Raw genomic sequence first — 72,089 nt, 5'->3', positions numbered from 1 at the left:
AGGCATACAATAAGCTGACCCAACCCAGGGGGTGGGGGTGTTCACCATGAGCCTTATACTTCTGGTCTATGCACTGTAAGCCCAGATAAGTGGAATTCAGTTGCCTTAAAAAAGTTAATGTGTAATGAAAACTTGAGTTAGTGGCACTTAAAACGTCAAGTTATCATGCCTATAGGCACGTTGATTTAACTTTTTTATGTCATACTAAATACTTTGTTCAGTAATTCTACTTAGTATCTTGAGGTCAAGTAAATAAAATATTGATTTCTACACAGTTTTCTTTTTCATTCAGTTTATCTTAAATATTCATTAGAATGTTCATGAAAAAACAGACGATTAACCCACCTAACTAAACCCACACACCAACACAATGTCACACAATAAACACATACACGTGCCTTTAACCAGCAAACAACAACACAGCAACAACAACAGCAACAAGTGTACCTTCAAGGGGGAGGCGGAGCGTGTGGCATAGATTTGCACACCACACCTCTAAAGGCTTTCTGATTATGGTGGCTGCCACTTGCACAACATTTTAATAACATTAGAAAAGGTAGATTTACAGGGAAAACTGTGATTGAGTACTACAATGAAAGTAAATGTAAATCATTACTTTCCACCTCTGGTAATGGAATACAAGTATTCAATGCACGATATGTTTTGAAAAGGAAGTATTCTGAATACAGTTACTTTTTAAATCTTTAGTAGAATACTTTTAGAATACTTACCCACTAAATAAAACAAAAAACATTTAATCTAATTATTAATCCTTATTAATTTAATAATTGTTTAAATAACTCTTCTAAATCAGCACATGGTGTACAGCAAACATGCTCTTAAAGGTCTCGGTAGGCCATGTGCAAAACGAAGCTTGTGAAGTTTGCCTGAAGCCGAAACCACCTTTGCAAGCTTGCAAATTTGCCTATTCTCTTCAGGTTTGTTTGATGGTAAGCGAAGCACTTGTCCAACATCTGTGGTTGTTCATTTTCTCTTCAATTCTATCATATTGTTCATCAAAGCCAGACAAATGCCATCTCCACAAGAACTACACCAGGCCTTTAGAAAGACTCAAACAATAAACAATTTTTTTCGGAAACATATTAACAGAAGAATGTCATGCAGAAAACTGCTGACCAGTAACAGTGAGGAACAGTTTTTTCCATCAAGATGTATTCTAAATACATTCAAAATGTGTACTGAACACATTACATTTAAATCTACTGTTATTGAACACATTACTGAATACATTTAGGACAGTCTATTCAGTACTTAGACATGACTAGTTTTTCAAAGTATTATGGCATCCACCACAGGCTCCACGCTGCTGTGAAGAGCTTAGGGGATGTGGCTATGAAAAGGGCTCTCAGGGGGTGCCATGAACCTGGTTTAAAAAAGGGCTGTGTTTCCTTGTTGTTGGTCTTGTTGGTTATTTGTAGCGCAGTTGTGTTGCTTGTTGAATTTGTGACAGAGCTGGGTGGGCTTAGTGTGTTGGAGGTGTCCACCCTACTCATATGTTGCGTCCTTCTGCATTACCCCCTCCCTGGTTTCGTAATGGGGGAGCGTTGGGCTGGGCATTTCTGGTCTTTGTAAAGACACAATGTTGAAGCGCCTGTTCAATTAAGAGCATTTGCCTGTTTGCGCAATGTTTTCCACAGCTTTGTCTACGCCAGCGCTATACTACACCAAGCTCCTGGATATAACGAAAATAAATTTGCACAATTCTGTATTGCTTTTAAGTGTAATAGGTTATTACCATGTTATAGGGTGCTACACTTTTCAGACATCTTCGGGGACACAATCAGGTAGCTCCTGCTGCATGCTGTCCCCAGCGTGTCTGTGGGAATGAGAGGAGAGAGAAGGCACCGTGTCAGTGACAAATAGGTTAAATTATCCCCACAGTGGATTGGAGAGGTGCTGTGGGTTGCACTGAGACTTGCTCTGCTTGTGCAATAGGTGATCGATAATGTGAAGTAGTGGATTGGGCCAGATGAGGTTGTGTAGAGTGTGTAGGGTTCCACCAGTCCCATTCCCACTCACACACTGCAAATAACAGCGAAAGGTTCAAGTCATCTACTCAAACATCAAACCAGACAGAGAGGCAAATAAAAATCAGAGAAATATAACATACGTGACATAAACACTTTAATATTCACATTACTAATGAAGTTTGGACAGCACAGGATGCTTAATGTTAGATTAGCATGAATCTTCAAAGGCCAAACACATACTTGTATTACTTAACTTGTTTCATCCTGCACCACCTTCATCTATCCCCCATTGTTCCTCCCTCTGTTCCCCTATAGCGTATAAATGAGATACATAGAAGAAGATTAAACAATACCAGTATTTTCATAAAAACTAAATATCTCATTAGGTTGAATGAGATTTTGCACACTTACCATAAGCCTTTGCATGAGGCATAGCCACAATTCCAGAGTCTCTCAGAGCCAGCTGCAGCCAGTAGTGGGTCGCTACATAGCCCCCCTTTAAAGGTCAGCTGGTCCCCAGTGATCTACCAGCTCGAGCCAAGTCCCTGGGTGTGTGGACAGTTCCAGCAAGCACCAAACCACCAGCCCACTGCAGGGCGTACGGTAGAGCTCCCCACAGCACGCTGTGTTAAGTCCCACGTGACGGCAACAGCAGAGCTCTACCTGCCTGTTCCGCTCTCACTGCTGCCCATCAAGCCAGCGACACTGTCCCGAATGCCACTCATGCATGCTGAGCTCCACCTCTGCTGCTGGGTGACTGACATGAGCTGGACATTGATCGCCTTCCAGCTGTCTGATGTGCCTATCCCAGGGCGTGTGAGCTCATGATGGTGAGCACAATGAGCCGTCTGTCATCCATGACCCACGGCCTGCAGCTGCCAGGCTATCCCGCATGGACTCCAGCCTCCGGCCCTGCCATGCCGCGCCGGCCTTGCATTCCTTACGGAGCCTTTCAGCGAAGTACCTGTCATCGCTGGGCTTTTTCACACTTGCTGTTCACCTGGAAGTTCTTCATAGCATCATACCACCCCAGACCACTGGGTGGGCACCACTTCTGACACCAGTGTGGCCACAGCATAGAAGAAGAGGACGTGAGAAACATAGCGCTTCAAACGAGTGCTTTTTTATTGAACATAGCAGCAGTGGAGACCACCCCGGGGGTCACCATGAGCCACATACTTGCACTATAAACCTGGATAAGTAGAATTTACTTAAAAAATTGAGAAAATTATTGTAAAGAACTCAAGGCTTACTGTACACACATAGCCACAGTCTTCCAGCACTTCAGCAGGTAAAAACAGACCACCAAGGATCATTTATAAGGTTCTACTCAGGATAAAGCCTGCCTCTGCTCTTGCAACAAGAAAGAAGACATATTAAAGTAATAAGATGCAATAGCCCGTGTGATTTTACAGTGTTAAAGGCTAATGCTAGACACACACACAATGCAGAGTTTTAAGATGCTTTAACACTGAACGCTGAATAAATGAAATTTCACTGCTCTTTCAAATACACCATTTCAATGCAAATGCGGCCTTTGCCAGGTGGAGCTCAGTAATGAGCACTTCATGAGTTCACTTTAACAGAACTCAGTTTGGCTCATTTAAAAAGAACTATATGTAAAATCAGCCATACATACATCATTTAAAAATGGCCAGGGCCCACCGGCGTGCCCAAAGTTTTATTACGCACTTCTATAACCGAAGAATAGTTCAGCCAGTTTGCACTGAAGTCACTGTAGTTACTGAATAATAAGCCGTAGTATGTTACAAGCCTGGGATTTTAAGGGATTAAGCTAACAACACAACTGTTTACAAGAATTAAATCTCTCTCACTACTGCCATGGTGGTACCTGTGGTGCTCTGCACTTGCCGTTTCGCATGGCCACGCCTCCTGCATGTCCACAGCTGAATGAGCTGCAGGACGCTACAATACTGCAAGTACATAGTACGAGCCAGGTACGTACAGCAGTACTTACTCAGAATTTAATCATAAATATATAGTATTTACAAGTAATACATGCTTAGTGCATACAGTAACTAATGTGAGAAATACGAGGCATATTTCACCTTTTCATGCTAAGAAGTCACATAGTAACGCCTAAGTGAAAGGGAAGATTAGGTTACAGGTACAGGTGACAAAGGTGTAAAACTTGCAGGGTACCAACCATTGAGTATTCACCTAATGTTCCTACCAGCGAGTAAGTATCTTTTCTACACTATGGTAATTAATTCCATTGGTATGTAACTCATTACATAATTGGTAAATTTACTGGTAAACTGTAAGTAATATGATGGAAATAGCACTGTAAAATAGAGTGTATGTAGTATTTAGACAGCATTTACAGTCAAGTTACCACAATATTACCACAGTATTACAGCGAATGCACCAGTAATACCAAGTAATAGGGTATGAATTACTGTACTAGAATAAAGGTACATACTCTATCGTACTATGTACCTCTCTGTCACATATGCATCTACCTACTAAAATGCTGAATCACTAAAAGCTTAAATATACCTGGTATTTTTCACATTCAGTACTCTGTACTTACATATAGAACTTGCGAATTATGTGCCAAATATTACAGGTAAGTACTACACATTTAACGTTGAATTCTGAGTAAGTACTGTTACATACCTGATACATTTCATATAGTTACTGAGTATGTGTAAAGTGTAAAGTTATAAGTAAATAAGTACCACATAGTTACCTATTAAATACTAGTTGCATACTGTGTTGTATAATAAAGTGCTACTTTATTCTTTTATGGCAGCACTCCACTCTTTAAGACCGCAGTGAATATGCTGTGCAACTGTAGCCTAACATCCACTCAAATGTAGTACTGAAAGAACTACAGTACATTATTTTTAGTGTCATACAAAACACACCAATGCTCCAAATGTCTAGCACTGTTATCTTTTTGAGCGATGTTGTGACAATGTGTTCATATTCCATCTGCAGCACAGACCGGAGGGAACTCTTGAGAGGTGGATAATCTCAGATATTTATCTTTTATCAAAAAACTAATATTTGCAGATGCAAATGTTCTGCTGGATCCTTCTCATTAGTAGGCAGAGCTTCAGGTCTTAATATTTAATTTGAAATAACTGGAAAGAATTCTGAAGTATGTGCATATGGTGCATAACCTGTTTAAAGCTGTTAATTATATGTTTGACATTTAATTTCTCGATTACTGTGATAAGTTTAAAATAGGTTGTTTGGAGACTAAACCATGAACCGTGAAAATATGGCACTCTTGTGAAGTGGTTGTCTGGGCTTTTGATTGATTAATATTCATGGATTAATTGTGAGCTATCTCATCACTGGAAAACTGGAAAAGGGAAAAAGGATTTAAAGCATTTGCCTCAAACTGGAATGGAGCTACGCGGCAGGAATAAACAATGTACTATAGGAATATCCATTTATATATCTTCAGAATACTTTGACTTTATTAGCTAAACAAATGACTGTTCAGTGATTATCTCCACTTTACACAATGTTATGTATTTCAGCAGATGCCACCCAGAGCTCCAGCTCAAGTCCGCGGAGTTCTCTACCCTTCTACAGTCATACTCTCTCTTCTCATACAACAATCAGATTTTTAAGGCATGGTCCGAACTTGCAAAATGCACATAAATTGGTGCGTCTATCATCCTGTTTCTTCCTCTTAGAGAAAGCACTATCATTTTCCAATTGCCAATAAATCACTTCAAGAAAGTAAATTTTAATCAACTATTTTTAAATTTTATTTTTAAGTTTAACTCATGAATTGTGACAGGCCTCATGCCTAGACAACATTACTAAGTGCTGCAATGCACTTGGAGGAGAACACTACTCACTCAACAGCTAATGGACCAAGTACAGCCTGTCCTTAGTGTTACATCATTAAGAAATGCTAGAACTCTCTACACTCTTCTTCCTTCTTTCCTCTGCACTTTCCTCATTTACTCACCCTGACATGGTTTGCACTCTGACGCATGTATGACTGCATTGGGCAGAGACATGGGAGAATGGACACAGCACTAAGCATGAGTCTAGAGATGCTTATTCAAAGAGACACCATGGTCAATGGGGCATTCTTGTTCAAGCAAGCATATCTATATCACCAAGGGCATGAACAGTGCCTGTCGAGGCAGTGCGTCCAGTCCAGTAAAGCTAAAGAAAAAGAGTCACCCACATTGACCTTATCACTGAAAAAGTTAAAACAACACTGTTAAAAGGGAATTCAACTGATGTTTTAATAAATTCTCCTAAATTAAATGGTTAAGAAGTGAACAAAGTCATTCAGAGCAGTTTGATGTGAAATGCTCCATTTTAGAGAAACTTGCCAAGTCAGAACTGTTGACAATGGTGGTGATAGGAACCAGACGTCTGAAGTGTTTAATGCACCTAAAAGCTACCTCAGAGAAAACAATTATATGAAATATTGTTCACGAGTATGTTGTCTGACACATTTTACAATAGTTATGAGAGAAGATTTGGGCCTAAAACATGAAACACATTCTTGGTGGAGAGGTACATGCAGTGTTGTAAGACAAAATAGTTCCCAACGCAAACTTATTTTTTAACTATTTTACCATCATCAACATTATATATGAAGTGGTTTTGGTAACCATTTTACATCAAACCACTCTGAACTACAACTCCAATTCCAAAAAAGTTGGGATGCTGTGTAAAATGTAAATAAATGTACATAAAAACAGAATGAAATGAAAGTGAGACATTTTACCATTTCATGAAAAACATTAACTCATGTAGAACTTGATGGCAGCAATGCATCTCAAAAAAGTTGGGACAGGGCCACGTCTACCATTGTGTAGCATCCCCTCTTCTTTTAACAACAGTCTGTAAACATCTGGGAAGTGAGGAGACCTATTGCTGGAGTTTTGGGAGAGGAATGTTGTCCCATTCTTGTCTGATGTAGGATTCTAGTGGCTCAACAGTCCTGGGTCTTCTTTGATGTATTTTTCATTTCATGATGTGCCGAATGTTTTCTATTGCTGAAAGGTCTGGACAGCAGGCAGGCCAGTTCATTACCCGAACTCTTCTTCTCCGAAGCCATGCTGTTGTGATGGATGCAGTATGTGGTTTAGCACTGTCTTGCTGAAATATGCAAGGCCTTCACTGACAGAGACATTGTCTGGATGGGAGCACATGTTGTTCTAAAACCTCTATATACTGTTCAGCATTGATAGTGCCTTTCCAGATGTGTAAGCTGCCCACGCCATAGGCACTAATGCAACTCTATACCGTCAGACATGCAGGCTTTTGAATTGTATGCTGATAACAAGCTGGATGGTCCCTCTCCTCTTGTGTCCACAGGACAGGATTCCAAAAGAATGTCAAATTCGCATCCATCTGACCACAGAACAGATTTCCATTTTGCCTCAGTCCATTTTAAATGAGCTTTGGCCCAGAGAAGATGGCGGTGTTTCTGGATTGTGTTGACATATGGCTTCTTCTTTGCATGAAACAGCTTTAACTTACATTAGTGGATTGCACGGTGAACTGTGTTCACAGACAATGATTTCTGGAAGTGTTCCTGAGCCCATGCAGTGATTTCCAGCACAGGATCATGCCTTTTTAATGCAGTGCCTCCGGAGGACCCGAAGATCACAAGCATCCAATATTGACCATCAGCCTTGTCACTTGCGTACAGGGATTTCTCCAGATTCTTTGAGACTTTTGATCATATGTACTGTAGATGGTTGGATATCCAAAGTCTTCACAATTTTACATTAAGGAACATTTTTCTGAAATTGTTTCACAATTTTTAGATGCAGTTTTTTCATAGATTGGTGAACCTCTGTCCATCTTTGCTTCTGAGAGACTCTGCCTCTCTAAAATACTCTTTTTATACCCAGTAATGTGAGTTAGTTACAAATTGCTCTTTCAGCTGTTTTTATTAGCACCACTTACTTTTTCAGCCGTTTGTTGCCCCTGTCCCAACTTTTTTGAGATGCGTTTCTGCCATCAAGCTCTAAATGAGTTCATGTTTTTCATTAAATGGTAAAATGTCTCACTTTCAACATCTGGCATGTGTTCTATGTTCTACTGTGAATAAAATATAGGTCTATGAGACTTGAAAATCATTGCATACTGTTTTTATTTATACTTATTTACGGTTTACACAGTGTCCCAACTTTTTTGGAATTGGGTTTGTACTTTGTTTGCATCTCAAAGATTAAATTAAGTTGACATTTTGAAAAATCTGTGGAATTCCCCTTTTAAATGTTACACAAAGCAGCAAAGAGATATTTGTGAAACAACCAATTTCAAAACCCTGTACAAAATGAGAAAAATCTAATAACACAGGAATGCTAGTACATCCTTTGTCCTGCCCTTAAAGGAATACTTCCCTTTAACATTTTGTTTGGCACAAATTAAGCCTAGTCTTGCACTAAATAACATGGCCAGTGGGGACTCTACACTACCAATCCCTTTCAGTCCAGAGCAGATGTAATCTAAGCTTGGAAAAGCAGCTCTCAGTGCTTTTTTCATTAGTTCAAATGGGTGTTCACTTGAGAATCGACCCTATGTAGATGAATTCCTTTTTATAGATCCCCTGCTAATGATCTGCACACAATCACGAGAACTTCAGCTATTCCACAAATTATGACTCTGTATATCTACTCAAGAGAGGACTTGGATCAATAAGCCTTATAAGCCTATCAATACAGAAACAGAGTCTGTATCAAGGTCAAACACAGGACTCATGACATAAACATGCGTGTGTTTTTATTTGTATTCTACTGTTCCACAAATAAGACCAAAATATTAAACTCTCTGGTAAGACTTCATGACCATAACAACAGAGATGTTTACAAACCCAAGATCTATTACATACATACATACATACATCATCTAAACCGCTTATCCTTCTGGGTCACGGTGGGGTGCTGGAGCCTATCCCAGCTGTCATTGGGCGGAATGCAGGATACACCCTGGACAGGTCGCCAGTCCATCGCAGGGCAGACAGACAGACATACACATTCACACACACACTCCCTAGGGGCAATTCAGCATGTCGAATTGGCCTGACTGCATGTCTTTGGACTGTGGGAGGAAACCGGAGTACCCGGAGGAAACCCACGCAGACACGGGGAGAACAGGCTTACTCCACACAGAAAGGACCCCGGTTGCCCGGCCGGGAGTCGAACCCAGGCCCTTCTTGCTGTGAGGTGACAGCGCTACCCACTGCGCCACCGTGCTGCCCCTATCTAACAATACAACTCTAGCGAACATCTGGCACAGCGTGAATAATTGAAAACAATACTTTTTATTATAAATTATATAATATATAAATTGTATACATGCACAGTACAGTACAGTGCAGGTTAGATACCACTCTCCATTTATTTAACTTCCAGTCAAAATGGCTATTAAGTTTAAAAAAAGCACAAAATATATATTTAACAGACAATTACACAGACGCCTCAACTGATAGTTTTGGTGGTGCATCAGGTTTATTAGGAGTCCCAACAACCAAGCAAGGTGATTATCTTATCTGTAACCTCCTTAGAAACATCTTCTGAAAATGAATAACCTTTAGGCCATCCTAACTGGAAAGTGGTCTCTGACTTTTGCACAGCACTGTATAATATATTGTAATACAAGTTACATAATACATTACAGAATTATTACACAGCCTGCTTTGTCATATTTACATAATATACAGTGTTTAGGATTTTTGAATGCATTTCTATGGTGCAATGTAAATTGATTGAAATGTAAATCATAACATATTGATTAAAAAGAACCTTCCTTACACTCTCACACTTCTTTCACATTCATTAGAAACGCCCTTGTAACACAGCGAATGAGCAGAACAGCAGCACCCAAGGGCATGATAGGTGTCTAGCTCGTTTGTTCTCATAATGTAATCCTTTAAGTAGTGGTGCTGGACATTACTGGAAGAGGCTTACACTCTCATTATTTGTCTCACTATCAGAAGCTGTGGTAATGACAGGCTGATAAGATGGCAACCTTCCCAGAAGGGCTGTCATAAGGCGTGATTGGAAAAAGACCAGAATGGATTGCCCTGCTCTCAGCACCTGGGCTCTGTCTGCCTTTCTGGCGCTCATATGATGGGGCAGTATTTGATGAATGTCCCTCCTGGGCGAGCGAGCAAGTGGACTCTGGAGAAAGAGCAAGTAGAAGCTAAATTATTGGTGACTGTTTTCAAACAGGTAGCGAGTAAAAGCTTTCACACAGGCCTGTGAACCCTCTGTTGAAGCTTAATATCCCATATACGTGTATCCTGTACAGTGAACCAATTATATCATTTGTACATTCATAGTAGATTGATTCTGTATGTATTGCAATACAAGTGCCTAATGATTGCAGTTATTTTTTTCAGTGTATTTTCTGTCACTGAAATGTATTATGAACATGTCTGTGTTCAAAACTTGATACTTCATGTTGTAGTGACCAAAAGCCAAAAATAATCGAAGATCATTTAATCTCAGGTTTTCCATTATTATATTTTCTTTTACTTTCACTTTATCACTGCTTTTATCACAGCGGTATCATTTACAACAGTGTTTAATTTGATTACAAGTAGACTGAACTGCCACCATACTGTGGTACAAAACAAATTAGCTGGCTTATTGGACTGGAGAGTCATTATATTAGCATGTTTGTTATAGCTGCTATTGGTAAGTGTTGACAGACACAGTTGTTTGAATATGTATTCATTATTTCTCAAGATTAGCATGTGCATTACATTCACAACATGATTAACAATGTAATTGCTCTGGGATCTTTGTAGATGTCACACTTCATTGACACACTGGCAACAATTTAATAGGAAGTGACTGACCTAGCCAAGGGAGCAGCATCTATTTATAACCATTTTCATAAATAGCTATTTGTTCATAGAGATTATTTTTATTTGACAGCAGTGTTTGAACCTAGTCCCAAATCTAGTCATGTTGCATTTTGTGAGGATGACAGGATTTAGTATCATGTTCACATTAAAAGGGCATTTGTCATGTTATGCAGTATTTTGTGGTGCAGCACTGCATCCCTCAGCCTCACTGGTTTGGCACAATTTATGATTTTATAGCATTTTTATGTTTTTGTTGATCAGGGTTCTCTCATTACATTGATGCAGTATCATACAATCACTGGGAATCCCTGTGGTGTCAACCAATACTGACTGCTAGACCAACCACTGAGCTATAGGCCAATAAACACAACCAAGCTAGCATTAGTTAAAATCTTACCTCAGTCACCATCAAACAAAATCACAAAGAAAACAGTGATTCTATTTTTATTCAACACAAAATGGATAACAGAAACAAGTTTTTTTATGTTTCTGTCAGAGAAGCCAAACTGAGGTAAGATCTCTATCCAATTGCCTTGCTTACTTTATCTATTAGCTTTTTGTCCACCAGCAAAAGCAAAAAAAAAATCAAAGTATTCCTTCAAGATACATCAGCAAAAGGAGGGTTTCCCTGTCTTTAAACCGGGAAGTCTTGCTCTAAACACTACTGCAGTTAGCGACTTCGCATATTTACAATAGATGTAGCAGTGGTTTAATTTTTCATTTAAGCCAGAATGTCCCTTTAAACTGAATGGTTAGCACTTGCCATGTCCTGAAAAAAGGCCTTCATTCGCTGCAGTAAATTCAGCTTCAGTGAGTCTCATTATGCCTTGTTATTTGATATGCTGAAATAAAATGACTAAAGTGTTTCATGAAACAAGATTGGCAAAGCAATTCCAAGCCTACATTAGGCCTAAAACTACCGTCTTCTCCTACTCCTACGTGCCCACTTGTTTTAACTCTGTCTATTCCTGGATGGGCTTCCTCCGCCTCCAGGACCCTCTCTGTAGCGCCTCCTCATCCATCACTCCAGCAGCAGGAGAGGCAGGGAGTGTTCAAATTCAAATTGGCTCTTGAGGCCTGTAAACGTATCAGTATGGGCTCATAACTCCTCATGGCTTCATAGGTGAATTAAGCTGCACAGAGTCAATGGCAGGATGCTATAACTCTATCTAAGTGATGACAGCAGGTGTTATGAGACAGGTGATTTCAGAATTCTACCTCAGTGATGCTGCTGCAATGCTCGCACGCTTCACTGAATTTTTACAACCCTAGTAACATTAGATGATGAGGTGAGTAGCGCGACCAGATGTCCCCATTTTCCAGGGACAGTCTCCGTTTTTGGTGCCCTGTCCCTGACTGGAGCTGTCCCCTGGAATGTCCTCATTTTTAACTTTGAATTAAAAACACCCCGGAAAGTCCTAAGAAAGACCTGGCAGCAGAGCAGATGGCCAGATGTCTCATTGTGCATTGTGCTTGTTTGGCCAACAGAGGTGGCTGGCTGCTGCTATCTGCTTAGCACTTCTACTACTTTTAGAGAATACTGCTGTGTAAAACTCAAACAGAAGCTAGCAAGTGTCAAGTGAGTCCACAGCATCACCACAAACGTTTTGTCAAGACACGAGGTAACTCAAGGTCTAAAAGCAGGGGTGGGGTTGGGACTTGAAACGTACTACCAGGTGATAGGTAGGCTATCTGATTTGTATAGGCATACAATCTACTTGAAGGTAGACTACAAATGGTGCATAATTTTTTAAAACTGTGTCACTTTTTCAGCTGTCCTCACTTGACATACAGCATATCGTCGCTGTCCAAAAAAAAAACACATGTATATCCATATTTTGTTGACTTTTTGTTTTCTACATCATTTCAACATAGTAGTTGCCCTTTACGTTGTGCTAAAATTTCATGATGCATGAACCAATAGAAATGCTCTAAAATCACTTGGAACAAAATCTTTTTACATTGACTTACACTGAAAGGTAGGAGTGTTTTTGCCTTCTCCTGTAAAGTTACTATTTTGGAGATGCTTGTTTTTCATTGGACAGCGACAATATGTTGATGGCAGTTTCTGTCTGTCCAGAACTGGAGCTGCCCAGGGGTGTTTTAGGGTCTGGCTATTGGGCCATGGCCATGGGTCTTTTTTTTGTAGCCACAGGTCTCTTTTTTATTTAATATAAATTATGGGCTCATACAAGCACTGAATCTTTGAGGTAAACATCTCCCTGCCTCAGCCCTGCCTAAGCCACTAGATTTTGTGACTTTTGAGACCCTTTTTAATGGGTGACTCTATTTCTAAAAAGCGATGACTGACAAATCTTGCAAGGAGGAAAGCAAGAAATATACATCTTTTATAGGACTATTGTAATTTATTTGTATGCATATTGACCATCTTCTTTATCAAGTGTTGAGTAGTTTGCCATAGCCTCACTCACCATGGTGGGCTACTGTAGGATTTTCTGTCACAGCTAACAAAGCTACTTAGTTAGTACCCAGTTTTATCAGTCAGCCTTCACCATAGTTTATTAGAGCACGTCAGTTACCATGGTCAACATGCAGGAAACTGAAACTGTCCCTCCTTTTTTATTTCATAGATAACAATATTGGATATTTTTATGATATACTGACTGCTGAACTGGAAATGTCCCCCAGTTTTCATGTCAGAAATCTGGTCACTTTAGAGGTGAGATACCAAGCCCTTCACACTGAACTCATAGCAAACACCAAAATGTGGCAATGCAATGTCAGTGGACATAAACAGGGGGTTGCAACTGTGTTAGCTAACATACTATGAGGCCAAAAGAGTCCCTTAGAGCACGTACTTTAAAAAATAGCATATACAGAGCAAAAATAGTGCAGTTTGTCCCCACGGTAGAAGTCCAAAGACGCTGAGTCATGGAACACAAAAGGACTTTTTTCCAAAAGCTGTTGTCTTTTAGTGGAAGTGTTCATTTTGGTCCAGTAGAATGAAGGGGATTCTGGCCCTCTCAAGGATTCCCATTAGAGAGCTGGAAAAAAGCTACAGTGGCTATTTCCCTTTCTCTGCACTTTAACATATGTTGCATCCTCGGTGTCTAGGACACCACTCACCAGAGCAAAATAAACCTTGTGAGATCAAGTAATGGCTTTTTGGGCCTTTATTTAGATAGCACTGCATCTTAGGAGGTCTTCTCAAAGAATTGCACTCTGCGTTTAATGTAGTGAAAAAGCCTTAAAGTACCAAAGTATCATGCACTGAATTTGGCTGCTGGGCCAAAGAGAGACATTACTCCATAACTTGGCACAGTTAAAACACACTGTTTGTTTTGCTGAACTTTCTTAAAATAATTTGGAAATAAAACCTGCAATTTATATTGTGTATACCCTTTAGAGAAGCCACCAGTCTAAAACCAAGTATTGGTATTGGGCTGATATCAACAGATAGACCAGATATAGTAGTTAGAGCATGATAGCCTACTTTTAGACACTCATCTTAAGTAAAACGCTTTGATAAAAATTAGCCCATTTTAAAGCCTAATAGTTTTTAAAGTACCCCTAAAGTCATATTTTAAAACACACAAAATCAGTTGAATAGCAAATTGTTAAATATTTTTATTTATTATTGTTATGCCCAAGAAACTACTAAAAATGGCATAGGAGAGTCCCTAAACCTTAACACTTATTAAGAATGCGTAGATCTATGAATATGCATGATTATGCAAATTGTAAACACCCCTTGCCTCCCTGTTTCTAAACCCCACCTCCACCCCACTACCCCGCGTTTAGTTTATATGTATGTGTCTGAAACTAAAATAGCTGTCTCTATGCCTTGCTGCCTGTGCTGTCTCATAAGTCAATGCCTTAGAAGGCAGCTTTGTGATGAAGGTATCTGCAACTGAATCACATTTGAGACGTGCTTCCAAGGCAGAGATACATTGCATCATTACAAGATACAACAACTCACTGCTTGCTGTTAGCGTTAGACATTATCATCTTTTACTCAGAAAAAAAAAACCCAAAACGATCAGTCTCCTCCAGTATGTCAGTGCTACTGTTCTCTGTTACTTTTTCCTAACTGCATCAGCACTGACATCCTTAGGTTTGTTCTCACCCTGAGTCCTCGCCCAGATCTGGCCCACACACTATAAAGTTAGTAGAACCAATGAATGTGGCCCAAATCTGGACCAACTACATTGTTGGCCCCCAACAGTCACGCCAAAATTGGCCCACAAATATAGACCCAAGGCAAAACTGGATGCAGCTGTATGACATCTGGCCATATTCTGGCCCCCATGCCTAACATCTACATGGTAGTCAACCAACACTCACGTATGAAAGACCCAGAACTGTCTGCTATCTGGCCATGGTTGTGTGTAAAGCTGTTTAGGCATTCTCGCTAAGCTAAAGCTTCCAGTGCTAATGAGGATATTGAAGCAAAAGTGGCCTACACTAACAGCTTCACACACAAATTTGAGTCCTTATCCACTAAATTTGCACCAATGAAGCTTCAGTGAGCTGGAATGAACCTGTGCTATGAGGTAAAGCTGTAGCATGCTAAGCTACTGTAGTAGCATGCTACCTGTGACTAGAATAGCTCTGCACCATATGTGACCATTTATTAGATAGATGTGGAATATAAAATTGACATTGTCTTAATTTTAAATACCAACATCAGTTATATATTTTAGCTAACAACTTATTGCACAGTCCAAACATTTCAAAGAAGCTATGTTAGTGCAGGCATGTTCTGTATCTGTATGCAATTAAGTTTCCTGCAGTGATGAGGAGTCAACTCCAAAAGGACTTCAACGAATCTGGGAGTCAGGGTCAACTCTTGGTTAACGATTCTGAAAGTTGAAATGCTTGAATGCTTGGAGTTGAGTCTTTGACTCTGTCAATCAACACCACATTATTTGAAACATAACTTTGTGATCAGCTCAAATAAAAAGGCATTTCAGTTCTAACAGTATGACAGCTCTAAAAAGCAGGTAAACTACATTGAGGCTGCTTTCATTTTTGCTACATCCACGTATCCGTGGCTCTGTGGTGTATTGGCTACAATTAAGTGGAGTCAACAAATCAAATCCATCCACTCCAGCGGCAGGAGTTGCGAGCCAAAGCCGACTCCAGAAAACCTGGAGTTGTGCATCACTAGTTAACAGTCCCACTACATATCTTCACTGTCCAAAAAAAAACATCTAAAATCACGCATCTCCATTTTTGTTGATTTTATTGTCCTACATCATCTGAAAACATTGGTTTTCCTTTACATTGTGTGAAAATTTCATGATGAACAGCCAATAGAAATACTCCAAAATCACTTGTAATCAAGGTGCAAAACACAGGGGTTCCTGAGGGGCCCAGGATTCCATAATTAAGCTTTTGGCCCCTAAATGTGTCAAAATCAAAATTCTGGGGGGGCCCTGAAAATAAACTTATTACGTTATGCTGTCATTGTCTAGTCTGCCTTACCTGCAATCTACAAGCTTCTGTCTTTGGTATTCTTGACTAACTAGAGATGCAGCACTGGTCTGCCTCAGGGTGGCGCTGTTGAAAATTGGTTTAACTAATTGGTTCTTCATAGCCTAGCAACCATCACTATGCACAGGATACCTCTGAAAAACTTTACAATATGCAGTAACATATTTGTAAATCTGAAAACTTGCTCAATTTTCCAAGAGATTAGTGGAAAGATGGACTTGTTACTCATTTCTCGAAGACAAAACAGGAGAGGTATAATATCTCAGTTAATGTGTTAAAGAGTGCATTGCCACACTAGAAAAGAGCATTTCCAGAGGAAGAATTGTTCAACCAAACCTTTTGTTACCATTGAAGCAAGCATCAGCACTGCTATGGTGAGTGAACAGCCAGTGGACGCTGGGTTAGCGAGCCAACATGGGACCCCAAATACCAGAGGGCATTTCACACACTGCTTGCAATACAATGTCTTTCCATTAACATGCATTCAAATTTTAGAAGGTTTTTTCCTGAAAAGTTTCTATTTTGGAGATACCAGTTCTTTGGAAAGTGGCGATATCTTAGTATACTGGACTGTGACAGGTCCAGGGTTACTCATGTCATACAAGCTGACCCCACAAACCGCTTTTTCGGAAAGTGTTGAGAAGGTCTGTGTTTTCAATGGAAAAATCTGAACTCTGCTCTATGGTAACACATTTGACAAATATCAGACTATATAATCAAAATAAGCATAATAAGCCAAGAAGAGTTAAAAAAATTTAAAAACACATTTTCGAGCACAGGTGGTCTTTAAATTTCAAAATACCTGCACAGTATTGGCCAAGATGACATTGCCATTTCATGACAAATGGACTAATAGAAATCGTCCAAAATAATTAGAATGAAAACGCATTCCAGTAAAGTTAAGAAAGGTTTTTTTTTCATTCATATAACGTTACCGTTTCATATATGCAGGGTTTTGTTAGGACAGGATATTACACAGACCCCAGTATACTGAAGTTCCTGTCATGCAAAACTGCCATCATGTAAACAAAAATTCCATTCATAAGTAAGACATTCAGAGTGTCTCACACTGGTTTGTGCTGCAGAAGCTGCACATCAATGTTTCATGACTACGGATGGTGAGAGTGATCGGTTGGGACTATGAATAAGGCATGGCTTATCCATTCCTAAAGCGTTTCTCTGACATTATGGAGATTGGCCTTTCAGGATGAAGGAGAGATGTGTCCTGGGGGAACCGTGAGACGACAGCTAAACCGCATGCCTCCTCGAGCACTTGTCTCCACGTACATAATTTAAACAAATCTCTGATGCTTTTTAAAAGCACGTTCAAACATGTATGAAATAAAACTGAGAGGGACAGAGGGAATTAGCACACGAATCCAGTGTAGCATAATGTGCAGTAAAAACGCTGACTAAGCAGAAACGCTGAGCGAGTGTACAAATTACAGTTACAACAAAAAATCCTAGTCTAATCAAACTAAGATTGCACATGATTGTTTAAAGGGCTCATATCCGACATTTTTTGCATTTTTTTTCCCTGAGGTCCACATATGATGTTTGTGTGGGTTTATGTAACAAAGAGTAATAATTAAGTTTTCTGTTTTCCATTTTCCAACCTCTTTTTATGCTTTAGAATAAAACAGGCTGTTTCTTTGCCTTTAAGACTGATATGTAAATGACCTTTGTTCTGATCGGCTACCCTATGTGACTCATTCAAAACAGCAGTCTGGGCTACAACACTCCTTACTTCAGTGTGAATTTTGAGGGGGCTAAACTGCCTTAAGCTGAAGAGGAGGATATATGTAAATTCATACATTTTACAACTTTGACAATGTTTACATTCTACCAGGGCTTCAATTGATTGATGTCATGCATAACATTGATAATAAAATCACTGGCAACAAACTGATTATCGGGGGAAGAGGGAAAACATAGATGATGGAGACTACAGTACAGGGTTATGTACGACTAAAAGTAAAAAAATACAGAGCACTTCACTTTAGCATCATCTAAAAAGATGGTTTCCTGTAAAATGTGTAAAACTGAGCTCACCTTGATAGCAAAGTCATTGTCATGCATGAGAATCTAGAAAAAAAAGTACTGCAGGAAAAAAAAGCTCAGCATGGTGAGCAAACCACAGTAAAACTCAGTTCAGTTCAGTTCAGTTCAGAGTACTTTATTAATCCCAAAAAGGGCAATTCATTTGCAGCTTTCCCTGTCCAAACTAGTAAAAAGTTAAAAACAGCGTGTTGTTGGCTAAAAACACTGTTGGCTAAAGGGATGAGCTGCACACAGACCTGCTCGTCCACATGAATACGGATATTTTTTGAAAGCAAACTTTCTTTCTCTGCATTTTGACCTCCGTCTAGCATAAAAATGGTGTTTTAGGTTACTGAAAATGAAGCTTTTGAAAAATGCTGTCCACGGTGGAGAATTTAAAAGCTCAATTTTCTGTGTTTTCTTGTGAACAGATGTTCTTGAAAATGTTACCATCACACGCATGATTACTGCTGTTTCATGCAGTGGCTTTATAGCTGTGCATGTCTGACATGGCTGTTAGCTGGACTGCTTCTGTGTGCTTGCTAGTATCAGGTCTGGTCACTTGATGTTACCGTCTGAAAACAAATGATTAATAAAAGCAATAAGGAACTGATTAATCAATTATGTTGCAGCCCTACATACTACACTCTTAAAGCATATGCATTAAAAAACAACACATTCTGTCTCTAGCTAGACACAACAGTGTGCTTAGTTGGAGACGACACATTTTGGGTTATTTTTAACACAAAATTTGGTAAATCAGAAAACAATATGACACAGAAAGTATTAAAATGGGTAACACAAGTTAGTGTGTTCTTATTTGACACAACAAACTTTTCATTTCAAAAAGTGAGTAGTTTGCTTTTGCATGATATGGACCCTTTAAGAATAGGGGGTGTTAGCGGGAAAAGCAAAGCACATTACGGTACTGAAGGATGTATTTTGGAAAAGAAACAGTGGGAGGATTGTAGTAGGAGAGCTTGAGATCACTTACAGTGTACAGGTCTTACATAACTTACAGAGTAATGAGGTTCAGTATATCTTGTGTTCTCTGAAAACCACTTTAGCAAGCATCTAACCAGTCACTGGAGGGAAAAACCATCAAGAGTGGGCAAGTTGTAAAGAGCCGATGCACTGCATGAGCACTTTATCAGGGACAATATTTCTCCTTCCATGTTTGCTGATGCATACAGCATTGAAAGGTCAGACACGGCAGCAGTTAATTTGTGGGCTATCAACACACTGCTGTAGATGATTCATACTTTCATTTGCTAACTTGTGGTGACTGCAGCACATTATTTTACTATGTATATCTACCCCCCTACACTAACAGAGAAGACTGACAGGGTAAACTGTGCACATTATTTTTTTCAATGACATGGTGTTACAACACGTATAAATAGCTACACTGCTGTTACATAATTTCCAAATGCAGATAAGGCCTTGGCAGGCAGGTCCCTATCCACTGCCTCAGGCATGAATAACTCCTATCCTGAAGGATCAATACATCCAGTAACACCACTGCCAGTCTTTAGGCCCACCTGGAGGCATTAGCATGACATCTCTTTAAATCGCCCCCTTCAGTGTGCCCAATTAAACCCATACGTCACACCTTCCCATGTGTCTAAGTAATCAAACCCATTAAATATTCACCAACCTATATTCCAGCTGACCTTTGCTGGTTGACATGCCATAAAAATGTACATCCGTGGATACACCAGCAGCTGGCTGAGGCTAATTTTACCCACCCAATCTATGCCTAAAACCTTGGCCTTTCTCTCCACAGCAGCAGGTTATCTTTAGTGCACATGGAATATTTACAGGCCAGAGCTGCAAGGCTCAGACACCAATCGCTAAGGTGACCGACCGTGTCTGAGGGACAGAAGGAAGAGACTTCATGTTACTCGTCCCCTTCAAGCGTCCCTGTGCTTTTTTTGGTGCTTGCATCTGAGCCCCATTCTTAATATCTCACCTGTATCACAGTATTACATTACGGCTGCATCTGAACAGCCCATGATCAATAAAGTGACAGCGGGCTCTTTCTATCTGTGTCTATTTCCAGGCATAAATATTTGAAGCATATCATGTGGCTGATAATAATATTTGGGAGATGGGTGACAGCAAAGCAAACGGTCTAAAAGTAGCAGACATTGAATCTCTGATCCCTTAAAGTGATAGTTACACAGTTTTCTTCTTCACAGCAAATGTTGTTGGAGAGGCAAGATGTGTGGTGTCTGAAGTTTGCTTCCTTTGTCTTGCACTGGAGCTAGCTGAAGCTTATACCCTGACAGTTTGCACAGAGCAAACTGCATGCCTAAATCATCACACACTTGCCCTAAACAGCACTGATTTGTAAAGTAATCTTAGATAGACTTGCTAATCTTGTTTCTGACACTGTAAAACATACTGTTACTTATAAATTGGACCAAAATACAGACACAATTCAGGCTTCAAGATACACTCTATGGCCAAAAGTATGTGGACACCTGAACATTACACCTTGTTGGACATCTTGTTAAAAATTTGTAGGTATTAATTTGGTGTTGGACCCCCTTTGCAGCTATAACAGCCTCCACTGTTCTGGGAAGGCTTTGTACAAGATGTTAGAGGGTATCTGATGGAATTTGTACCTATTCAGTCAAAAGACCATTTGTGATGTCAGGCACCGATGTTGCGTTTGTACGTTCCAATTCAACCAAAAGGTGTTCAGTGAGGTTGTGTTCAGGGTTCTGTGCAGGCCACTGGAGCTCCTCCACACCAAACTCATCAAACCATGTCTTTATGGATCTCTCTTTGTGCACAGGGACACAGTCATGCTGGAACAGGAAAGAACCCTCCCCAAACAGCTGCCACGAAGTTGGAAGCAAATAACTTTCTAAAATGTCTTTGCATGCTCTAGCATTAATATTGTCCTTCACTGGAAATAAAGACCTTAGCCCAAACCCTAAAAAACAGCCCCAGACCATTATCCCTCCTCCACCAGACTTTACTGTTGGCACCATGTATTCAAGTAGGTAGTGTTCTCCTAGCATCTGCAAAACCCAGATTCGTCCGTCAGACTGTCAGATGTCACATGTGTAAAGTGTAATTCATTGCTCCAGAGAACTCATTTCCACTGCTCCAGTGGCAGAATGTTTTACACTACTGCAGCCGATGCCTAGCATTGCACATAGTGATCTTAGGCCTGTACGCAGCTGCTCAGCAACAGAAACCCATTTCATGAAGCTCCTGATACACAGTTTTTGAGTTGATGTTCCTTCCAGAGGCAGTTTGAAAGTCTGCAGTGAGTAATGCAAAGGAAGATGTGATAGATACGCTCTGTGTGCTTCAGTACTCTGTAGCACCAATCGGTGAGTTTGCAATGGTCTACCACTTCATGACTGAGCTGTTGCCCCTAGATGCTTCCATTTCACAATAATAGCACTTACAGTGGACCGGGGCAGATCTAGCAGGGCAGAAATTTCACAAACTGACTTGTGGCAATGATGGCATCTTGTGACAGTACCACAGTTAAAGTCTCACAGTTAAAGCATGACCCAGTCTACCACCAATGTTTGTCTATGGAGACTGCATGGCTTGATTTTATACACGTTAGCAATGAATGTTGATGAAACACCTGAATTAGGAGGGGTGTCCACATGTTTCGACTGTATAGTGTAGCTGCTAACTTCTGGGTCAGTAAGGGGAGCTTAACATAAAAATGATTGGCCCCTTGAGCAGCATCCATTTTCTCAAGAGCTTTCCGGACTTGTGGCCTCTGATGTCATGGACTTTGAACTTACATCTGTAAGGCTGCATGGCTGCAAGAGTATAAAAAATACTGATCAGAGAGCACTTTAGCTCAGCTCAATTCCATGGTTGATAAAAAACACCAAAATCTATGTATTTGCATATGAATTGTGGGTTTTACTTACTTTGGAAGACTTTGTTTGCTTGTCTAAATTCAATTTTTATTTATTAAAGTTTGAGCTTCTCCTGTTTCGTGTGTCATCATGTGTATTTTGCTATGAATTTTGGGTAATGCCATGAGCAAAGTCTGCTGAAGCCTGCATTCCAGGCCTCTCTGGTTATTCTCAGAAAGTCTGCATCACCCCCTTAATGACTAGATGAATGGCAGAATTGGAGAGCCTTCAGCTGGGCTTCCTTGTTAACACGCTCGATAGGTCCATGTGTATGCAAGTCCAGAGAAGATCAGAGATTTAGATTTGGCAAATCTGTTAAGGATAACGTTTTTTTTCTGTGTTAAAAATAGTCTTCCTGAGTAAATACATTATAGAAGTGTTTTAAAGAGAAATATTGAAATCAGCTATATTTTGATATATGATTTGAAAGTCATGGACAAGTAACACTAACTGGCTAACACAAAGTAAGCTGTGCCCTAACGTGGGTGAGGTTGGCACATTGATCGTTTTGGCTGGTTGCTGCATGCCCCAAGAAAAGGGCACACAAACTAAATTGCATACTAATGAATGGTAATTGCAGAACTATAATGTAGTACTGAACTATATCACTGTTTATATTAGATTTATATTAAATTCATAACAAGCTGTTCTCACCTCTGAGCTGTAGGCCATTTAGTGATCAGCAGGTCTCTCCCAAGATGAAAATAAATAATGCATTTTTAAACATTAAAATGTAATATTTTATAAAGGTGTATCTCTACTTTCCCTCAGATACATAAGTTTGTACTTTGTCCACCACTGTTCAATACAAGCCAATAAAAAATATAATTGATTCAAAAACATACTTACATTGGTTGCTGATAAATGCTTTGAATTAACTTAAAAATTCTGATTATTTTCATTTGTTGCTTCATTCTTTGCAATTTTGGCCTTTTAACACACTGGGGCTGGTTGACAGTGCACAATGTGAATTTAGTCATGAATGCACTAATTCCAGGAAATATTTTCTGGGTTAAGGGGGGAAAAATGTATACATCTGATTTTTCGCCAAATTAATTCTATACCTATTTAGGCATCTTTCTCAGAAAGTCTAAGTATGCAGCCTCATGGCTAAATGGAACGGTCTTTCTGGTTCTTAGGACAGAACTTGGCCTCTATCCAAAAAGATGACCCTGAGATCTCTAAATTTAGAAGCTTAACAGCCAGCCGCCTCATTTAGCACTGGTACAGACTAGAAAATGCATTATTGCTACCTTAAATCAATGAGCGGTGTGGTGTTTTAATCCACAACGATTGTAGCTGGCTGCTCAAGCGGAAAACAGCATGAGGCTGCAGATGCTGATGGTCTGGCAACATCAGTCTTATTTTCAGCCACTCATCACAAAGAGATCATTAAAAAACACTCTGGATCCAAAAATATAAACATTTGACCCGTTCAAAAGTGAACAGTACAGCTGCAGATACTGTTAAAAAGCAATTATCAGCCTCAAGTCTTGTACTATGTGTGCCCTGAGAGACTGTCAGTAATAATATCATCAGAATGGGGAGATATCTATCAGTGCCAGCCTGACATGCATTACGTACTGCATGTGTCCATTTCTACCTATTCACATGTCCCTCAAACTGGATCAAGGTGCTGGTTTGAAGGGAAGAATCTTTTTTTATGTATTTTTAAAAACCAATAGTAAGATCTGGCAAATCCTTTTGTGAGACAGACTGTCGGAGGGATGTGACAGTGGGCACAGATGAGGAGAGAAAGGGTAAGGTAATGAGTAGGGTACTGACATCACTGTCAAAAAAATGTTTTTTGTTGTCTTATCGATCTGATCAAAAAAAAAGAAACAGTGCACATCTGTTCAAGATGTGCAAACTGGTTGCTGGAAGAAACAAAATCAAAATGAAAATGTACAATCGCTCCCTTCTGTGATGTTTTTTTCTCTCTCTACTCCTGCCATCAGCCTAATTGATGCAATGTCACCCTGGCATCTCATTACACCCCTATCTCTCTCTCTCTCTCTCTCTCCTGTCTTTCAAATGAATGGCTAAACAGGCGAGGCAGCCAGACAGACATTCTGCAGCTCCAGCCACGCATTTAAACCCAGTCTGTTCACTTTCTCATTATGGGTTTGTGTTTCACCCAGGCCGCTCCCAGCACGTTCTGCTGAGGGAGAGAACGGGCGAGACAGATTCTTCTAGGATTGAAATAGATGGAATACACTTTTACACCAGCAGAATAATTTAGTGCCTGGAATGGATCATGGCACATGCCTCGGGTAGAGAGAGCAGGACGGTCTCTCAGGTCCAGCCCTTATTATCATGCAGAGGCCCTCCTCACCAAGGCAATCTGTCTAACACCCCGCTCACACGGCTGACAGCCAGGCTGCAACAACACAATCCAGGGACGATGCAGTTCACCTCAGCTACTGATCTCGCTTTACATTTCAATGCAGCTGAGCAATCATGGAAGTGTTATTATTTCTCCTGTATTTTGAGTATTAAGCTTCATGCGAGGCTGAGACTAAATGCAACAAAATCTAAGAAAAACTTCTAAGCATCAAAATGTAAAACAGAAGTAATACAAAGATATGATATAATAGATAAACAAAGTCTTTGTGTTGATCATCATTTCTTCTTCCTTATTAGCAAATCCAATAGACCAAATGACTTTTTATTGCATCAGATCGCAGGGCAATCCGAGGAAAAGAGGAGACTGTTTTTTGGATGACCATCAAAAGAAGCAGCTTGCTCTGATATATGAGGCAGAAGTTCTGGGCTTCAGTGCCATAAGTTGCTGTTTTGGCCCCAAAACAACCATCGCAGGCTAAAGAACGGAGCACGAGAGGAACGATAAGAGCCTGAGAGGAGAACAAAAGGAGGAAAACAATGAGGAGAGCTGATTGGTTTAGTGGGAGAGCGAGGGAAGGATAGTGGAGAGTCTGGCAGTGGAAAAGGGGACGACGCGGAAACTCAGCATGTGTCCTTCACTCCAGGAAAAATTCCCCCTCGGTCGCTAGAAATCAATTTGGCACAAAGTGCTGAGGACTCGAGCAGCGGCATGTTGGAGGCTCTGAAATACGACGGCTTGTGATATTGGATTTGCGTTGGCCTGTGCATCAGCACTTTTTTTTCTTTTCGGGCAGCCTGCTTAAGCCGAAGCTGGGAGGAAAGCCCACAGCAAGCCTGCACTCAGCACAGGGAAAGAGATTGTTATGGGTTTTTCCTCTGGATTTAAAGTTATGTTACTTCTAATTGACAAGACAAAAATAAAAAAAAACTTTATATGACTGGCTAATGGAATCTTGAAGTCCAAACTCTTTGCCTGAATGTAAATAATAATTCCCACTGACATTTGGCACTTTGTGGCCAATGTGTCAGTGAAGAGACATAACTAGCACCTTATGGAGCCCAATGGAAAAACGAGTAATGGGCCCCTTGTATGAAAATGACCTTGAATGAATTAAAAAAAAAAAGGTATTTACTTGTTTACTTGTTATTAATATGATATAAATATATAATATAATTCAAGCTGGTGCTCTAATGTAAGCTAATGGTTGAAATATATTGTACTAATGTAGCTACTCATGAGTATAATGGGTGTAAAACTGTAAGTAGAAAGATAAGTGGTTCAATAAAGATGTTAGTGGACCTGGTTGCTCCTGCACTACAGGCCCCAGTGTGATTGCCTGCCTGCACTGATAGTTTCATCAGTATGCCATAGATTTAGAGACTAATGAGCCATAAATGTGACCTTTCACATTAATATTCTGATGATGTAATGAAGTACAAGTTTCTCTTCAGTGATGATATACTAAAAGATATGAATGATTAGGGCACCTCATACATTTTCTCAATGTTTTTAAGCTGGAGCATGTGCTGTTTCCCAAGATTAGGTTTTGCAAAAGCACTGCAATGTTAAAATCATTTCAGCAGAAAATTACACAGAAGCCTCAACAGCTAAATATAATCTATTTTTCAATATTTAGTGCCCACACTTTGCCTTTATTCCAGCTTTCATTCTTTTCAGGAGACTTGCTTTCAGTTTTTCCAAGAAATTTTTAACACCTCCAAAAGTTCAGTCTTAGACGTTGGTTGCATTTTCTGCTTCTCACAATCCAGGTAATCTTAAACATATTCAATGATGTTGAGGTCTGGACTCTGGAGTGGCCAGTCCATTGTTCTGAGAACACCAGCAGCTGCTTAGCTTGTTAAGTATGTTTTCACCTTCTCAGCAGTGTGCTCAGGGTCATTATCTTGAAGGAGAATGAATTTCTTCCCAATCAAACCTTTCCCAGAAGGTTTTATAATGTATTAAAATTTGTTTGTACTTATCAGTATTCATGATGTCTTCAATTAAAAACAAATCACTAACTCCAGATGTTGTTATACATCCTCAAACATGCAATGATCCTCCACCTGATGGTTGCACACATCTTTGATTGAGCCATTCAATGCTTTGGTGCCATATGTACTGCCTTCTCTTACCTTCAAAGATCTCCGATTTAGATTAATCAGTGCATGAAATCTTAGTCCACAAGTCAAATATACATTTTTGAGGTTCTTGTGTAATGTCTCCTCCTTTTTCTCAGTGATGACTTCTTGACAGCTCCATGTTTTTTCTGCACTTTTTTCCTGATGCTGAAAAATAACTTTATATTATACACTTAATGGCAGTTTAGACTGGAAATTAAATAAATAAAGAGTGGTCTCTAACAATTGCACAGCACTGTCTATCTTAAATCATACCAACAATTTGCAAGCTCAGACCATGCCTGTAGTAGTGGTAGTACTAGGGGAAACTGTTAAGCGAGGGGAGAGAACTTGAGCTGGAGTTCTGGACAGCTTCTCCTTGAGGCCAGAAGGCCAGACCCCATCTTTATAAATGTGTTAGGACTGACATAGGACTAAGAAACAGAGACAGATGATGAGGTGGTTTTGGTGACTGAGAAAAACCTTGGCATGGGACACAGAAGGTGGACACTGGAATTTATAGGGCAGGAATGGTCCTTCCCCCAAATTTCAGTTATTTTATAACTCAGTGGTCTCCAAATCTGATCCTGGAGAGCTACCTTCCTGCAGAGACTACACTTTACCTCACCTGCTCCAGCTAATCAACATCTTCACAAGTGCCTGATTGGCTGGAACAGATGTAATAGAGTTAGGTAAGGGGTGGGGCAGCTTACTGAACACATATTGGAACTAAATTCTGCTGGAAGGTAACTGTCCAGGACCAGGGTTGGAGACCACTGCCATAACTCTATTTTGAGTTACATTGCCTTCGGTAATTATAAAAGTTGGCAGTTTTTTGGTAAAATATACATTTGTACTTCCTCTACTTATCACAGAACTTTAAGATGTTTACTGCTGCTCTTGCTTACAGAATCAATAGTCCTAATTCCTGACAGTAACATGTTTCATATAGCAATACTCATATTCACGTCACCATATTCCCAGCTTCTATTTCTCTCAGAACACTGCCTGCATATTAATCTTTTGTTAGAAATGCTCCTTTGGACCCGTTACACTCTCTCCATCAAAGCTCAGTGAACGCTGCACACCAGGCTACTCAGTAAACAGACATGCACCCAGAGGGAACGCCCTTAAGTATTAAAGCCCAACATATGCCGAAAATGGAGGACACACCCCGAGCATGGAACGGCCAAGTGACAGTCTGTTCTGGCCGGTTATATGAAGAGGCAAACAGAATTAGCCCACTTAAATGCTTCTGCGAGTTGGATGTAGTTTCAGCTTTCTAGGAACAGAATCAAAGAACACTTCAATATTTTCCTCGAAGTAACTCATTTTCTCGCCGTTGGCCTTCGTCTATCAGCACGTTAACAAGTAATTATCTGCACTGGTTTCTAGTCTAGTTGGGCAAATAAATAATAAACAGTGTGTTTCGTGTCTGTGAGCCACAAAAGGCATAGAGCGGCCCATATGGCCTGTCACTGGCCTGCGGTGAGGAAACGGAATGAAGAACCTGAGGAGGAGAATCATTCCATGACGACGGAGTCACCGGGACCCACCTCCTCCTCCTCCTCGTTCTCCTCGTCCTCCTCCTTTAAAATCACTTTGGCGCATCAGTGCAGCGTTGTTTTTTCCTACCCGTATTCCGACAAAGCCCGCCTCCTGCACTAGAACTGACTAGTAGAGTCCCTCCGCCTACGCTAGGATTGGTTGTAATGATGTGCTCCCTGCAATAGGATTGGCTAAAGATATCCTGCCTCCTACGCTGATTGGCTACTTAATTCATGTAGCGCCTTTTCCTTAGCGACTTTGGGTGTGAGAAATCCCTGTAAAAAATATTTCTTCTTCTTCTTCTTCTTCTTCGTCGTTTACTTCTTCTTCTTCTTATTATTATTATTAACTCCTCCGCTATGATTAGCTAATAGTACCCCACCCCTAATAATACCTCTATGCTGTAGGAGTATCCCTCTTCACTTTAAATTTTTCGTAGTGAAGTTGAGTATGAAAAATGTTTTCTTTATATTAAACTTCTAGTCTTCTTCTTCTTTTCATTATTATTATCATTATTATTATTATTATTATTATTATTATTATAACATTACAATTCTCTCCTCCTTCACTAGGTGTCATCATCCCGCCTGCTAGTCTGGAATTGGCTTGTTGTTCATACTCACGAACAGCCTACCTATCGTGGCTTAAGAGGTGGTGCAGTATTAGCCAATCCCGGCGCAGGAGGCGGGGTCTGTCGGAATACGGGTGGGTAAAAAACCCGAAAGCCTGCAGCTATTCTGAATCCACGCTCACAGCGCTACGTTTGCTCGCGTTCACCGTTGCGCCCCCTGGCGTCCGAACGCGTGAAGAACGCCAGCCAAGTTTCAGCAGCGCGACTCTCCCCGTGTGTATGGGAATGTGTGTGTCCTCCGCTGTGGGGTGATGCTCTCGACAGCGGGCTTCGCGGGGTTCTCGCTCGTTACCTAGAAGCTGGCCTTTAGCTTGTTTTGCTAGAATGGAGAGCGAGGTAGTGGAGCAGCTCGGAGTCCGCCAGGAGCCGCTCAGGAGCTCCCACCTCCCAGGCAAAGCGTCCCCCAAATCCCCCAAAGCCGAGAACCACCCGACCTACAGGGAAGAACCCAAAGTGACGGCCAACGGGGTGCATGACATTGAGGACCGCATTTTGCGAATGACGGGCTATTATGGTTACTACCCTGGATATTCCAGCCACAGAAGTAAGTGGGTGTGTGGGGGGAGAGGCGAAGCACCTGAGGGATCAGAGCACCAGATAGAAGCATGTTTTTGTTGCTCGAGTTGCTCCTTTCTCGTTTCTTTGTGTAACAAATCAGCGCTGAGCGTCATTTCTTTGCAGCACGTCCGTGTCCATGTGATGGCAGTGAAGACTAGCTGGTGTGGTGGAGCAATTAGAGATGGGGGAGTGCATTTAGACTTGGCTGGGTTTTATGTGTGTATAAGACTAATGTTATTTGCATAGAACTGGTGGGTGGTGTGGAAGCAGATTTCCCCTCAAAGCTTAAAGCTAATAGATTGAAAATCAAGAGTACATGTCTCATGGTGTGGACTCATGTGGAGAAGTTCCTGAGCAAACTTTGGACTCATTGTAAATTGTATGTTCTGGAATGAGGACAAAATAAGCCAAAAGACCTTTTCTTATCCATTCTTGACCAAGAAACTGCACCATTTAGTTCATTTTATCGTGGCACGCTGTGTCACTCACTCTACAGAGTCAAATCGCCACTTTTAAATTGAACTCCACTAGTGTGAAATGAATTCCTGCAGAGTGCTCCACTATGTGCTCTTATGTGCTCTGCAGGAGTTAATTTAATGTTGCTGGCTCTCCTGTGTGGCTTTTGCTGTACTACTGGCTGCAGCAGACTCAACTAATTGAACAGAGCTGCTATTCTCCTAAGAGTGCCTATTCTCCAAAGAGTTGACTAAGCAGTTACATATGCCCCAGCATGTAAAGCTATTATGCAATGACAAGTTGATAAAAACTGCAGACGACTTGATATGCATGGAGATATGTAGACAATAGGCAGTTTTAATGGCTTGAGTCCTGCTGTTCTATTAATAGATCCACTATGTTTCATATAGGAGCTCCTAGGGCTGCACGGTATGGGCAAAATACTAGTTTTGAGATTATGTTGCTAAGTATAGTGATTACTATATGCCTTTCTAAGTATCGAAAAACAATAAGGTGATATTATTAGCCTGTATTTTGGCCAAAATAAGCAGATTACATGAATACATTTATTGATCAAAACATCCACAGAAATAGCCTTTTATAGCTGTGATTGATCAGGATGCTAAAAGCACACAATAAAAAAAACATTATAATTATATACAAGCCTATGATATCAGTATTACAAAAGCCAGTATCATGATAACAATTAATAAACGATATATCACTCAGCACTAATTGCTTGCCATGCAAATAGTTGTGGCTCAATTCAAGATGTTGCTGTTAAGGTTTCACTGAGCAAGCAAGAATCTAATGGGTTGTGTGAATGTGGTTGAGTGCCGCTAATGAGATGATCTGGCTCTTTGCTCAGAAAGCACAGTGGCAAAGCCCTGGACGAAGAGCGGGGCTTCGTCGTCTCTGGTGTGCCATTATTGCACCAGCGCAGGACGTGCCTGCATGAATCATGTGTAATGAAGATCACAGTGTGTGTGTGTGATATTTATCAGCATCCCGGCGGATGGAGGCCTGTAACACTAAGACTGCTGCATGTTCCCTCACCCCACAAGTCGCATTACATAAGCGTGCCACGCATGAGGTGCTGCACCACGCACCGCAGTTAAAACTCCAAACTGGCAAAGTGGCAGAGGACCAAGCGCAGGACCACAATGTCCTTGCGCAAGGGCAGTCTTCTGACCTCCCTATGAAAATCCTACTCCAACAGCTTTATAGAGGAATGCACTGCATATCTCTCACACGTTTTATATGCTCCTTGCGGTACTAGGCTTACAAGTATATGTGAATCAAGTGCAGGAATGTATTCATATCCTGATATACGAGATTCCAAATTCCAAAAAAGTTGAAACAGTACATAAATGCTAATAAAAAAAGAAAGCAGTGATTAGTAAATTATCTTTGATATGTATTGAATTAAAAACAGTACAAAAACATGATATTTGTGATATATGTTTTACCTTGTAAACTTGATTGTTTTTTGTAAATATACACTGATTGCAAACTTTCACTGTGTTATACCACCTTTACTTTTAACAACACTTAATAATCATTTTGGTTTTTAAGACAGTTTTGAAAGCAGAATTTTTTGCCAATTCTTTAGCTGTGCAACTGTACAGGGCCTTCGTTGTCATATTTTGCACTTCATACTGGAGGCAGGTCTGGACTCCAGGTAGGCCAATCTAGCACCTGCACTCTCTGATTACACATCCCTGCTATTGTAACACATTCAAAATGTGGCTTGTCCCTGAAAAAGACGTCATCTAGAAGGCAGCATATATTGCTTCAAAGTCTGTATATATATATCTTTCAGCATTCATGGTGCCTTCAAAATATGCAAGTTACCCATGCCATGGACACTGATATGTCCCCATACCATGACAGACTCTGGCTTTTGAACTTTATACTGATAACGATTTGGATGATCCTTCTCTTCTTTGGCCTGAAGAACAATTTCTGTAAACAGTCTGAAAGGTCAATTCATCAAACCACAGTACATGTTTCCACCATGAATCAGTCCATTTTAGATGAGCTTTAGCTCAGAGAAGGCAGAATTAATGAGCATTGTTGACATATGGATTATGCTGTACATAGTATAGTCTTACCTTGGATTTGTGGATGCAGCAATGAACAGTGTTTATTGACAACAGTTTGTCAAAGTGTTCCCAAGCCCATGTGTTAATATCTGTCCGTCATAGAGGCATGCCCCTTTTTAATTCATTGCTGTCAGAGGGGTTATGGACCTTCATGTGTGGTTTTTGGCCTCACCCTTTATGTAAAGAGATTTCTGCTGATTCTCTGAAAGCTTTGATATTATGCGCCACAGAGGGTTGGGAGGCAGCGATTGAATTTTTGTGGCTGATTCAGATTGCAATTTCTACACAGTTGAATTGGCCAATGGCCGATTTTTATTGGCCTTTTAAAACCTGAATCAATAACATGAATCACATGAAGTGCTACATCAAAAGTAAGAGGTGACTGGCCACTTAACAAAGTGAGTCATGCATAATTATGCAGTGACATTTTGGCACAGGTGTAACTGCAGCATTCAAATGCAGTGGGAGTGCACTTACCTGACTCATGTTATTTATGTCATGAAATTGCAACACAGATTGGCTAAAAAAAAAATAAATTGGCCAATTGCCAATTATGTGTTTTGAGCAAAAATGCTGGCCAATTCTTATTCCTGACAGAGGATGAAACACCTAAATTTTATTGAATTGCTCATTGAGGAACGTAGTTCTTAAACTGTTGGGTTATTCGCATAGGCATTTTTATGGCACAGCGGTGAGCCACAACCCATCCTTGCTCATAAAGGACTAGAATGTCACCTTCACCAGATGTTTTTGAACATTTCACAACGTTCCTTGTCTTGAAACTGCCCCCGTCCCGGACTTTTTTGGAACATGTTCCAGGCATCAGAATGAGCATATCACTGCTGTTGGAAGAAAACCATCTCCATTTTTGTCGTTTTTCAGTTTTTGACATTTTGAAAATGCCTGTTGCCCTTTACACTGTGTGTCAATTTCATGATGAATGGATCAAAAGAAATGACCCAAAATGACTTGGAAAAAAGTCTGGTCCCATTGACTTACATTAAAAGTAAAGAAGGTCAATGAAGTTGACAATTTAAAACATTAAATACCTTGTTTTTATGATGTTTTTACTTAAATACAAATCATTGGATTTACAATCGTGAATTTACAAATCACTGCTTTCTCTTTTCAGTTGCATTTCAAATATTGTCCCCCCGTTTGTGGATTTGAGGTTTATAAGTGGTCATAATTTGGGGACTTTCTATCCTTCTGTTGTGAAATCACACCCACGCATAGCTGTTAAAATCAGGCAGTGTGGAGGGCTGAGAGTGTTATGAGAGGACACAGAGCGAGTCCAGGGAAACGTTCTGTTAACGTGTAATCACACAGTCCTCTACATGCATTTTTCTATTGACAGAAATCTCTAATAATTTATGAAGAATTTATGAATAATTTGTGTCTTAAGGCAAGCAAGCAAAGGAGTGACTGTTTAGAAAAATGTAAAACATACAATGACTGTCCTCTTTATTAGAAACACCTACTGTGTGTTTCTACTATGGATGCACAATAATATCGGAATCATATTGGTATCGGCAGTTACCGAAAAGATGATCATGATTCGACAGATGTTTAGATTCAACCAAATTATGTTTCTAACTAGTGTTTGATGATATATTTGCTGTACTTGAGAAGAGCAGAATATTTAAGTGACGCTGGATTAAATATGGTTGTATGCAAAAGATTTGGCACCCCTGGTCAAATGACGTTTTGTTGATTTTCTGAGTGAAAAGTCAACACATCCTCTACAGAGAACATACTTCTGCACATTTTAATGCACTATTACTGTTTATTTGCTGAATTTAAAAAATTGTATGTTTTGTTTTTTGCAATCTGTTAAACTCAACAAATCAATAGAAATTGTGCACTAAAATTAGCAGAAACATGCCATATATAAGTTTGTTCTCTGTAGAGGAGGCGTTATTTTCACTTAGAAAATCAACAAAATGTGTAATTTGATCAGGTGTTCAAACTTTATTTTCAAGCAAATATCTGCAGAGATATGAGTCCAATACTATTGTGCATCTGTATTTGCAACCCTATAGAAATAAATGTTATATTTCCCTATAATGTTAATACAGATAGAGATCCTAGTTATGCAGTATACAGTGTACACAGTCTTTGTTAGGTTGACAGTTGTCTGCCACTGAAAAAATATCTGTTATTATCTGTTATAATATGTTAGCAATATTAATCTGTTAAATGGTACAATTTGGAGATACACTACTTTGAATCCTCCATCATTAGCTGATCAATGATGCTTTAGATGCCGCTGAGTCTGAGCAGATAATCATGTACAACACTGTAGCGGAAATAATCAGCTAGAATCAGCACAGAAAAAGAGTTTCCGAGAGATTTTGTTCCTCATAACGTGATTAGAAAGAAATATATGCGGGTGTGATCTAAACATTTATCCTGAGTGCTGTGAGTGTAGAGTAGGCCTCATCACAGCACTCATATCTCTCCATCTCTCCCTACACATCCTCTCCTCGCCTAGCGAGCTATTTTTACCCGCAAGCCTAATGGGACGCTACACTTTTACTTAACCAGAGAGGCACTGTTAGCTGTGGACTCACTTGGGAATAAATAGAGACACTTTAGAGCAAGCTGCTGACTTAAATAATCGAGCCCGAACCAACCGAGCTTAAACAGCTAGTGCTTGGACTTAGCTGTGAATTAGTGCCTAGACATTTGTTAGTAAAAACTAAAACCCAGTGGGGAAAAACACCACACTCTCTACTACCTCACTCTCCTGCATCTGCTGTAAGTGGAGCAGATTGATGATTGAGAGTGAAGGTGAGGAGTGGATGAATATTAGGGATACATGTTTAGATTGTTTAGATTTGGCTGATTTATAAGATGTAACCACAAAGCAGAAGAGCAAATGTCAGCACAATAAATTTTAAATATACTTGATTTGCATTACATTATCTGTGGTACATTTTTCATTAATCTGTGCGTTAAAAAACTTCAGAAAGTGGACAGTTTTAAATATATATACGTGAGGATATGAACCTCTTACACTGTATATTTGGGAAGGCTGGGTCTGCCATGTTGAGGCTGTACTTTAGCCTGGCTAGCTCTCACTGTGAGTTGTTTACAAGCTCCAAAACAGTGATTAACAGATGATTAAAATAATTTAGAAGTGAATTCTGCAACTTATACAGTAATTCAGTAAATGACAAATGCTCATGATAAAAAGTTTCTTTTCTGTTTAAAAACAGTGCATCTTGAGAAATATCATGCTATCATTGAGTGCGTTTACATGCACTTACTAATCTGATAACTGCAGAAAATGAGATTTTGTCAGTAATCCGATCAACGTGTTTACATGCACTTGAGTAATCAGATAATGTGAAACTCCGGGTCTACATGAGTCTGGCAGTAATCGGATTTCTGCTTTACAACCAGCCAATATACTCACAGAAGATGACATGAAACATAATGAAAAAATGAACATACATCACCTAGAAGATGAAGAATATTTAAATCCTTCATGTCATCGAGAATGTAGTTGGTTTCAGCGTCCTTCCAAAAGTGTTTTGCTGCCATCTCGCGGCAACGCCACTTGCTTATTTCTGGTACAGCAGTCTGTTCTGCACATGAGCAGACTGAGAAATCTGAAAGAAATCAGAGTAAGAGTTTACATGCACTGAGAAATCTGATTACTGAGCTAAAATTCAGCTCTCTTTATGGGATTTCTTAATCAGATTTCTAGATCGGAGTATGGTGTTTATATGACCATTTGAATAATCGGATAACTGCAGAAATCCGATTATGATGGGATTATTGAGTGCATGTAAACGCACTCATTGTCTTATTGCTATCAAAATTTGCGGACAATGTTGCTTATAGAAGACAAGAAGGACAGAAAGTATGTTCTCCTTGAATCTGTTTAATCATATAAAATATCCATGTTACATTTTATCCTGTGTTAGTTTCCGCCCTGCTCTATTCCAAAAGAGCAGAACGTTTAAGCGATGATGGATTTCTGTGCTACAGAGTCTGCATTTTGTTCATCTCACTGCATTTGTAACATAGTAATAAATGCTATATTTCTCAGTCATGCTAATCCAGGTAGAGGGAGTTCCACTTTCTACATTTTATAAATGTTTATGTATCGGCATTGAGATCAGCGCATAATTCCCATGTCACTACATCTGCAGTGAATATAATTTTGGCAATTACTGTTTGTCACTGAGTGTTACTACAAGTGACAGCACTGCTTAGGTATTCAGAGATTAATCACAACTGGGATTTGGGTCATAGCTTTATGCTATAAGTGCAGTTGGCCACGTAAATAGCCCTTGCTTGTTCATATTAGGTGTTCCATACTTGCTAGAGCACTAAACAACACTGTACAGGTGGGAATTAAAGTCAACATAAATCAGAAGTCACATTGCCTTTTTCTGTTATAGGGAGGGTCTCTGAGCTAGCTGAGAATTGTTGCTTTATGGCAGGTAAGAGTGGAAGTAGAGGGAGGTGAAAGATGATCTTTAATATTATTTTTCTCTGCCCACTGATGCATGGTAATGTTTGGGACAAAAGTCACTAAACTTTGATGGATCATTTTATCAAATGGTACTGTATGATAAATTATGCTTAATGACACCATTGACATGAACTAAAATGATAAATGGCACATTTTGATTTCAGGTTCACTTTAAAAAATTTCTCATGCATCATCATTGAAAAATGTCCTGTGGACTTTCAAATCAAAATTTGGAATTCTTTTGGGAAAACGTGGACTATCTTCACGGCTAAAGAGGAGAGGGACAATCCAGCTTGTTATCAGTGCACAGTTCACAAGCCAAGCATGTGTGATGGCATGTGTGAATTAGTGCATATGGCATGGGTGAATTGCACATCTGTGAAGGCACCATTAATGCTGAATGATCTATACAGGTTTTGGAGCAACATATGCTGCCATCCAGATGATGTCTTTTTCAGGGAAGGCCTTGATTATTTCAGCCAGACATGGCTCTGTAGTAAAAGAGTTCGGTGCTGAACTGGCCTGTCTGTAGTCCAGACCCCTTGAAAACATATGGCGTTCCCGGACTGTTTAGCAGCTAAAATCCTATATCCTATATCAAGCAAGAGTGGGAAAACATTTCACCTTCAAAACTACAGTAGTTGGTCTCCTCAGTTCCCAAACGCTTACAGAATTCTGTTAAAAGAAGAGGTGATGCAACACAATGCCCTGTCCCACCTTTTTGGAAATGTGTTTCTGGCATTAAATTCAAAATGGGCATATATTTTTTAAAAACTATATAATTTCTCAGTCTCAACATTTTATATTTTGTCTTTTTACTATTCTCAATTAAATATAGGGCTTAAATGGTTTTGACATCACTGCATGCTGTTATTATTTACATTTTGCACAGCATCCCAACTTTTTTGAAAACAGGATTGTACACTGATCGTGTAATGGAGTGACTGGAGGAACAAAAACAATACAGTAAGCTTTTTTTATGTTTAAAGAATATTAGTTTAGCCAAGAAATGAATGTATGCTTTATTAAATATCATTAGAATTGATTATATTTTTTTAACACTACAACATTGATGCAATTGAACTGCCTCCTTCAGATCAGATGATGCATTGCTGGACTTTACACTTCTATGCATGAGGTATGTGTGTGTAATGAGTACATACCTTTTCCCCTCCCTGACTGGTTGTAATGAAGTGTGTTGGTAGGAAGAGGGCCTGTTATATTTCAAACTAAATACAGCGCCTCAGGAAAAAGAAAAATATCTTAGAAAATGTGTTTGCCTATGCAATTCTCTTCATTTTTGATGAATTACACTAGGACACGGTGACTTAAATATAGGCATAGTGCCCCCATCTGGTCATTTAACATTAATGCCAGCCTCCTGTCACTAAGTGGAGTGGGGGAGTGTAAAGTGTAGTGAAGGATGGCTCCATGACCGCAGACCTACTTACTCTGATTACTAATCCAATAATAGCAGTCACATCTGGACACTCATTTAGTCATTGAGCTCACCTGACACATTGATGAGCTTGCTATAGTAAATCAAAGAGAGAGGTGATGCAAGAACCATCAGGAACTGGCCATTTTTAAAGCTTATGATAGTGTTGCAACTTACAGATGTAGACTAATCTGTGTTTGTTTTTAAAGATTATTGATTTCAATAACAGCAAATACAAATTGTAAAAGAGAAATGAATAATACCAAAGTGTAGATACGTATATACAACAATGTTCACAATAAATGATTGGAAATCAGTGCTTAAGGACAGAAAATTAAAATAGATTATAATCAGAGTTTAGAAATTGGTGTGGTGTGGTGGAGGATAAATGTGTAACTTAGAGATGTAACACTGTGTCCTGTCCACTAGATGGCACCCTCTTCATTTTTGGTGTATTGCATAAAACCATGTTTAAAATGTTACTGCTTCCTCAACTTTGAAACCTTTAGCTAACTCTGATTTATGAAATCAGAGCATTTGTGAAAAAGTCAGACATTTCTAGATGACAGATGTAAATGTAGTTTCCAGACTGGCAATGACTGGTGAGACTGTGGTGAAAAGATGCCACTGAATATCCATGCAAATCACTCATATCCTCCACACTTGTAGGTCTTTTAAGAGGTCTTAGTTAAGTAAGTGGATATGAAGTATGCCGAACGCTTTTAGTGTGTGGGTGTTCTCTCCATTTTTCTCTCTTTCTCTCTCTCTCTGCACTCTCACGTCTCCTAGAGCGCTGCTTAATAGAGACGTATAAAAGGCAGGGCACGGCGTGTAGACAATAGTGGAGGAACATGTCACTGATCTAAATGACAAAGGCTGTGAATGGGCTGATGGCAGCAGAGCATCAGGGAAAAACGCCAGGGCCTGGCCGTTGCCATGGGGGGAGCGGGGGGGACATGTTTAGAATCATTCTCCATGACGTGACAACAGGTCTCTGTAGGCAATGCCTACAATGCCCTTGTTTGTGATGGTGAGTTTCAAGTGGGGATACACATTATATCCCAGCAATGTGCAATATGCAAATAACCAATCACTGAATGTTTTCTTTGTGTACTCTGAGCATTCTGACCAATCACAGATGCTATTTGGGTGTCAAGGTATTAACATAAACCAACAAACATATAAAGTGTTGGTCAAAATAATGCAGGCCAATCTTGATATGGCAAAAAAAATCATAATAAGGTCCCAGATGACTTATAAAAGGGCACTGAGTGTATGTCCCAGATGATGGAGTTAACTACAGTTAATAATAATAAAAGGCCTAATGTGTTTATAATATAATCAGTGTGCGAAATACCCCCTGGTATTCAGGAGGTCCCATGTTGGCTGGCTACTCCAGTGTTGACTGGCTGCTAACTCACTCACCATAGCGGCACTGATGCTAACTTCAATGGCAACAAGATATTTAGTTTAACAAATCTTCTTCTGGAAATGCTCTTTTCCAGTTTGGTAATAAGGTCTTCCACATATTAACTGAGATCTTATATTTCTCCTCTTTTTTCTTTGGCTTGAGAAATTAGTAACAATTCATTCTTTCTATCAGTCTCTTGTGAAATTGGGCAAGTTTTCAGATTTACAGATATGCTGTGGCATATTGTAAAGTTTTTCAGAGGTGTCCCGGGCATAGTTACAGTTGTTAGGCTATGAAGGACCAACTGGGTAAACCAGTTTGTCACAGCACCACCCTGAAGCAGAGCAGAGTTGTATATCTAGTTAGTTAGACAGAGGCTCGCCGATTGTGGATGAAGCAACTAAACACTGTCCTTTCCCTGAATTTGTATTTGAGTGTCTATTTTTCTCTATTTTTATGGACAGCATAACATCAGGATAAGTTTATTTTCAAGGACCCCCAGAATTTTGATTTTGAGGCATTCAGGGGGACCAAAAAGGTTAATTAGGGTGTCTCAGACCCCCTAGGACCCCCTGTATTTCACATCCTGAATATAATTGATGTTATACTTCCATCACAATATGAAGCAATATAGTTGAAATGTGCTGTCTTCGTCCTTAGCAGACTGTAGTACTACCACCTTAATTCCACCTCTAAACATACCTTTTTCATTAGGGACCCACAGTGATATCAGAGTAATTTGTAACTCTATACATACAGCTCTTTATGGCTGTGAGTGTCACAGTTTTCTATAATGCAAATCCAGGTTTAATTAGTTTCCACATTTTGTAAGTTTTTATTTATCAACATTGGCATCAGCAGATATGTTCATGAAAGATATTGGGTTAGGCCCACAATTCCCATATCGGTGCATCCCTTCTTTCCTTTGCTAGAGTAATAATTAGCTCCACTTAGAATAGTTTATCTGGCACATTTCTGACTACTTTTTTATTTTTCAAATATCACAGTATTTTCACAAAATCCTATTTTTAGCCATAGTTACTAGCATGTTTCTGAGGCCTGCTGCTTGTGCAGAGGTTCTGGGCCCAGTGTGTGTGTGTTTGTATGTGTAAGTAAACTCTTTAACACTCTCTAACACTACTTCTTAAAACATCACACACTTTTACTCACTTTTATTACTTTGGCTGGATTAAGTGATGCCTTTAATTTTGTCCCAGGTGGCTTATAAAAAAGGCACTGAGCAAGACTGTGTGTCCCAGAAGAGGTGTTAACTACAGTGAATAATAAAAGGCCTGCAGTAGAACTTAAGTCATTACAGTGTTCACACATTAAACTGCCCTCAGGCTTAAATGTGTTTGTATATACAGTACTGTGCAAAAGCCAGAGACCACCTTTCATTATTGAACTTCCAGTCAAAACTGCTATTAAGGACAAATTATTTATTTTTCAGCATCAGGAAAAAAGCTGGAAAATATATAACAGAAAATTACACCGAATCCTCAACAACTAAATGTAATTTAAGATTTGTCAGCATTTATTGTGTCCACTCTTTGCATTATCTTTTCAAAGAAATTTGCAGGGATATTTTTCCACAATTTTAAACTTTAATCAAGTATTTCCTAACACATTCAGTGATGTTGAGGTCTGGATTCTGGGGTGGACTGTCCGTTGTTCTGAGAACACCAGCAGTTTTTGTTTGAATTTGCAAATTTTCTTCTTTTTGTCTGTTTCTTTTCTCAGTAACAGCTTCTTAACAGCTACACATCCTTTCAGACTCATAGTGTTGCATTGTGTTCTCACAGTGGAAGGATGGATAGAAACACCTTTTCAGATCTGAAGCAAGAATGAAGCCTGATTTTTCTCCTCTCTCTAACATCTCTCAGTACTAAAAAGACTAATCCTAACCAATTAAGAACATATGTCCAGTCGTACTGTAGGGAGCTTGTAAACAACAATCAGTGTAAAGTAACTACATAAACTGCATAGTAACAAGTAGCTGATTGGATGTCAGTCTATTGTGCCTTTATACTTTATTATTTATTTACTTTTACCAGTGGTTAGATTCTCCTTCTGTTTCTTCTTTGTTTTTGAAATTATCAATCAAATCATTCGTTTTCATTGTTTAAAAAAATGATGGTATGTTTGGCGTGCACCTTGCTTTTGTCTGCCACAGAAAAGTAGAGATACTATCTGTAGTCATATTATCTGTGTTTATCTAACTCCTGTGGGCAGATTCTGCTAATGAGTGTTTCAGTGTATGGTTGCAACTGAGATATTAAAGTCTAAAGAAAATAGTGTAAAATGGCTCTATGAGGTCGTTGGAGAATACTTGATGTTCTTGTGGAGGCGGATTAAGGAGGACTCGCTGTGACCACTGTGGTTGTTAGCGGTGTAGCAGTACATCATGACAGTATGTTGCAATGCAAAAATGTGACAGTGCACATCATGGAGTTGGATATCAGTTAAATTCTATTAAGGATGTAACAATACGTGTATTTTAAGTTTCAATTTGATTTTCAATTCTGAGGTCCAGATTCAATTTTTATTTAATTTTATATGTTTAAAATGTTTCTTTCTGCCGAGCTCTAATTACATACTGCACAGATTGTTTGGCTCAAATATGTTCTCAACTCTAAGGGTGCATTTAGACAGCACCTTTTCAGACTCTCACAGCATGCACTGCTACATAAAAGAACTCCACTAGCCTGCGCCATGTGCATATTAAAATACATTTTTCAATTGAAAAACTGTCAACTTTTCTGCTGGGCACCCAAGAAAAGCAGTATGTCATCACAGTTGACCAATCAATACTGAGGATGCCTTTTCTCTAGTCCATCTAGTCATCCAACGTAGGGGAAAAGCTAGTTTTGGCTGTATTCAGTCCAAATTGTTGCTTTTTTCTGTTTTGTTATAGAAATACTATCAATGTTTTCTATTTGCTAATCTATATATCCGTTTCTAAATGTTTATCAATCGTTCGCTCAAATCAATGTTTCATATGTACTTACTTGTGCTAACTTGCCCAGACCCGGATCATCAAGTTATCAGCCCCTGAAAAATTTGGTGGGCCCCTACCTGGCTTTCTTTTTTGGGTTGTCAGTGAATATTTTATTATATCACAGCAGGTTAGGGGCTATGAAGTACCATGATGGCAGCGTACTAACTGCAGTGTTGGGCATGTTACCGCTAAAAGCATGTTTTTTTTTCCCGATCAAGACAGAACAATAGCGAGATTATCCACACATCAATGAGAGCACAGGTTAACATAAACCCAACAGCTAATGCAATGTTTCACTGTAAAGCATGCATCCGCTCTTCTCAAGCACAACATTTACCCCATAAAGGCGATATAAATTAAAATCAGTCAGCTGAAATGTACATAAAGACAGAAAAAAAATCAGCAAACTTAAAAAACCAAACCTTCAAGCATCTTAGGCAAAGTATACAAATTGTTATTTTTTTCTCTTTTATATCTTACCTCTGATAATGCAGATTGACATTTTGATGAATGACATTTTATATTTGGCTTTGGAAACAGGCATCATCTACCCTGTCGAGGAATCCGATCTCATTTTTACAGATTCTCAGCACATCTTTTGAATACCTGGAGCTTCATATTCAAGGTACATTCCTAGGAACACTAGCTTACTGCTGAAAACCTGAAAGCTTGTCTGAGGTAATGGTAACCCTTAGGATTTATTAGTGCCTTCAGAAAAAAGGCTGGTATATTCATAAGTTCTAAAATTATATCTACCTCTCATTACTAGCCAAAGTGATCAGGCTGACAGGGGCTAGCTTTGGCTCAGTGTACGTCAGTAGCTCTTATCTGTGAATCTGCACACACGTGATTTCCTCACACCACCATGCATCACACTTTCTCTCTGAGAATACTGATGAAACAGTTGTCTGCCGTTGCTTCCTGATGTTTGTTTTCTACACTGTACATTATGCATGTAATTCACAAACGTTCCTTTTATTGGAACTTAAAATTAAATTATTATTTTTTAATCAATAACAATTGTTTATTTTTCAGTTAACGGTTAATCATTTACACCCCTATTTATAAGTTCTGATAAAAAGTCATGAGAATATTGAATTTTGAACCCGAGTCGAATCAAATCATGAGCTGAGTGTATCGTTACACCTCTAGTGGTAGAATTGCTGGATAATACTTCCTGGCACAGCATAATGACAACTTCACTGCTCCCCGACATGCTTTTGGCACATACTCACTAACCTGTCTGCCTCTCTGTTTAAAACAAGCCAAAATCTGCCAGCTGTGTGTTTGTAGAACATGTATTCCATGCTTGGGCTGTCTTGTTATCATGGCTGAGGTGAGAGCTGACCCATTTCAGAGAGAAAGTGTAATGTGTACACAAAGTGAGAGACATTGTGAGGGGGAAATGAATGTTCACAGGAGAAAATGTGTTTATGCTCAAGCATATGTCAGTAATATCTCACTCTGTGGCTGTGTAGTCTGAAGGGAGACAGCAGAAGCAGCTGTACTAGTGTGTTGGAGGAAGAATGTGTGGGTGTTTGGAAAATGAAGTGTGTGACCAGTGTGTATGTGTGTGAAAAGCCATAAGTGAGGCCCATTAAAGGCATGAGCTTGAAGACCGCAGACAGCAGGGCAAACCTCAGTCCAGGAGGCGCTGTGTAAAGGGACTCCCTTGAACAGTCAGGTCAGTGTTGGGCCTGATTATTGTTCACCTCTGTGTCTGACCACATACTGGAAGGCCCACTGACCTTCATTTCAGTAATCTCACATCTAAGCCGTTCCAGTTGTGCTAGCTACATTAACGTTTAAACAGAACCATCAACAATAGCAAGGTACCCAGTGGAAATGTAGCATCCATCCATCCATCCATCCATCATCTAAACCGCTTATCCTTCTGGGTCGCGGTGGGGTGCTGGAGCCTGTATATAGCTTGCAAATAAATTAGTCTGGAGGTTAAATCAGTCATTTGACCAAAAATGAAATTTACTTTGTTTTGCTTTTAGAACATATGTAGCTAATCAGCCAAGACATAATTGGTGTCTGAAGTTGGCTTCTTTAGTTCTGCATTGGAGCTACGAAGCTAATGTGGTTAGCAAGTAATGGAAACTTATGCCAAAAGCAAACCTAAGTCACACACTTGGCTCAAACTAGGGGTGCGGGAAAAAATCGATTCTTAGATGCATCGCAATGCGGGCGCGTTCATTTATAACGTAATGTTGACGGAATGCGAAAGGCGGAACTGAAAGTGCGGAAGTGCAGCGCAGGACAATCTGTGGCGGCGCATAACAAGAACACCACTGGATGAGCGAGAAATCCGACCGGCTCCCTCTGCATTAAAGCCAGGTTAGATCAGGAGTCACAACACAAATGTTAAGAAGAGCCATTTTGACCTTTCAACAAAAATCATTCCATCTTGGGAGCCTCACCATTTAATGTCCAGTATGTCTCAGTATGTGATAATGTCCTAGTATATACTAAAAAATATAAACTAAAATGCAGATTTACTCCGCTCTGCTTTAAGCTTTGCCTCCAGCTGCTTTCCTCCCATCTCCGCCAGAAGACTTTTCCTCAGAAGTTGATCAGTTAAACGTCTCTCAACGTTTGACTGTTTTACGAGGCTGAAGTCGCTTCTTATTCTCCAGCTTCTTGTTCGAATTTACCCATTCCACCTTAAATTCTAACTGAGGCGCCGAATGTAAATGCGGCACCATTTAAGGTGGAACGTGAGAATTCGAAAGAGAAGCTGACTTCAGCTTCGCCACTTTTTAGTGTTTGTCAGTCTCTCGATGCAGATTTAACGTACCAGGAAACCAACTGCGCTGCTTATAAATGCGAATAACGCATCGCTGCTATGTGACCTGCAGTCTGCATGCCGGTTCTCAGTTGTTAAGAAACAGGGCTTTCGCGCTATGTTGCACACGTCCCGTCTCAAAGATACTTTACTGACACGGCGACATATTCTGTGTATATTCTGTGTATATTTTGTGCATATTTAATATATTTCAGTTGGTTTTTCTTGTATTTTTATTTTTATTTATTTACTTTCTGTAGAGTGATTAGCTGAGCCTCACCACAAGCATTTCAGTGCATAAATGTCCTGACATGTTGTGCAAGTGACAAATAAACTTGAAACTTGAGCTCACACAGTGAGAAAATATAAATGCTATATAGAAAAAAAGATGCATCGAGGTGCATCGATAATCGATAATCGTTGGCAGTCTGGCACACAGAAATATTATATATGCTGGTGTCCTTGGCCAAAAAAATGGCCTGAACCTTTGATTTATAGAAAATAATAATAATAATCACAATTTAAAGTGCAATCATAATATCTGTCAGAAAAATGTCAATAAGACATTTTCTCCAAATTGTTCAGCCCTACTGCTCTCTATAAAAATGGACAAAAGTACAGACAAAATTCAAGCCAAGATGGCTGCTACTACTGTTTTAGCTAAGCAGCACAGTTTTATTTATTGTTGATACCAATTTGTCATATACTTTCAGACACCACATAAGCAAGCCTTTATGAGGTTAATGCAGTTTGTACAATGCTAACCTGCTGGCTATAAGCTTCCAGTACTTGTGTGTTTCCATTGCTTCTTAGCTTTGTAGCTTGAGTGCAAAACTAAAGAAGCAACCTTTGGACAGGTAAAATGTCTTGGCTGACCGACTTCATAAGAGGTAAGGTGAAAATTGTGTGCATTTTTTGGGCTGAACCATTACTTTTAACTGTATGCTGGGGGTGGACTTCTCAAAGTTCTTTGGCAATTTAGCTTAGCAGCCATGTGTGACCGCTTTGCAGAGAGTGAGAGAGGCAGAGTTGCCCACTGAAATGACCTGAGAGCTGTGGGAACTGTGAAATTAATTAATAAGAGAAGTTAATGTTACGTTAGCAGCAGCACTAGTTATTTTAGGCTCTCAAAGGATGCTTAACTGCAGCTGAATTTCAAAACAAGTCAGTTCTGTGCATGTAAAATGTCTCAGTTCAAACCAGTCCATCCTTCCACTGTGAGAGGACAGCTCAACCCTATGGGTCTGAAAGGATGTGTGGCTGTCAAGAAGATGTTACTGAGAAAAGGAAACCAATTAAAAAAGGAAGAAAATTTGCTGTTGAACACTGAAAGCAGACAGAGATGTGGAGTAAGGTTTTATGGACAAATTTGTAATTGGAATTGCTTGGATCATGAGAAAATCCAACCAACTTCTAAGGCTAAACTTTGGAGGTGTAGAAAAATATCCCTGCAGATTTCAAGGTCTCTTGAAAAAAAAGAAAGTTGAAATAAAGGCAAAGTGGACACTATATACTGAAAAATGTTGATATATTTAGTTGTTAAGTCTTCTGTGTAAGTTTCTGTTAAAAATATTCTTTCTGTTTTTATTCCCTGATGCTGAACAATGAATAACTGGTTCTTAGTGGCTGTTTTGACTGGAAATTAGGTAAATAAAGAGTGCTGTCTGACTTTTGCACAGTACTGTATTTTTATTGGTGTTTAGGATACTTGTTCTCAGTGCATTTAGTTTGACACAGTGCTCTTCCAGGCTGCTTTCAGACCTGATATAAGCAGCAGAAAGTGATTAGAATATTGTTAGTGGCAGTGGAACCATCTAGGTTCAGTACGAAGATGCTTCATCAATAAATAAATAACACTGTCTGATGAAAAGCTTTCAAAAGATGCTTAACTGCAGCTGAATTTCAAAACAAGTCAGTTTTGTGCATGTAAAATGTCTCAGTTTAAACCTTGGTGGCTGTAACAAACCCGCCCACCCAGATCTCGAACAGTTCCACCCATAAATCTCTGAAAATTTTGACAACAGCAGCTCAGATGTCCTGCCTTGTTGACACTTGGAGAGCAACACAGGCCACCCTGCCTGAGCTAATCTGAGAAAGAACACAATGGTACTGTGGAAAAAAGCAAAGGCTTTTCAGAGAGGAGTCCCTGAGGCCACACGTTTGGTGAGCAGGATGCTGCAGCAGCTCAAATAAGAGGACAAGACCTCGATCAGACGTCAGGCTGGAGAGCTTTTGAGTAGAGGACAAGAGCTGCTAAAGGGTGGAGAGAGTGATTGGGGAAGGAGAAAGATGAAGGGAAAGAGAGCTGAGTAGTTTTTTTTTTTTTTTAACTCTTAGTTCACCTGTGCTTTTCTTTATTGGGCCATGGGATAGATGGGAAGATGGGAAGAGAGAGAGGGGTAGAGGGGCTAACACAGCATAATTAGCCTGAGCTGCTTGGTTACCTTCCAAACAAAGCAGAGGATCCACTGAGTGGGTAGGGAGGCGGGGAGAGAGAGAGCAAGAGAGAGAGAGAGAGAGAGAGCGAGAGAGAGTGTTTAGAGAGAGAGAGCAAGAGACAGACAGAGAGAGAGATGAAGAGAGAATGATTGCACACTTCCACACGCACTTGAAGCCCAGTCTCCCTAGGAGACGCAGGATAACAGAATGACAGTGCAACTGCAATGCTAGTACAGTTATATATGTAGAGAGAGAGAGAGAGAGAGAGAGAGAGGGAGAGGCATAGGGAGAGAGTTTGAGAAAGCAAGGTGGAAGTGATTTGGCAGTTGGAGGAGGAGACAGCACAGTGGGGAAAAGTGAAAAATAGAAGAATACAGAAGAAAGTGAACCTGAGAGAGAGAGGGAAAGAGTGGGAGTCGCAGCGGAGATGTGTGCGGGGACGAAGAAGATCTGTCAGAAGAGTTGAGCTGTGTAGCTCCCACACACATACAGGCAGTACAGGGACGGACGGGAGGATGAAGAAACATTCCGCTAGAGTGGCTCCTCTTAGCTCTTACAGCACACAGGTCCTCACCTGCCCCATCTCCGAAGGTAAACAGTCTTATGTACGTATGTATGGCTTTGTTCTGAAGAGAGAGAGAGAGAGAGAGAGAGGGAGGGAGGTACAGAGAGAGTGAGAGTTGAATCCTTCATCAAAGACAGTGTGATATATAATATTCGTCGTGCACGTGTTTTCGCATGTGTTTGTGCATGTGTCTTTTTCCTTAAGGAGATGTGTGCATAGGAAATGTGAGCACGGCCAGTGTGTGTGTTTATTCAGATCTGTTTGTTATTTTGTGCAGTATTTTATTGGAGCAGTGGACAGATACAGTACTATGCAGTCACACACAGTCAAACACCCTTCAGACCGGTTACGAAGAAGAAGTTATTCATTTTTCAGGAGGTTAGATAATCCACTTGCATAAGGAAAGGCAAAGTCAAAGGAAAATAAGTGAAAAAAGGAGATTCCAAAACTGGAGTTCAAAAAAATCTTAAAAGATGAAGAGAAAATGAAACTTGCCAACTGTGCTAGACCTGGTAGACCACCAAAACTGTTACCATCAGATAAACAGTAGTTAATGCTTTCATATTCACAAGAAAATCAAGCTCCATTCGTGCTTCAGATCTGGAAAAATCCACAGGTGTTTCTGTCCATCCTTTCACTGTGAGAGGACAGCTCAACACTATGGGTCTGAAAGGATGTGTAGCTGTCAAGAAGATGTTACTGAGAAAAGGAAACCAATTAAAAAAGGAAGAAATATTGCTGTTGAACACTGAAAGCAGACATCAGAGATAAGGTTTTATGGACAAATTTGTAATTGGAATTGCTTGGATCATGAGAAAATCCAACCAACTTCTAAGGCTAAACTTTGGAGGTGTAGAAAAATATCCCTGCAGATTTCAAGGTCTCTTGAAAAAAAAGAAAGTTGAAATAAAGGCAAAGTGGACACTATATACTGAAAAACGTTGATATATTTAGTCGTTAAGTCTTCTGTGTAAGTTTCTGTTAAAAATTGTTTCTGTTTTTATTCCCTGATGCTGAACAATGAATAACTAGTTCTTAATGGCTGTTTTGACTGGAAATTAGGTAAATAAAGAGTGCTGTCTGATTCTCTGTACTGTAGTTTTAGTGGTATTTAGGATACTCGTTCTCAGTGCATTTAGTTTAACGTAGTGCTCTTCCAAGCTGCTTTCAGACCTGATATAAGCAGCAGAAAGTGATCAGGATATGTTCACTGGCAGTGGAACCATCCAGACTTCAGTACGAAGATGCTTCATCAATAAATAAATAACACTGTCTGATGAAAAGCATAAGTGAAAGCATCTTTGGCTCCTGTGACTAAACAAGTGCTTCCTGTATTTTATCCTTGTGTTACTTGTGCTGCGAGCAGATATGAGTGACATTTTCAAGACTTACTAGCATACCTGTTTGTGTCTTCATACACATAATTAGGATAAAGCCACTTAATAACTGACTCGGGTGGTGTTAATGTAGAACAGTAAATATGCTAGGAAGCTGGGTGGTCTCTGGGGACTAATTTTGAGAAAACTGATAATTAGTAAAATAATTACAGGGATTAATTAAGTAGATCAATTTATAGTAGGTTTAACAATCAACTAATGAAGATGACCATATAGTTGTAAATTTTTGTTTTTACAGAAGTGTTGAAGCCAGAAGTGTGGAAGCTTGTCTGTATTAACCACATACTAATTCTGAAAATGTTTGAGAAGAGAGAGAGCTACAGTGATTCACTCTAACATTTTACACTTATAAAGCTCATTTATAATTCAAGGCAATTTGGTTTTAAAGGAGCAGAAAATTTAGGCAATTTACATGTGTTGTTGCTCTGCAGAAGTGTATTCAAGAGCTAATTTGGCTTCTAATGTCCATATGTTCATATTGGTGCTTGTAGGGCTGCACAGTATATTATTTGTTATTGCGATAATGGCTTTTTCAGTACAGATACTGGAGAAGTGTGCTGCAAAAGGGCATTATTCTGGTCATGATGATCTTTTCCCATGTCATATTATTATATACCCCAAAGCATGTATAGTATTGGAAAGCGAAACACCATTGCAATATACACCGATCAGGCATAACTTTATGATCACCTCCTTGCTTATATGCTCACTGTCCATTTTATCAGCTCCACTTACTATATAGGTGCACTTTGTAGTTCTACAATTACAGACTGTAGTCCATCTGTTTCTCTGCATACATTGTTAGCCCCCTTTTACCCTGTACTTCAGTGGTCAGGACTCCCATGGACCCTCACAGAGCAGGTACTATTTGGGTGGTGGATCATTCTCAGCACTGCAGTAACACTGATGTGTTGGTGGTGTGTTAGTGTGTGTTGCACTGGTCTGAGTGGATCAGACACAGCAGTGCCTCTGAAGTTTTTAAACACTGTGTCCATTCACTGTCCACTCTATTAGACACTCCTACCTTGTCAGTCCTCCTTGTAGATGTAAAGTCAGAGATGATAGCTCATCTGTTGCTGCACAGTTTTTGTTGGTCATCCTCTAGTCCTTCATCAGTGGTCACAGGATGCTGCCCACAGGACGCTGTTGGCTGGATATTTTTGGTTGGTGGACTATTCTCAGTCCTGCAGCGACACTGAGGTGTTTGAAAACTCCAGCAGCACTGCTGAGTCTGATCCACTCGTACCAGCACAACACATACTAACACACCACCACCACATCAGTGTTACTGCAGTGCTGAGAATGATCCACCACCCAAATAGTACCTGCTCTGTGAGGGTCCATGGGGGTCCTGACCACTGAAGAACAGGGTAAAAGGGGGCTAACAAAGTATGCAGAGAAACAGATGGACTACAGTCTGTAATTGTAGAACTACAAAGTGCATCTATATAGTAAGTGGAGCTGAAAAAATGGACAATGAGCGTAGAAACAAGGTCATAATGTTATGCCTGATCGGTGTATAGCAATATAATCACAATACTAGCATTTTGTTTGTATCATATAGACGTAGTCCTTTCAGTAGTGTTAATTTTTCTTTGTGACATGTTTGACAGCCTTTTTGATGTGGGTGGTGGACATAAATAAGGTTATTCATGAATAGCTTATACGTTGTGAACTGCTTTAAGCACCAAGTCAGTGTTGAGTGTATTCAGTCATTTCCTCACAACTGCTAGAAGTTTATCACAAAGTAGGATGATAAGCTTTGCAACTGCAGTTACACTGCAGTGATTACAGGAGTTTTAGAGATTCGGGGGGAGATCTGTCTGAATCCACAGTGTCTTGGATTCTCTGTCACAGCAAAGAATGATTTGAGTCAGAACTGGTTGAATGGATCATCCATCATCATCTGTGAAGGTATAAGTTACAATAATGGACCTGCATTAGAAGTCTTGTTAGCATTAAACAGTTATTTCAGAATGTGAAAGCCATGTTGTTCCTGCTGTGTGGTCTATGCTGCAAATAGGTACATTTCTGCCGGTTACTCTGCTCTGTTGTAATATTTCAGAAAGGTTATATAAAGGAGGCTTGTGTGGGTGCACATGCAATCCCTTCTCAGTGTGAAATATGTCAAAAATGTCACATGTACTTTGTGGGAAATTCCACCATTATATCTAGTAGCTCAGTTGCAGCTGTATTACAAATCATGTTGGGAATTCCTCCTAAAGGTCCTGAAAAGTGAGGTTGTGTAAAATGAGGAAATGGGAAAAATTATTTGCATGCTTTTAAAATGGAGTCGAATATTTTATTTTAGGGCCTTCATCCGTTTACCATAGTCATAGAATAAAACAAAAAACAGAATGTAGTGATGTACAAATCTTTTAAACCCTATATGTAATTGAAAATAGTACAAAGATAACATATCAAATGTTGAAACTGAGAATTTTCATTGTTTTAAAAAAAAGTTTCAAAAAAGTTGGGACGGGGCATTGAAATTTCAGAAGTCAAGATGATATCAGTACATGATATCATAAAAAGATTCAGAGAATCTGGAAAAATCTCTGTGTGCCAGGGACAAGGCCAAAAACCAGTATTGGCTGGCCGTGATCTTCGGGCCCTCAGGCAGCACTGCATTACAAACAGATACGATTCTTTAGTTGAAATCACTGCATGGGCTCAGGAGCACTTCCAAACACCACAGTCTGTGAACACAGTTTGTCGCTACATCCAAAAATGCAAGTTAAAACTCTGACATGCAAAGAAGAAACCATATATAAACAGGATACACAACTTGGTACCCAAGTTATTTTTCCCTGTATAGGCAGCAACTCAACACTCTGGGCTGACAGAAACACATTTGTTCAAAATGTACTTCCTTCATACTTGGTGCATTAGACTTTGATTTGTAAAAGTTTACTAGAGATGAGTGTCAGTTACTTGCAAAGTATGAACTGAATTACTACAATACCACTGAGTATCGAATAACGCCATTCAGTACTCTGTAAACCTGCATAAGTTAGCCAAGCTCAAAATAATTAATCAGTCTCCTTGATATTTTTAAGCTTATGAATATAAAAGTTAAAAGAACTTACAGGTTTAGGATTACATTTACAACATTTGGCAGCCGCTCTCATCCAGAGCCCAGGCACCTTATGCTATAGCAATAAGAGTCCTTAGACAAGACTCCTAACACTACTACCTTCACCTGCCTCTGTAAAATAATGATCAAATTGTAAGTTACTCTGGATTAGAGCATCTGCCAAAAGTGTTGTGTAAATGTAACCCTAAACCTATAAGTTCTACAAATGTCTAACTTTTGAATTTATAAGCTTAAAAATATCTGTGAAAATGATTAATTGTATTAATACATAATCAATTAGTTATTAAGTCAACACAAATAAACCCTTAAAAGTTATTACAACTCAAAAAGACATGAGTGTTGACATGAATACTTTATTGCAATGGATAGTTCAAGTACTCTATGACAAACAGTTTGCTTCAAAATGTCCAGAATCACCCATTTCAGAGGATTCCATTGGTTTAGTGTGCTTGGCCACAACCAGTTTTTTACCACAAAACAGTAGACGGACCTAAACTAGGACATAAACCACCATCATGGTAAATATAACACACCTGTAAATACTTGCTAAACTAACCTTTGACACGTTATAACACAAAATTAATATATTTGAAAATAACTGATAAAAATAAGCTATAATAACAGAAACCAACAAAATGGCATAGACTGCTGGGAAGCTCTGCATTCTGTACTAAATCAAAACTCTACTATTCAAAAGTTACTTAAACTTAAAAAGGAAGAAAATGTTGACCTCATTTGAACACAGTTTTGATGTGTTTGTTTAAGGTATGTTTTAAGTTTTCTTCACTCCATTCAGTTAATGAATTTCACCTATGGGGTTCACAATGTATGAAATTCAATACATAAAAGTAGTCAGTCTTGTTGGCATCCGCGAGCCAATAAGCATGCTTGTTCCAAAATCTAGATTAGTGATTGGCTGTTTAAATTACATTCCATATACATGTTACTAACATCGGTGCTTCTTGATTAGTCTGCACTATAAATATACTTACTTCCAGTGCCTCACACTCAAAACAGGTATCAGGAAAAAGCTTTGTTTAGGAATTGGTTCCAAAGTCAACGTAGCGGTATTGGTATTAATAATCACGATGTGAGATTACGCTTTTATCACACAAAGATTTTCTCTGTTACAGTTTTATCAGAATACATACATAAAACGGGATCTAAAATGCCTTTGTTAAGTCATATATAAATCTAAAGAGGAGACACAGCCTCCCACCCCCTGCCAAAAGTTTAATATTTTAAACTGAGTTGAAAGTCACATGGTCTGGCCATCACAGCACTGTTTCACTGCATGAGCAAGGTCAGCCTCTGCCTTATGCTGTAGGACTCAAGGACATGAATCCTCTTGCATTCTGAATAGTGAAGAGAGAAAGCATGTCAGTACCGCTCAGTGCTAGCAACTGTTTTCTTTACAGTCATAGCATACAAGATTCCACTTGATGTGCTGAGAGCGACTTGCTTTAGAATAGAGATAATCCAGTCCAGTTACATTAGTCATGATTGGCATCTGCATACAGTGCATATAAATGAACAATGATGTCTATATTTTGAGAGATCAGATAGTAAAGACTGCAAAAAACTAAGACTGACCTGACACTGACCTTACAAAAGTTTTACAAGCTCCCAGTCTTTGCTTCAATTAGTAGAGAGTGAAAAGCCACCAACATTGTGTGTGTGCTCATCTATGCGTGTGTGCATGCTGACCAAGCGCACTGCAAGTTAGCGGTGATGGGCTAGCGCATGTCATCTTTTATTCCTGGCCTGGTGTAAATTGATCACTCTGTGTCTACTGCATAACGGATCTTGGCTCTCTGATACTAGCACTCTTCCCCTCTGTTAAATCTCTCGTCACCTCTGAAGTCCTGCTGCCACAGTTTTTACTTTATTCTTTGGGGACAGATATTGCAGAACCCAAAGGCTACATACCTAAACCCTGACATTTTCAAAAGCAAAGTCCACTGAGGTTAAGTGGAAAAGGGGTTTGATATGAGCTAAAGCTGGTTTTCTTATGTTCTCACTCTCCACAGCGGTTTTCATTTAAAAAAAATGCATTTGCGATGCTATTCAGCAATAATACAATGTCTCAGAAGAATTCAAACAATATTTCTTGGCATTGGCTTTTTTCAAAAGACAACTAATCGATTCAATTCACTGTCACAAGCAAAAACAAGAAGTGCACATTTACTCAGCTTTTAGTTTTACTTGGAATATTTCAGTCTGTCAGCTGTCTGTCAGTATGGCCATTTGTTAGGTCCATTTGAGTTACACCCAGGAGACTTAGGCCTTGTTTTGGTCTTTCTGTTGGGTCAGCTTTGATCACAGACTCTCAGCATTTTGGACATGATGCCCCAGTAGTGTGAATGCAGGAGAACAAAGGAAGTTATGACTGGCAGGAAATGGACTGATTAAGCTGACAATTATGTCTCCATTAAATGGAGCACAGGTAGCTGTGGTGTCAGATTTCTGTGCATGTCTGACTATGTGTGTCATGTCGATATGGCGGCTAGGCTTCTCTATGACCCTCTGGAGCTATTTTTGACATAAGCCTGACTCTGCGCTGTTTTTTTTTAATGATAGCTGCCATTAGTGCTTTACCTGCAAGTAACTGACACTACGAGCTACTGATCAATACATCCTTCAGGGACACAAGCAGAAGATCAGAAACAGATCTTGACTAGTGGAAATGCTCATTAGAGTGCCTGATTTGGTACAATGAAAAGTATTAATATCAAGAGGCACAGTATGTCAATAACTAACACAAGATGCAAAATGAAAAAATAAACATGAAAAATAAAAGTGAGGTGCAAATTAAAATGTATGGAATCACCATTAGAAACTTTGAAATCAAGCTAGAAAGAAATTTTAGGTGTGTAGAATAATGAACAAAGCTGTAAATGAAGCTGAGAAATAAGTCATAACATCCTCTACAGGGAACAAACGTAAATATGATATTTTTATGTAAATATTACTTCACAATTTCTATTTATTTGTTGAGTTTAATGCATTGTCAAAACATTAGCACAGGCCACATTTCATAGGTATTTTCCCCAATATGTTAAATTCATCAAATAAACAGTAACTGTGTATGTACAGACACGTGTTCTCTGTAGAGGATGTGCTGCACTACTGAACAGTAATGTTGTTGCCAAACTAATAATCAGAGAGGGGGAGGTCAGTAATGAAGCTCTACTCATTTTTATTGCATAATCTGTTGTAGGAGATGAAGGCTCAGACTCTCATGCTGAGACTCCAGCCAGCGAGGCCAGCAGAGAGAGAAGCTCCTATCAGATGTGCGCCAGTGTAGTTCTGAAGGTGCTGGGCGGCTTGCTGGTGGTCCTGTGTGTGTCCTCATCCTGGGTAGGAACTACTCAGGTGGTCCAGCGCACCTTTAAGTCCTTCTCCTGTCCTTTCTTCATCTCCTGGTTCAGTACCAACTGGAACATCCTCTTCTTTCCTCTCTACTACTCCGGCCATGTGGCCATCACCAGGGAGAAGCAGACGCCCATTCAGAAATTCAGGTGAGTGCAGGAAGATTTGCATACAGCAGAGGAGCTTTCTAGACCTTTAGAGAGGGTCTCATGATTTCTAGGAGCTAATAAAAATGCTCTTAAGTCTGTGTTCATTTTATACAACTGTTATATTTCAACTCTTCAAGTATAGTACTAATAGTCTAATTTTATTTTAAGTTTTGGTTGGTAACAAAGGGGTTAAAACCTTGAAACAGAAAACAATCTAATCAAGACTGTTTTTTTCACATGGTATCAAAGTAGATACCAAGTGAGCTCTCGCATTGTTTAGGCCTTCAGAAGCTGGACTAAAGGCCTTTTGCGTCTGATAAACCACCAGCATAATTAAGAAGTGACTGTGGGAAACAGTCACTCTAAGCCTTCTAGACGTCCTACACTCATTAACTTATTAGTTCACTCACTATTAGCTACGTAGCGTTTGTTATACAGTGAACTTGTTGGAAAATGACCATGGATTGACAAGAGAAATTGATCATTTGGACAGTTGTACAGTGGTTGACATATTACATAGTACACCATTGTTATAACAGAGAATTAGAAATCCCATAGGAGCACTAGCATAAATTAACATCATAGTAGAATTGTTCTTTTCTCTTTTTTTTGACCAAGTTTTGACATTTGTGGCCCTAACTGAAGGCCTGGCTGTAATGGTAACAGTTCGCCTGTGGCATACAGCAGAGGAGCCAAATTTTGCTATGCAGCAATTTAATGTAATTCGACCAAATTTGCGAACAAAAACAAACCATAACAGCTGATTTGGAGAGCACCTATATGAAATTCTTGTGACTGCTGATAATTTACATGCTGTTGTGGCCGATACAAATACTAATAACTTTGTATTTAAAACATGTAAACAAGTTCATACGGTAATCCATGTGAAGTATGGTGAACATTAGACGGATTAAAATTTTAAAGATTAATCACTAATTAATTCTATATAGCTAAATGAAACATGATTAAAACATTCACAGCAACCCAGAATCAGTAATAGGTGAATGTCACATTAGAAGCATTGCAGAAAAAAATCTTATTGATATAGCAGTGGCATTCTGGCTTGGAAATGGAATCTCCTGAGTGTGGTTATCTACTAGACTACTCATTTCAGTGAGTTTGAGACAGAAATGCCCATTAATATGTCTTTTTCAGTGTCTACAGCAGCGCATCAAGTTATCCATTGTAATTATAAGCTATAATTCTATCATTGGACTGATAATGATAATTAAATTTTCACATTTATTGGCAAATAATATAACAGGTGCCGATATATCCTACACCCTTAGTGGATATTGTAAAAACTGAGGAAACCGAACTTTGTCTCCCCTGTGTTTCTCTGGGTAGGGAGTGCAGTCGACTGTTTGGGGAAGAAGGGATGACTCTGAAGCTGTTTCTGAAGAGGACAGCACCTTTCTCCATTTTATGGACGTTGACTAACTATCTGTACCTGCTGGCATTGAGGAAACTCACAGCCACAGATGTTTCAGCACTCTACTGCTGCCACAAGGCTTTTGTCTTCCTCCTGTCCTGGATCGTCCTCAAAGATCGCTTCATGGGTGTGCGGGTCTGTATCTTTAATGTAGCTAATGCATCTCTAACCTATAATAATTAATGGCTAATTAAACAGATGAGCCCGATTGTAAGTGCTATTATTGTGAAATGGAAATGTCTAGGAGCAACAACAGCTCAGCCACAAGTGGTAGGCTGCTGAATGCTTAAGTGTATAGCACATAAAACTCGCCTGTTCTCTGTTGCATTACTCACTACAGACTTCCAGACCACCTCTAGAACCAACATCAGCACTAGAGCTGTGTTGGGAGCTTCGTGAAATAGGTTTCTGGGGCCCAGCAGCTGCACACAAGCTTAAGATCACTATGCGCGATGCCAAGCATCAAATGAGTGATGTAAAGCACATCACCACTAGAGTTTGGAGCAGTGGAAACGTGATCTCTGAAATGATGAATCACACTATCACTATCTTGCAGTCTGATGGACAAATCTGGGTTTGGCGGATGCCAGGAGAACACAACCTACCAGAATACATAGTGCCAACAGTAAAGTTTGGTGGAAGAGAGATAATGGTCTGGGACTAATTTTCAGGGTTTGGGCTCAGCCCCTTAGTTCCAGTGAAGGGAAATGTTAATGCTACAGCATCTCAAGACATTTTAAATCCTAATGTGCTTCCAACTGTGTGGCAGCAGTTTGGGGAAGGCCCTTTCCGATTTCAGCATCACTGTGCCCCTGTGCACAAAGTGAGGTCCATTAACGACATGGATTGATGAGTTTGGTGTGGAGGAACTCCAGTGGCCTGCATAGAGCCAAGGCCTCAACCCCAGTGAACGCCTTTGAGATGAATTGGAACGTTGAATGGGCACAAAATTCCACAAACACTCCAAAAAGCTGTCCCAGCAGAGTTTGGGTTATTATAGCTATAAATGGGGGCCGACTCCATATTAATGGCCATTGTTTTGCAATAGGATGTCCAACAAGCTCCTATAGGTGCGACGATCAGGTGTCCACATACTTTTAGTGTAAGTAGGTCATTAGGGTTCTTGACTCTGTGAAATTTAACAATCATATTAAATTCTAAGTGGGGGCACTTTTGCAACAAGCCACTGTCTCTCCCTTAATCTACATTAGGCTTAGCATCTGCACTTAGACCAGTTTTTGTTAATCCTGCTCCTGGGGAACCACTGCTCCACACTGACTGAACTGTTCTCTGCCTCATCACACCTGATCCAGCACATGAAGTCCTTGATAATCAGTTGATGAACAGGATCAGGTGGGTCTGGTGGGAAGAATTGAAATAGAGGGTCCCCAGGAGTAGCATTTAGAAACGCTGCTTCATACTGAGCATAAATCAGCGTTTCTAAATGCTACTCCTGGGGAACTGCTGCTCTGCACTGATTGAACTGCTCTCTGCCTTAACTCACCTGATCCGATCCTGAAGACTGTGATAATCTGTTGATGAACAGGATCAGGTGGGTTCGGGTGGAAGAATTGAAATAGTAGGTCCCGAGTAGCATCTAAAAACACTGCTTCAAAGACTGAGCAGAATCTCTGTTAAGTATGTGTCTGTGTTTCTGAGGACTTTACATGTAGCATTGCTTATGTTTTAAATATACTATATACATGATAAATTTATGAAATTAAGGTGCTTTGATGTTGGCGCCTAGAATGAAATACAACTTTTTTTTCCATAATGAGTATTTCAGATTGCTACCCATACGTAACTATAGAGCACTTTCCTCATCTATGCCTGTTTTCATTCCTTAGATTGTAGCTGCCATTATGGCCATCACAGGCATCGTCATGATGGCCTATGCTGATGGTTTTCATGGAGACTCCATCATAGGTGTGGCTTTAGCAGTAGGCTCTGCCTCCACCTCTGCACTCTACAAGGTGAGTGTAGTTAGCCTCCCTGCACTTTTCACATGACTGTTTTGAAAAACATCTCCTTTTTTGTTTTCTCGTGTTACTGAAGTTTGGTTTTAGTCATATTCCTGTTGGCTGTTGTCTGAAAGTTCAGTTTTGCAGAAATTTAGATATTCAGTTTTACAGAAAGTTCAGTTTTGCAGACTTTAGATTCCTGTTACCTGTTGTCTAAAAGTTCAGTATTGTAGAAGTTAAATTTTAAGTTAGTTTCCTGTTACCTATTGCCTGAAAGTGACAACAGCATCTGTCCTTCCAGGTGCTGTTTAAGATGTTCCTGGGCAGTGCCAACCTAGGAGAGGTTGCCCACTTCTTCTCCACCATGGGCTTCTTCAACCTGATTTTCATCTCCTGCGTACCCCTCATCCTCTACTTTACTAAAGTGGAGCACTGGGGTTCCCTCTCCTCTCTGCCTTGGGGCTATTTATGCGGAGTGGCCGGCCTGTGGCTTGGTGAGTGCACTGTCCACATTCAGTATCCAAACACTGTGGCGAATCTATGCATATTAGCATCAACAAATAATTTGAGGCATAAAGCTTTAACACTGGCCCACATATTGTATTTCCTGCAGATACAACACTAGAGTAAACTTTCAGGATTGCTGACAAAGGCACTTAATGCTTAGTAAGAGAGAGATTTTGGGTTTTAATCATCAGATTACACTCTGAAGTAGCATTTCATCACCTCAGCTATCCTATATGCAATGTGTCAGCAGGCATAAACCCTGATAGTAAGAGATCCACTTTGTCTTTTAAAGCTAAAGCAGAGCACTAAAGGCAGTATCTATTAGATTAGGATATTATTTATATACTCTACCATTCAAAAGCTAAGAATGACTTGCCAAGTTAATCATTTGAAGAACTTATACAGTGTGGATTTAAATATTACAGATTACTCGCTGAGAGGTGATGTTAGAGGTTTATTAAATATTTCAAGAATTCTGTGAACAAGAAAGAAATAAAATGATAAATATACTGTAATGATATATTACCAGACATACTGATCAAGTTGTCTGCCTTGAGATTTGATCACCACTTTTGAAATATGATGAATGCTGCATATTAATTTTATTGTAGCTTAGTTCTTGATGTTATACAGCTTTATCAGTCATTCTAGCTCTATTCGTCATTCTGGACACTATGCAAATTTCTTACCTTTTATTTACAGTATCCTAGTGTCCCACTATAAGTTGAAACCTGTGAGGTGGCATATTAGAATACACTAGAGTATGGGAACAGTATACACTACAGTAGGGATTGTGGGCAGATGCCACTATCTGGGATTTTTCATGTACTTATCTGCTGATGCTTATGCATACATTTTTACAAAATGTGGAAATTGGGACTAAATGAATCTAGATTAGCATTATAAAAATGTATAACATTTATTTCTGTAGGGTTACAAACGCAGTAAAAAAATACAATGCAGATATTTTAGCACAGTAGCAGAGTGTCACCTAAAGAATCTACTGTTCCAGAGATTAATAAAGACGTTAGCAAATATTTGTTTGAAATATTGGTGAAATCTAAACATCTGTCCAATGATGATATTTATTTATTTTAAGCAAAAATTCTGCTGATACCAATATGATTTCAATACCATCAGTGCCACATGGTGTTGATTCCGCATCGCCCTAGGCTTAAGGTGGGATCGTAGCATTTGAGGCTGTCATCCTGGACAGGTATTTTCATTCAGCTGGAGAAGTTTGGTAAAGAGGTGAAGAGGTGCTAGGTGCTAATGCTTTGCCTTCTTTTGATTTACAGAACATCACAAGTACAGAGCAGCACAATCAAATTGGTTTTATTGATATTACTGAAAATCATTTCAAACTGTTTGTTTGACTGCAAAATTTTTGAACACTAGTATTTGATACAGCATTGGGTATAGTAAGATAATATAGAATTTTGAGTAATTTACACTTTTCTTTGTCTTTCTCTCTCTCTTTCTCTGCAATTTGACAGTGTTCAACATTCTGGTGAATGTAGGTGTGGTTCTCACCTACCCAATCCTCATATCTATTGGGACCTTACTCAGCGTTCCAGGCAATGCAGGTGTGTGAGCTTACTGGTTCTTGCACTGAAATACGGACTGAACTCTGTCATCACAACACATACCCATATCACTCAACACACATTACAATGTAGCTGTCAGTCACTTTTTATCCAAATTACCATTCATCTTTATCAGACGCTCACAGTATATTCTCTTGCTTCTCTCGCTCTTTCGCTCACACACACACTCCCACCCTCCTGAGCAAAATGTCTCAAGTGATCAGCATTTTTATGCTCCATTCCCCCCTAACCCCCTCTACTGCTAAAAGCATCAGTGCCATTACACAGCAAATTTGCCTTGCCCAGCGTGTCTTCCTCCTTAAGACATCCAGAAGAAACCCGATCATCTGCATGTATCCACACTTGCAGCAATACCTCTCTCTTAAAAGAGAAGATCACGTTGCCAAGGCGACACTAAATGCTGGATGAAGGTACTTGTCTTTAAAAGCAGTCTGCCAAGGTCAGTAGGTTAATTCAAGCTTGGCTTTTCAGACAGCTAGCACGAGTCCCTGAGTCACTTGTGTGTATGTGTGTGTTGGGGGGGGTGACGCAGCATTAAACTACTTACTGCTCAGGTGCATCACAGTGCTTTATGAGTGTGAAGTGGCACTCGTGACTTTTTATATTCTTCTGCTGCACCTTTACTGTTTGACTTTTCTTTGGCAGCAGGAGCCAGTGGAGCTGAAATTCATCTTTAAGGACCTAATTTACTGCAGTCATTAGCCGCTTGGGCAAAGAAGCTATCATGATCCCGGCACTACTCAAGTTACTAGAATTGCATGCGCTAATCATTTCAACAAATGCAAACCTGAACTGACCCATCCATGCTTAGCCCACAAATGCATTCTTTAGCAGCTGTTGCAAAGTTGGATAAGCTAATGAGACATTGCAGTGCAAAGGGATTATGTTTTTACTGTAATGCTAGTGTTATTGATTTCAAATCAAAGCTACATAATTATTGGCACCCTTGGTAAAGACGCATTTAGTACTTTGAGCAGCCTCCATTTGCCAACATAACAGCAATGAGTTTTCTCCTATAATGCTTGAATAGATTGTAAACAGTGCAGGAAATCTGAAGAAATGCCTCAATACAAAGTCTATCCAGGGTCCTAAGTTCTCTAAGACTCAGCTCACCTCACACTTTTTCAGTGGGGTTTAGGCCAGACTGGTATGCTTATGTCAAAGGTTTGAATCTGTGGTCATTGAACCATTTTTGCATGGATTTAGATAGTCTTTGGATCACTATCCTGTTGGAAGATCCAACCATGACCCACTTTCAGCTTTTTGGTGGAGGCAGCTTGATTTTTATTCAAAATCTCCTGGTACTTGATGCTATGTATCCTAACAATGTTCAACTTTGAAGGAAAATACACCCCCAAGATCACATCACAGATCTTCCACCATACTTAACAGTGGATGAGATTCTTTTCGTTATTACCATCCTTCTTTTTACACCAAACCCACCTTAAGTGTTAATTGTCAAAAAGCTATATATGCGCATCTGACTATAGAACTCCGTCCCAGTCAAAGTTCCAGTAGCATCTAGCAAACTCCGAGTTTAGATGAAAGAGAAGGCTTTCCTTTGGCAAGTGTTCCAAATAGTTTGTTGGCACGGAGGTGGCATCTAATTGTACTTTTGTAAACTTTGTGAACCCAAAATGCTACAGTCTTCTGCAAATCTCCAACCGTGTTTTCTCTGCCTCTTCTCCAACCATCCTCCTCACTCTTCATGGTGGCAAAATACACTTGCATCCTCTTTCAGGCAGGTTCACTACAGCTCCAGTTGTTTTAAACCTCTAAATTATTGGTCCAATAGTGGATATGGAAATTTTTATAGTCTTTGCTTGATTTGTGAAGGTCATCACACTTGTGTTTCATTTCATTTGTGTATTCTGTAATCTTCCTCATGTTGATAAAAGACTACAGGAATGTGGCCTCTGTGTCACCCCAGTGGAATAAGAAGTCATGGATGACCACTTAAGAGTATATGATCAGGTGGACTTGTGAGTGAAATATTAATGGGAACACGGTCCAGTTTGCCAATAATTGTGACACATGTAATTTTGTTAAAGTAAATTTACTTTAATTAAATGTTAGATTTTTCTCCTATTTTCAGTGTGAGATTGAGCTAATTTACCACAAAGACATCCTTTTATGACTTTTTTTATCCATCTTTCCCAAGAGTGCCAGTAATTATGGAGCTGAATTTCACTTCATTCTGTATGCATTTGAAAGGTCATACTTTTAGGACAGACTGAATGTATTTTTTGTGTAATTGAGCTAAAATAAGCATACTGGCAAATTTGTTGCCATTTTCAACCTGCCTAGGTCCAGCTTGGTAGAATGCCATTTTAAACTGGAAAGCCAATTTATTTAACAAACCTCCAACCTAAATGAATTAGGTTGATTGGGATTTTTGCCAACATTATGTAAAGCTTGTCCAATCTTGTAATAGTTGCTAAGTTATTATTTAACATATTTGTTTATTTGCAGGGCATGGATGGTCAGTTGATATCCTCAAATTCTATGTCTTAGCTTTCATCAGCACCTTTGTAGCAAATTGTGAAGAGGCCCTAAGAACTGAATTCAGCTAGAAGTTACTAAATAACTAAAAAGTTGCTCTTCATCAAGGTCAGTGGTTAGACCTAGTCATGGCAGACAGCCTCGGAAAAAGAGAGACTTTAATTACTGAGATTCCTTTGCTGTAGTCTGACAAATTTCTGCAGGCAATTAAAGGGACTTATGTATTTATGCTCTGAACTAATGCAGAGTGGAAGGCAATTGATGTTACCACAGCCTTCCTAAGTATGGGTTTATTTATTTATTATTTATATTAATTACACCCAGATGGCAGAGAGTCCTAGCACATTTATGGAAACATTGCTGTTGTCTCAGAAGCAGGCTAGTTATTTCCTAATCTATGTTTACAAAGATTCCTCTGTGATTTTTCACATACCATTTTTCTCTCTTTGTTCTTCTGCTTTTTTGTTGTTTGTGTTCTTCTTGCTCTTCTTCTACTTCTCCTCAGCTATTGATGTGCTGAAACATGAGGTAATTTTTAGTGTGGTGCGTCTGGCTGCTACCTGCATCATCTGCGTGGGCTTCCTGCTCTTGCTGCTGCCTGAAGAGTGGGATACGGTCACTTTACGCTTCCTGGCCGCCCTTGCTGACAAGAAGTCTGAAGAGCATGGAGAGGAACTCACAGAGTCCAGCATCCACACGCGCAGCCGAAGCAGGGCCAATGGAGCCGTGTCCATCCCCATGGCATGACCTTCAACCTCCACACCATCTCTGACCTGGAGATGACACACTAGAGCTGAAGAAGCGCCATGAAAGCCGTGTCTGGGTCATGGCTACTTTTAGGATGTTCCGGAGGTGTTTGGTGGATGAGTGAAGAATCGTGGAGAAATTCAGTGGATATTAAACAGAGCTGTGGGATCGCTGACTCGCTGTAACAACAGCCACAACACCAACTGTGAGAAAATCGGTGCGAAATAGAGATCCATGCTGTTACTTCTCTGACATTTAAGTGAAACAACACTGGGGCATTTTTCAGGCTGGACTGAGAAAAAAAATCTCCCTTTCATAACAGAAAGATTTTTATTTGCAGTATTTATTTTTCAGCTGATATTTCATATTTGCAATTTCTGTGGGGAGAAAGACTTTCATGATTAATACAAGCAAATAGCCTTTCCTTTTGCACGCCCCTAATCCTCACCCTGCCCTTCATGTTGCCTGTTGAACCCTAAAGCCCCCACATGGACTGTATTCTGTGAATATAGACTCAATCAGGGCCAATTTGGCTCACTGTAAAATGAATGCATTCAGAGATAACTATAATACAGAGATAATTAAATTGTATCTAAAGGTATTACACTGTATATATGGAGGGGAAGTATATTATGCCATATATGAATAAGGCTCTTTTCTTTTTACAATGAAAGGAAAAATAAAGACCTGCTTCAGAATCTTCTGGTCATGATTCTATTGTTGGGAAATGGTAAAACGACCCCTAAATGGTATAAGCCAATGAAGACATTTAGGCTCTCACCATCCTCAGTGGATTCAGCAGAACGGTCTGTCGCTTCCTTTGCTCTCACATTAGACAGTTACGGGCATTTGGAAATGGGTGGCAGCCAAAAGCACAAAATGCAGTGAACCACAGCAGCATCGCAAAGGCAGTGTATCTTTTTCCATTCTAATACATACAGTTCCATTGTTTTGCAACTCAATACTATCAGCAAAAAATCCATTAAAAAATTGCCCTCTTCCTGCAAACACTTAGGATTTAGCTCATTACCTGATGTACATTTTTACAGAATTATTTTTGTAATGTTAAATTCCTGTATTTTACACAAAGAATGACTTCTAAATAACAGCACATTTCCTGTGATGTTCTAGTGATGGTAAAATGTTATGATGCTTCATCGGCACATTAATGTAGTTATTGCTTTTGACTGTTACATACAATACTGTGCAAAAGTCAGAGACCACTGTTCATCTGTTCATTTATTAAATTTTTGTTCAAAGCAGCCATTAAGTATAAGTTATTAATTTTTCAGTGTCAAGAAAAAAGCAAAAAAAAAGAGAAAAAAAAAGAAAAATCTAAGAAAAAAATATGATATATATATATATATATATCTTATATTTAAGAGAAGATTACACAGAAGCCTCAACAGCAAAATATAATGTAATATAAAATATAATATAATATAAAACTGTTCTACATCTCAGAAGTTGGTTATATTTTCTGCTTCTGTTTTGGTGGCCTACCCGGTCTTACACAGTTGGTGGGAGTTCCGTTTTCGCTGTATCTTTCCCCTTCTGTATGCAAGTGGATTATCTTATGTATAATCTCTTCAGAAATATCTCCTGAAAAATGAATAACTGGTACTTAATGGCTGAAAATTAAATAATTGAAGGATGGTCTCTGACTTTGGCACAGTACTGCAAACACAGAGGTTTCACATTTTCTGCATACACACACGTTTTCTGCATACACACTGAGAGACTGCTGAGACTGTTACTCATGTCATGCCTCTGCTACACAGGAAAAAGCTCACATCCTAGCTCTGACTGCAGTGTTTGTCACTAGTGCATTGTCTTACTGATATATGCCCTCTAATGAGAAATTTGCCTAGTGGATGTATTCCTCTTTCCTAGACTGTTGTGGATGCCCCATTAAATCAAATGAGGCAGAGAAAAGGGGTTTAGCAGAGGAAGGGGGGAAGAGTGTACACAGTCCTGAAGAACTGTTTAAATCCACATTAGGGTCTCATTATGACAAATAGCACAGCCTTCCTGGCAAATGGAGATAGCAGACTATGAGCCCACCCAATGCAAAGAGCAATGACTTAGGAACATTTGTAAAGCCACACAGGTGTGTAATATGCCAGTACACTGCATGTATCCCAAGAAAGGCAGAACAAATATTTCTTGAAACTATGAAGCTGAGGGAGTTCCAGGTATGCCTGAAGTTAACAAAGGGTAGCTAATTTTAAACCCAGAATTAGGAGTTGTAAAGAACTTGTCCTAGGAAAGCCAGAGTGTACTAAAATTACAGCATTGTTATTGTAATTCTGGCCTCTGTACCAAGAGATGGCACAATACCACTTTTCTTTTCGGATGACAAAACCAATATTGAAACCTTGTGAGCTGACTCCAGTACTGATCCAGTTTTTTTTATTTCTTTAAAAAGCACTAAGCTTTAAAATGTTTTTAATTGAAGCATCTAAAAGTAGGCCATCATGCTTAATTATTCAAACACTCTACTACCCTACATGATGTGAGCGTATAGTATTTCAGGCTAGGTCTACTACAGGATTGGATTGGAATCATTCTTTTTTTCTGATAGCCGATCCAGCATTTTCTATAGTGGTAAAAACTCTTTAAAAACGCTGCTCCACTTGATGCATTGTATAAGCACAACATGCATGCCATTATCATATTAGTGTCACTGCTGTCATAAGACATAGATCATATCTGGTCAGTGGTAGGGGGTCTTATGGTAATCCCTTTTCATTAATAGCAGAGTGCAGAGTGGCTGACAAATTGTGGATAGCAACAGATGGGCTACAGACGCTAAGTGTGTGTGAGTATTCAGACACTATATATTAAACAATATATATGTGTAGGTTACATGAGAGTAAATCAAGTTCTAGATAATGCTGCAAAAATGTCATGTAAACTGCACCTGGTGTTGTTACAAAAGATGTTGCCATTGGTCGAGTAGCAGTCATGATGAAGGTGAAGGAGCTTCCTAATGTTCGCAGGGGACAACATTGTTAAACAACACTTGAATGGAAAAAGCTACAAAGCAATAGCAAAGAGCTTAAACATCCAAGAAAAGCCAGGTGCACCATGCAATGTTTCACGACACACTCTCAGGCTATTGATAAGCAAGGTAGGAGAAAAGCCTGCAGTCACTCAAAACGAGTTGCAGGACAACCTGAAAGCAGCAGGAACAACAGCTGCACAGAGAACAATAAGCATCAAACTGCACCACAATCATCTTTGTTCCTACACCCCATGCAAAACTCAGAAAAAAAGAAATACAGAGATATGCATCTACAACCTGAGCTGTTTTGGAAGAATGTAATGAAATGAAAATAGACCTCTTTGGTGATAATTCAGCTCATCATGTTTGAAGAAAGAAGGGTTGCGCATATGATCCCAAGAACACCATACCCACAATGAAGTATGGAGGTGAGTGCATTATGATTTGGGGCTGCTTCTTTGCAAATGGTACTGAGGCATCATACATGAAGTGGAAGTGGAAATATGCACTAGAAGTATGTTAAATAACAAATTTAAAAGTGTCTGTTCTTTCCCCCCATAGTATGAGGTAAGTGTACCTGATAAACTGGCCAGTGAGTGTAGGTACAAGGAATGTGTACCTAATAAACTCCATTAAACTGGCAACTCGGTGTATAAGCTTCAGTTAGGAATTACTGGAACTGGAAGGCAATTTTTAGATAGAGGCCCAAACAACAACAACCATACTGTAATTTTAGCAAACTCTAGCTGTAGTTAGTAATTGTACACCTACAAAGTGCACCTACATGGTAGGTCTGAGTGACGAAATGACCAAAGGCAAAATACCAGAGAAAGCCCAATTCCAATGTCCAGATGTCATTTGAAGTAAAACAAATAGAAAACGTTTTAAAAAGCAGAATTGTCATAGATCCTGTCAATCATCAAGCACGGCTCCCTGAGCTGTGGCATGCCTATCCAGGCAAGCAGCAGAGACGGGCCCCTCGCCACCACTCAAGCATTTCCACTCAGTTACAGAGTAACCCATGGGGGGAGTCGTCATGGAAACCTACCTCATTACGACAAAATCTGAGAAATATAAAGCGAGGAGAGGGGCAAACACCTGCCAGTTTGTAACAGAAGTTTGCCATAGTTTTCGTAGAATTCCTATAAAAGTTCAAGAGGTCCAAGTGTTTCAGGTCCAAACATAATCCTTGTGGAAACAAATGGACGACTCCTGTGGAACACAGACAAAGTGGATTTCAGACTCATAGGCTTTATCAAGAAAAAAGAGAGAACGGACAAGAAGATGACTCTGGGCTTTGGAGGTGAAAGCGATATGGGCCAAAGGCTTAGGGCCTTGGATTGCATCCTGGAATGGTAACTGTCATGCTTGGCTGTGTTCCACTCTAAGGATCATTTCACACTAATCAAGGCTACTGGGCTTTTACAGTCTAGCCTAAAAAAATGTGATTTTGAAATTCCTGCATGTGCTTCTCTGTCACATTGCAGTAGATTTTTACGAATACTTTCTCAGAAACTCGCTGGAGACGTCAAGGACATTTTGAAGTGACTTTAAAATGGGAAACAGCATCTCAAGACCAAAGATTTGCCAAGTTGCACCATCTCAGAGTCTTCTAGAGGAGGAAGAACCATCCTGTCAACCAGCCTCGCCATGGATGATCACTGCTGCACAAAGTCCACCAGAGTACCAATATGGTATTGTGGGCCACCAGCACACCAGCCATCTGCCACCACTAAAGCAGCATGTGCCTCAAATTGTTCATTCACTACCAGGTCAGTGCATTTTTAATCCACACAGGATATGAATGTGTTATATTTGTTCTGTCACTGACTTTTCCAGCCTTTATGTTGTCTATCTTGTCACTTCAAAAGTAAGCGCTCCTTTTTTGTAGTCTGAACTAGTGGCCCACTTTTCTAGCTTGTTATTTTTAAGCTATTAGGCTGTATAAATGCCTTTCAAGTGCCTACAAAAGGACTGTATATGTTTTCTTTGTTGTAATTTCATTGCTTCATAAATGTTCAGTGCAACTGTCTGCCATTTGCTCATCTTTTAGTTTGAACTTTGTGTGGATGAATGTGATTTGGGAACTGAATTCACAGGCTTGCAGAACCTGTATGCAAAAACAGGCCACAGCATCATAAAGTCTCATCCACCACAACAAGCAAAGGTCTGAAGTCTTACCATATGCTTCAGTATGGATGTACAAGAACAGAGTATTCAACTTAGAGATTTTGATGTTGGTACTGACCATGAATATTTTCCTGTACTCACAGGCATGGCAACCAACAGCACCTCTTATGGAGCCTTCCATGGCTTCTGATGAACATGCTTTCATGGTACACACACATATGCCCAACTGACTTTTGCGGTATTTCCTCCTGCTTAGAGTAGTGAAGGCTGATGAAGTGTGTCAGCAAACAAAAGGGTCACAATTTGGAAAAAAAGGTGTGATTGTAATATGTTCAAGAATTATTTAATAAAAAAAATTCTTTTTAGGCCAAAGGATGGAGAGATGGGGTTGCCCACCAGTATTCCAACCCCAGTTGGGGAGGGCGCCATGGCGCAGGCTCCAACCATCAGGTATAGAGCTACTGTTACAATATATACGAATGCATCTCCGGTATATGACAACTTTGGCTGTGTTCACAATAGCATACAGTGTACTGCAGTGGGAAGCTGTGAGTATTGGTGCTAAGCCTTCAGTTCAGGCAATAACTGTCAAAACTCAAAAACGTGGGTGGGAAAAAACCCTGTGCTACTTTCTGATAGCACCCCTATGGGATTTTAACAGAATTTTAGAGCTAATCCAACTATGTTTTATTTAAATCTTGTAACAGAGACCGACTGTGAATACTAATTTTCACAGTCAGCAACATTTCTAGGATTTCCAGAATGCCTAGAGTGACATTTATCTCACAAAATTCCAACTCATTGTAGATTAAAACATGATCAGTGGATTCCCCTGATACTTTCTAATTGTGTTGGCAGTTAATCTGACACTTTGGACCTTCAGTTTAGCTCTGGAAATCCTAACCAATGGGAGAGCTAACTTGGCTGTATCTACCTAGATACCACAGAGAAGAAAATCCTGACTGGATAATTTTCCATTGGGTGTTCTAAGAATATAACTTTTGTTTCCAACCAGAACTTAATAATTAGAGTCTTACTACAATACTTGCAGAGTTTAAATACAACAAACACAATGATTATATTGAATAAACAGAACTAAAAATTATAGACGTTTTCTTATATTTCACAGACATTAGGCTGTCTCTGATAGGTCTTCTCCCTGACCCTGAGGGTTCCCCACTGGTGCACTGTATATTAGAAACTGCACGTTATTTATCTTGAAATGAATGTGTTGCATTATTAGTGGCAGTATATCATAAAGATAGTTCTATCTGCATGCTGGAAGCTTGGCCAAAGTGGGACATCATCCAGGGATATTTGGCATGCTAAAGAAATTTATGCTACTACTTCCTAAACTGCTTACTTCCTTTGGGCACAATCAGTACATAAACAGTATGTAGTACACTATTTTGAACAGAGCCTGTGTCTCTCTTTATAGAAGGAAAAACATCCTTAACATTTTTTAAATAGGGATATATACTACAATTTTTAATTGTTCCCTGATGTTTCTGTGGGTTTATATATTAAAAACAGTTACACATGACCACTGTGCTTTGAAGACTAATATATTTAAATGAACTCTGTCCTGATTGGCTGCCCTGTATCATGCCTTACTAAAAAAGCAGCACAGGTGGACACGCTCCATTTTACTTCAAAGTGAACAGGGGGTGTTAACTGCAGGTTGAATAGGCGGATATCTGTAAATTAGTGAATTCAAAATAGGCTGTTTTTTTTTAGTTTAGTTTATATGTATGGACCATATGGAATTTGGAGTTTTAAAATAATAGACATTTTTCCATGATATGGGCCCTTTGATGATTTAAGATACTTAAGTTCAAATAATTTTGGACTATTCTAATGGTCCATTTAGGTTGAAACATTTAGAAAATAAAAATGGCAGCTGGTGTATTTTTTTTTTTGGTAAATGAGATGTTCGAGTGTGGAGAATTTTCTGAAAATGTAAAGATTCTATGTCAATGAAAGTCTTTTTTCTCCTAGAACTGCATGTCAAGCCAAGAACTATTTAGGAACCTTTATTTTAACGAGCACATGTTTGGAGGGT

The 72,089-nt window shown here is 39.5% G+C and overlaps 2 protein-coding genes across 2 annotated transcripts in view; both read left to right on the top strand.

The window, feature by feature from the left end:
• The first annotated feature begins 29,096 nt into the window (after nt 1-29,096).
• slc35f4 (solute carrier family 35 member F4) lies at nt 29,097-65,447 on the top strand. Its single transcript, XM_036593916.1, has 7 exons — nt 29,097-29,413; nt 55,834-56,134; nt 57,482-57,701; nt 59,414-59,539; nt 59,829-60,021; nt 61,531-61,620; nt 64,649-65,447. Exons 1-7 carry the CDS (start codon nt 29,194-29,196, stop codon nt 64,888-64,890), a joined length of 1,392 nt encoding a protein of 463 aa, XP_036449809.1. The 5' UTR covers nt 29,097-29,193; the 3' UTR covers nt 64,891-65,447.
• A 4,007-nt stretch (nt 65,448-69,454) lies between these two features.
• The window catches only part of LOC118824186, a 6,936-nt gene continuing 4,301 nt past the window's right edge, over nt 69,455-72,089 (top strand). Inside the window, exons 1-4 of the mRNA XM_036594172.1 lie at nt 69,455-69,669; nt 69,997-70,064; nt 70,171-70,233; nt 70,394-70,477. Coding sequence (XP_036450065.1) covers nt 69,552-69,669; nt 69,997-70,064; nt 70,171-70,233; nt 70,394-70,477 — 333 coding nt within the window. The 5' untranslated portion in view covers nt 69,455-69,551. The remainder of the gene's footprint in view (nt 69,670-69,996; nt 70,065-70,170; nt 70,234-70,393; nt 70,478-72,089) is intronic.

The sequence above is a fragment of the Colossoma macropomum genome, unplaced genomic scaffold (assembly GCF_904425465.1).
Source record: "Colossoma macropomum unplaced genomic scaffold, Colossoma_macropomum, whole genome shotgun sequence".
NCBI lineage: Eukaryota > Metazoa > Chordata > Actinopteri > Characiformes > Serrasalmidae > Colossoma > Colossoma macropomum.
Note: the sequence above shows the minus strand (reverse complement) of the source record. Positions and strands in the feature narration are given on the sequence as shown.

Bases quoted from the DNA above. Each gene is read 5' to 3' on its own strand.
- slc35f4 (XM_036593916.1), top strand. From the start codon at position 29,194: ATGGAGAGCGAGGTAGTGGAGCAGCTCGGAGTCCGCCAGGAGCCGCTC. The intron at 60,022-61,530 runs GTGAGTGCACTG...GCAATTTGACAG, and splicing joins AGTGGCCGGCCTGTGGCTTG to TGTTCAACATTCTGGTGAAT. The intron at 61,621-64,648 runs GTGTGTGAGCTT...ACTTCTCCTCAG, and splicing joins CAGCGTTCCAGGCAATGCAG to CTATTGATGTGCTGAAACAT.